Source organism: Glycine max, chromosome 6 (assembly GCF_000004515.6).
Source record: "Glycine max cultivar Williams 82 chromosome 6, Glycine_max_v4.0, whole genome shotgun sequence".
NCBI classification, from domain to species: Eukaryota; Viridiplantae; Streptophyta; class Magnoliopsida; order Fabales; family Fabaceae; genus Glycine; species Glycine max.
The window spans coordinates 432,289-502,745 of NC_038242.2; the positions used below are offsets into that span (position 1 = coordinate 432,289).

Genomic DNA, 70,457 nt, shown 5'->3' on the forward strand with positions numbered 1-70,457 from the left:
TTTTTTCCTTTTAATAAAAAATTGTTAAAAAATCTTACATTTTCTGCCCGTTTGCCATCATCATGTAGGAAGAAATACATTCATAATCAGAAAGCACCTTTAAATCCAATTGATATTCATAGAGGAGCATAATCTAATCACCTACATATATACAATAATCACAAGGCTTGCATCAAAGTCACTATGTCATTTCTCTATAAATAAGTAATAAACACAAACAAAGCCCGTAAAAATAAAAACAAAAAACTATAGAGACACTAAACAGAACGCGAAATCAAATCAAACAAACCATGCATCAAGAAAAGTGGACTGAAAATGAAGAAGCACGAGAACAAGCAGCAACACCCCGAGGGGAGCTACCCTCTGATGGGAAGTGGTGAGTTCTCCTACGCCTCTCCAATGGCAAGGAGTTAAAGAAGAACCATTCTGAAGTATACACTGACGATAACCAACGAACTACGAGTATAAGCACCACTGGTGTGGCTAACAGCATCCACCCCGAAATGCCGAGGAATAACAGGATCAGTGATAAGATTAGCATAACCGGGTATGGCACGGGGTTTAGAGTGAAACCGTCCAAAACAGAGGATGCTCTGCTTCTACCATAGCCCATTTTCATCTCAGATGAGTTTGTTTGTTTCCTGTGTGAGTGTAACCCATTTAAAATGATAGTCAAAAATACGATATCCTAAACAAGGGTAATGTGTAGGACATCACATAACACAAAACAAAGTGTTTTTCTAATTAATTGTTTTATGAACGGGTAGGTTTGCATTGTCAATAACTGAATACATATTTACGAGGGATGCCCCACCATTCAAATGAAGACACGTTGTAGTTATTCTGTGCCAAAGTAATGTTACCTGTTAAAATGAGGAAAAAGACTAACGTACAACTAATAAATTATGTATTCCTCACCATAAAAAAATCTGGTTAATTTTTTTTATCATAAAAAACTAGTTAATTATAATGATAGAAAGTTAATAATATTTCATAAATAATTAAAAGTAAATGAACATGATCGAATACAAATGTGTAACTAATCTTTGCCAATAAAAAAAACAGTTAATAATGTCATAAGATTATTGAAATATTTAAGATTTAATTATTTTTGGATTTTTGAACTTTTACCAAATTTTAAATTACGTCCCTATTTTTTTTTTCTAATTGGGTCCTTGCAGTTTTTAAAACGATGGAGGCATAACTCACAAGCGCATAATTTTTTAATAAGAAAATGATATAATTTTAGATTTTTAATTAACTTGGGATAGCAATATAATTATCTATAATGATATGTTAAACTTTAATCTGTTTATTTTTTTTATTTCTCTTAAATGTTTCTTGAATTCATGACTGAATATAAGTGTTATCGGTTTATTAGTTTTTTTAGGAAAGTTGATTAGATATTTACTTTGGTTTACTTTAAAAAATTTGAAGAAAAGTAATTTTTAAAATAGTCAATGAATTCACTGTATTTGATTTGGTAGGTTTGCATAGTGAATGCCAATCCGGATGCTGCTCAATAGTCAATGTGAGGGTTGCCCCACAAGTAAAGCGTAGCCACGTCTTAGTTGTTTCGTGCAGGAGTTTTATTTATTTTTAATTAATTGAGCTAAATCCTTTTAAATTTATCTTTCTAGTTGTATATGATAAATTTTTTACCTAAATATATTTTTATTAGTGTAATTTAATTTTTTATTTTATCTTTATTTTAGTCTTCGTAAAATATGTTTATTTTATTTTTTATTTTAAAGTATTTTGTAAAATGTCTTTGTAATGAAAAAAATATATAATAAATGACATTTTAATTATAAGTAAAGTGAATGTTATATATAATAAGAAAAAGCTTGTTAATTGCAAATGCATCCCCACTAGTTCTTGCATATAACTTATGCTAATCCCTGTGTGGTGGTTGCACAGAGATGCGTAATCCCCTTAAAAGTGCTTTAGACCGAGTCAGGACGATACAAAAGAAAATAGTTGAGCTGCTGTGGGGACAAACTTAGGTAATAGGTCACGGTTGAGCCATTTCAATTTTCAAGTCATGAAATGAAACCATGTTTTTTCTTCTTCTTCTTCCATGTTTAAACAATTGGAATAATCTCCACAAATTATAATCAAACTTCTAACATTGCAAGACCCTATTTTCCGTCACACGGTTTGCCCATTCCTAAAGCCACAATTTAATGTTCATACCAAAAGAAATCATATTCTCCCCGAGAATTAATTTCAACTATAACTTACGCATTTAAAATAGAAGCGTCACAATTTACACAAATCCGTCTTCATTAACTGTTTAGAATTGGCTCTTCCAAGCAATAAAGCAAGCACGAAAGTTCAATGTACTATATTATTTTTAAATTATAACGCAATGATTCAACCCAGAACAATCAATAAGAAAAGGTTACTGTTCTCATCTGGATTATATATAAATTAGCTAGTAACACGACCCTGACCCTCCCTTTCTAATTTTTGTAACAAGAATGAAATAGGCACATAATTTACATGATCATAATATTCCAAATACAATATTTTACAAGGTGGCCAAAGATATGGGATATATATAATTAGAGCTGTGAATACAATACCAATCATGGATCCAACAAGTGTTGGACTGACACTAGCAGTAACAGTAGCAGACATGCTTACACCGATAGCACATTGGCTTTGCATAGACCCTCCTTGGAGTTCCAATAAGCGACAGCAAAAGCAGGATGAGTAGTACTAGTATTGGTGTGATCAAAGCTGACCAATTCGTCTTCTTTTCTTCAACTACTACCACTTGTTCACGCGTAAAGAGCCAAGGTATGCCAAGAAGCATCAAGGCCACCGCCAACATCACAATAACATCTGATGTATGAGTACTATAAGCCTTGCGTTTATAGCAATAGTAACCCATCCTCAAAAATCTGGAAAGGATTAATTATAGAGAGATTCTTACACTGATTAAGTGGATCAAAGCATATAATAGCAAGGAAAAGCCTTTGCTTCTATGGAACTTTATAGAACAAACCACTCATCACATCAAATATTAATATCCACCTCACAACATTAGATAGTTGCATAGTTGTTCTCTCAACTTTTTCTAGTAAGCCATCACATTCAGCAATAATGGTTATAACAGGCCCCATGACGTGGTGTCAACTTGATGGCCTATGTGGCACGTGCTTAAGATGGTGATATGAAGTACCCTTTTGGAAATCGGACTTGTTATAGGGACAAATCACTTCATTATGAAAAGGAATTCGATTTCTATTTGGCTTTATAGCGCACTATAAACTATTTTTGTTTCACATCACTTTAATGTGATCCTTATCATCCTCTTTATCTTGTAGGTACTGTAGTCTGCAATATATAGTTTTACCTATAAAACCAAATCCTTTTCTAACTGTAGTTCTAATATGGTAGCATTTAAAAACTTATTTGGTGTGTGTTTGGGTAGAAGGTTGCAAACGTGCATTTGAGGCAAACTTACGTTTGCAGAAGCATCATCACTCTTATTTTTACTTTCAATTTACTTTTATTCGTTGAATTTATATAGAATCACGTGTATTGCATTTCCAACTTAAATCCAAACACACACTTGATCATCCACAATCAAACAGAAACAAGGAAGTCCTGTTCATTTTTTACAACCACCAAAAGGTTTTAGTCTCTAATCCATTTTCCTACATCTCTATTACCTTTTGACTAGTAGAATTTGCTTTCTGTTAAGTGTGCAAAAGTCTAATATCACAACCACACATTATATTGGCAAATTAAGCAAGAAAAAAATATCTGTAACCACCGGGTTCATATTACCCCACAGTGAAAAAATGTTAGGGTGCAGGTTGGTAAGATTGGAGTTAAAAGTAAATATGGATAGGTACTCTGACTTTTTGAGATGGAGAAAAAGAAAAGGGACAATCTGTTGTGTGATTGGAAAGTATAACATTGCGACTTCTGATGCCACTTCTTTTGGGATCCATATCCTGAATAAACCCATATCATATATAAACAGAGAAATTAAACTGCGCAGTAATCTTTTGCTGTTTTATGAATCTGCAGTATGATTATCAAAAACAACTGGATAAAAAGAAGGAAAATAAAAAGGATGTCATACAAGCGAAATACTGTTAAATTAAGGCCAAAATCATCTTATTGTGGAGTCAAATTGCTTTTATTATTATTATTATTATTAGGTATGCACATCAGTTTCAAAAAAGTTTCAATATATATACTTGTTCAATTTTAGCACCGCAAATAAACAGTCCATTCCTATGTTTGCCACAAAAGGCAATATCATGGCCCTATCAGTCAGATTTATAGGATCAAATGTCTTGAAATAGGCAGAGGTATCAGGAAAGTGTGTTGAAGTATATAAAAGATTACACGACTAAAATGGTTTGAAGTTTGATCCTCTTGAATCTTGTTACCACAAATTGTAAAAACCCATGTACGTTAGCAGAACTAGGAGATACTGGTTGATGGTTAAAAAAAAAAAAAGAAGAAGAAAATGTCACAGGTTTGTTTCTTCTAGTAATAAAAATTAACAAACTTATTACCCAACTTAACTTAGTATAGTTTAGCTAATTAGAGTTACTAAACTCGGGTTAGTTAGCTATACCAAGTTAGTTAGAGTTAGTTATGTTTGTTGTGAGTTAGTTGATTAGTTGAGCTATAGTATATAAACTCTTGTATCAACTTCTCTCACAATTAATCAATAATAGCAAGTTGATTCAGGTAACTCATCTTCTTTCTGCTTCCTTACACTGCAAGCTACTGCAGTTTTTCTCCTCCATGTTCATGGTGATATTTGTGAAAACTAACAATTAACATTCGTGTAGGAAAAAAAACGTTAATAGAAACGATGTTCGAAAAGTGGCTTAAAGAGTACAAGGTGTACAAATATTTTCAACAAGAATGGCCATAAAACCTTAAACTAATACACTCCTTTGTGTAATTACAAAATTATTCCGTTGTAATCGATACTCACAACAGTATCCGATAAGTCAATCTTAAAGCAATATCTGTGAAGGTATCTTTTTTTTTTTTTTTTCCTTGAGAATGTGAAGACATCTTGATCAAAGTCAAAAAGTTACTCTTTAAAAAAATAAAATTAACGGTGGGTCTGGTGTGAACATATTATGCAGCAATGTACAGTACACTCCCTCACAGCCCAGGTACACATTTCCTTTTTCTTGTGTGAACCGCAATTGTAAGTAATCAAACTTTAAAATTTACATGTTAAGCAATTTTGTTTAGAGTGCGTTTGGATAAAGAATTTTATCAGAGGAAAGTAATTTATCAGAGAATTTGAATTGATGTAATTTAGAATTTATTGTTTGGATGTTTTTTTATGAAGAATTTAAAATTTTGAAATCTTAAAACAGAATTTTAAACAACTAAAAATCTGAAATTTCAATTTTTTTCTAAAAGGTGAAAAATTGAAATTCTCTTCTTATAGTCTTCTTTAAGAAACACCGTCTGACACTCCTAAAATATCGATCGGGTGTGAGCATAGAGGAACAAACACGTAACACACCAACAATATCTTCTCTTTTTTTCATTCATTTTTTTCATCCTCATAATTTTAATTTTTTTTATCCAAACACAAAATTTTGAAAATAAAAGAATTTCAATAGTATTTAAAATTCTTAGAATTTAAAATTTATCAGAATTTTTAATTTCTCCATCGAAACACACTCTTAAAGTATTTCCATACCGTGACTAATCGAGGTCTCTCTTGTCCTCTTCCTCTTTTGTTTGATAACCAAAAATAATACTAATGTATTTAACTTGCGAATATGTTGCTATTCTACTAGGATTTTGCTGGAAATGAACAGAGAACAAAATGACATTTTCCACGAAGTTATGCAACAGTGTTCCACGATGATTTTTACTTCCTTATTCGTATGGACCCGTTTAGTATAAGTGGACTGGGCCACACACAGCAGGGCAACAAAGGACATGTATCTTATAGAAGATGGAATACATTGGGCAGGTCAATTTCTACACGGGAATTGCCGTTATATCATCTTTCTTTGTTACACCACTCTTGAATTTTTTTTATCTTATATTCTAAAAATATAATGTATGATAAAACTTTTAAATATCTAAAAGTATTTTTTTTTAACAAATTTTGAAATTAAAATTAACAAAACATTTCAAAATTAAATTTCCAGTTCACATTCAAAATATTCTTCTAAAAATTTAATTCTTGTTCTGATTTAGTCCAAGAGTAATTTTTTTTAACTCAGCAAACAAATTATTATTGATGAAAAAGGCACTAGAGGTGCCAACATAACAGAAAGGGAAGGCATCGAATGAAAAAAAAAAACGAGGATCCGTGAGGTTAAACCATAAGGGAGATACAAATATTAATTAACCACACCAATCATAGCCCAGCACTATTAAAATAACATCAGAATCCATATCTACCATCCATCATATATATTACGTATAGCATGTAGCAGCGTCGATTCAAGCCAGCCCTCGTCGAGAAAGTTAAGGAGTAATGATACCCTCAAAGCTTTGTTGATGTCCAATAATCCTCCGTTCGAGTTAGAGAGCATGTTTCTCTAATTATGAGCCTTCAAGTTGGAAGCATAAGGGAAGGAACAACCATGGTCAAGAATTCCGAAACTCAAGTCACTCAGAGACGAGTTAAAGTATCCAAGATTAGAGAAATTGCATACCTTGTACGGGTAACTATAAGGTAATAAAGTATACATATTAAATTATGTTAAGATTTTATCTAAAAATCTAATAAATACGTCATAAGAGTTAAAGTATCCAAGATTAGAGAAATTAATTTTTGACACTGTCAATATACAGATTTTTACATAGTTAATTACCTAATTAGAAATTGCTACAAATAATTCACCCAAAAAAAGAAATTACTACAAATATAATTTTTAAAATAATTATTATAAAAGTAAATAACTTAATGCATTCTAATAAAATAAAAGTAAATATATTAAATTTTATATCAGTTATTCAAGAAATGTTATGATTATCTTAAAATAAATCATCACGTATGTATACAATAATTTAATAAAATTCAGAAAGTATTGTTAAAAGTTTAGAAAAACAAACATATTCAATGAAAAAAATATTAATATTTTTACGTGAATATTTATTTCAATTCAAGACAAACATCTTATTAAACTATTAGCTTGTCCTTCTAATCATTCAAATATAAATATATACTATTGTTATACAAATAAACAATCAAATATTGATAACTATATTCATATTTGAACAAATGTAACCTGTAGAATTATGTAACTTTATATAAACTTTAATTACAATAGGAAAATATTTTAAAACATTGTGTATTTATTGAATGAAATTCTATATATATATATATATATATCGAAGCAGTGTGAGAATAAAAATGAAAAATTAAAGACAATGTGAATTTTGAAATTGTAACTTTGTGGCTGAGTGAGGGTCATGATGATGGTAGAGTGAATGAGCAATATTAAGATCACACGTAGCATCACAATATCAGCGCGCCTCCGTGTATCATGCATCATAGTCATACAAACAAACCCATTCTTTCGTTGTTTCCTTCACAGATCACAGATCACAATCACAACACACAGTGAAAGGAAGAAGGACCTTTTTGTTTCACGTGCTTTAACTTCTTCTCTTCTTTCTCTACAACTTTACTTTATAGTACTGTAAACCAACCCACACAAAACAAAAAATATCTCCCAACTTCTGGGGGTTAGTTTTTCTCATCTTCTTTATTTCTATGCAATTTAAAATGATTATCTCATTTGACCCATTGAGCCCTCTTTGCCATGCATCATGTTTAATTTCGAGTTTGTGTTCCTACACTAAACATTTTGGAGCTTGCATCATGCCTAAGTGTAAATCCTGAAACTTTTCTGATCCTTAATTAATTTGATGGCAACGTGCAAGTGGTTTTCTGATCACGTTGTACAACCACGGAGATTTTAATTACAATGTTGTTTCTTCTCCAGTTACCTCCTTTTTTTAAAATAATTTTTCTTTTTCTTTTTTGTGGTTGTCTTGTCTGGTTAATTTGCTCAATGCTTATTGAGGTTCTCTTTTTTACATTGTCAAAATCTTATATATATGAGACTTTCACTTTAGGATTTGGGAGAATTTTGGCCAGCTAGGTAATTAAGAAGTAAAGCTTTTTTAGAATTAATCGAAAAACAACGTTGTGCTTGTGCCTTTTAGGGATCTGGAATTGGAAAGTTGGAACTACATAGTTAAAACTTAAAACCACTGCAATACTTGTATACTTCTATTTCCCAATTAATCTGATAATTAAAAGTTAAAACCACTTGATTTTTTTTCTTCTGTTGAGTAACGACAAACCACTTGAATTGAACAGTGTGATGTTATTTTCAAAATTAATCTCTTGGTTGGTGTTTATAATCTTCATGTAGTATCATTTTGGGGAACCTGTATGTCTGAACTCAATCGTTTCGGATTAAAAGAATGATGCATGAGTTTGGAAATATATGTTTTTGGGCTCATGAAGTGTTAGAAAACGAGGAATTTAGGAGTTTGTGAGTGTGGTTTATATTTATGTTAATTTTATGTCAATAAACTTAACTGTGCAGGATTTTGAGCAAGACAATTGGAAGTGCTAATATTTTGGAAGATGTCTTTGTTTCCGACCGATAGGTCTCACAATGGGAGTTTTAAGAGCCCAGAAGCACTAGTTAGTGTGTCAGAAACGGAGGAATTTGATTTCTCAAAAGCATTAGATAGGCCAAGGGCTTTGAATATAGAGAGACAAAGATCATGTGATGAAAGATCAATGAGTGAACTATCCATAGGCTTTTCTCCACGTCAATTGGCCACAAAAGTTGATAGTTCATCTCGCCTGGGAGACCTTCTTGATCATCTACATTCTCCTCTGCCAAAGTCAGGTATTAATACTCCAAGATCAGTGACATTGGATCCACAAATTCCACCTCCATTAACATTAGAAGCTTGGGAAGAGCTGAGACGTTCCTTGGTATATTTTCGTGGTCAGCCAGTTGGTACAATTGCTGCTTTGGATAATTCTGATGAGAAACTTAATTATGATCAGGTAGCATGACCTTTGATATATCTGTTTCTCCTATGGTATCTTTTTTTTTGTGTGTGTGGGGGGGGTGGGGGGAGGAATTGGCACAATTCCATCACAATACTTGAATTTTGGTTAGACTTCTAGACCATGTTATCTTTTATGGATCTACTACACTCATGGTTTCAAGTGATATAAAATCCACTAACCGGATACACATGCTATATTACAGCTTAATCTTTTAGTTTTTACTTCCTTGTCATGTTAGATCAGTGGTTTTGATCATTATATACTTCTCTTTCCTTGCCTCCATATTTTTGATTTTGCTATGAGGTCTAATCTAAGGTATATTTGCATTTGTGCATAGGTATTTATAAGAGACTTTGTCCCAAGTGCTTTGGCTTTTCTGATGCATGGGGAAACAGACATTGTTAAAAATTTTCTTTTAAAGACCCTTCGCCTTCAATCATGGGAGAAAAAGATTGACAGATTCCAGCTAGCAGAAGGGGTGATGCCTGCTAGTTTTAAAGTATTCCATGATCCAGTTAGAAATCATGAGACCCTGATAGCAGATTTTGGTGAAAGTGCAATAGGCAGGGTTGCTCCAGTTGATTCTGGATTTTGGTGGATTATATTGCTTCGCGCATACACAAAGGCTACAGGAGACCCTTCTTTGGCTGAACGGCCTGAATGTCAAAAGGGTATGCGCTTGATCCTGAGTTTATGCCTGTCAGAGGGGTTTGACACGTTTCCAACTTTACTATGTGCTGATGGATGCTGCATGATTGATCGAAGAATGGTGAGTTTTCTGAAATTTTGATTGTCTAGTGTCTTGAAACTAGGCATTGATTAGGCCAAAATGATTCATGATCATCTGTTAGGGGATTTACACTGACTTTTATAGCTATGGTTAATTTATCCATTTCTTTCTTTCAACTTTGTATTATGATATTTCAGGGTGTTTATGGGTATCCAATTGAAATTCAAGCATTGTTCTTCATGGCTTTAAGATGTGCCTTGCAATTGCTTAAGCAAGACATGGAAGGGAAAGAGTTCGTGGAGCGAATTGTGAAACGGTTGCATGCCTTAAGCTATCATATGAGGAGCTACTTTTGGTTGGATTTGAAGCAACTTAATGATGTATACCGCTTCAAAACAGAAGAGTACTCGCATACTGCAGTGAACAAGTTCAATGTGATTCCTGATTCATTACCAGATTGGATATTTGATTTCATGCCTCATCATGGTGGATACTTTGTTGGGAATGTGAGCCCGGCTAGGATGGATTTCCGGTGGTTTTGCCTGGGCAATTGCATTGCAATCTTGTCGTGCATGGCAACTCCTGAGCAGTCAATTGCAATCATGGATCTAATTGAATCACGATGGGACGAATTAATTGGGGAGATGCCTGTCAAAGTTTGTTATCCAGCAATTGAAAGCCATGAATGGAGGCTAGTAACAGGATGTGACCCTAAAAATACTAGATGGAGTTACCACAACGGGGGATCCTGGCCTGGTAATTCTATTCTAAATCCTCATGCTACCATTATGGATTTCAAATTAATTAATTTCTCTGTGACATGTAATTGAGTTTTTCAATTCATGAGAAAAAGCTAATAAGCCTCGTTAAAGTGTTATGTAGAAATTAATTAGAATCACTTACTAGGACCATAAACATGTGGTGGTGCTAAATCGTGTAACAGTTTTTCTCTTATTGGGATATGATCATAGAGCTAGACACAAGATAATGATCATTAATTATATTTTCCTTCTCTAGTATGTATCCTAGACTCCTACCTTAAATATTAAAGGAACTGTCTAAGATTTTTGTTAAGTGAACTCTAATTTTTTATCATTGTGAAATTTGACTAGCTCTGTGCTCATTTAGTAGGAGCTGACAACACACTTTGAATTGAGATGATGGCATGATGCTAGTAATTACATAATTTAGATACATTGATTTGTGGTGGTTACAGTTCTATTATGGCTTCTGGCTGCGGCATCGATCAAGACTGGGAGGCCCCAAATTGCAAGACGTGCCCTTAACATTGCAGAGAGCAAATTGCTGAAGGACAACTGGCCCGAATACTATGATGGAACGACGGGCCGATATGTTGGAAAGCAGGCCCGTAAGTTCCAGACCTGGTCCATTGCTGGTTACTTGTCTGCTAGGATGATGCTCGATGATCCATCCCATTTAGGTCTTGTTGCTCTCGAAGAAGACAAACACCTCCAGCCTTTGCTCAAGAGATCAACTTCCTCCACTTTCTGACTCACTTTTTTTTCTTCAATGGCAATGATAAAAAGATAAAAATGTCACGGAAATCAAGCTTTCTAGTTTCTATTTTACATTTATTGTGTTTACGTGTTCCGTATGTGGAAAGCTTAACGTCAAGAAAAATGCTACATGCAAAGCTTACAATTATATTATAGGTCCAAAATTCTGGATCGAAAAAGTTACAATTATACATAGGTTAAAAAATTAGATGCTCTTAGCAAGTTAAAAATAACAAGTACAGAAGAAAATCTAATCATGGTCTAGAAAAAAAAAAGAAGCAATCTAATCACTACAAAGAATATAAAGAAACCTAATAAAAAAATACACAATCAAAGCCTCCTAACCACAAAAAAATAAAAAATAAAAACTACAACAATTAGGATAACTCACTAATTACAAAGAATAAATTACAACAATATAAAGATGACCTTGTTAATATCTTCTTAGTTTCTCTCTTGCAAAGGGTCCCTGATAAAAAAGAATATACTCTCCTGGTGAAGATGAGATCCTTAATTAACTCGTAACAATAATTCAACTTTTCAGTTTTTACCTATTATATGTAATCACCAAAAAAATAACATCAACAGATAAACGAGTTATGGGAATTCCAATTGGTAAAAGCATTTCTTATCCATCTTCGTTGCAGAAAAAAAAAAATCTTCGTTAACTAATCATATCAAAAGACATAAACCAACAAAATTTGAACAAATTATCAAGTAACAATATACAGTAAACGAGTTAACTTCACTGTAAATAACAGCAGCATTAACAGCATAATTTATTTATTACAATTTTTTATACTAATACTCATGAACATCAATTAATTGTCAAAACAGGTAATAAAAAACGAGATCAATAACAAATATACAAGGGTGTTTGTTAAGTTATCCAATTTCATTCAACATTTCTGAGTATTTTAAAGACTCAAAATTAAGTGTAAATGAAAAACTCAAAATAAATTACCTGAAATTTTGAATTTTTATTTGTAAATCTAATGAGAGTTTGAGATAGATTTCAAGGATTTATGATTTTGTTAGGATTTGTTTTAATTTGATTTTGGATCTACTTCCTCTATTAGAATGTGGATCTTATCATTTACTAAGAATTGCTATTATTTCTACCATGTTTTTCTCTAAATAGGAAACTTGATGATTTAAAAAATCAAATTGAATTTGAATGAAATATAAATTTTATATAAAATAATTATATTATTATTATTATTTTTAGTACATATTAAACACTAGATACTATAAAAATTTATCATGTTTTTTATTTTATGATACTCTTATCTAACTTTATGTCTTACTATTTATTTTATCCACATATTAGTATTTTTTTGAAACGTACTAAAAAGATCGAATGCAAGAAATCTAATAGTATCAAGATAACATAAATAATAATAATAATATATTTGATATTGTGAAAAGTGTGGGCTTTTTCACTGAATGGGCGATTTTTTTTTTTTTACTTTTTTCATTTAAGAATCGATTTTAAATTAAATTATTATTGAAAATGAAATAAGTAATAAATAGATTTTAAAGTTTTTTTAAAAGATTTTTTATTTAGTTGTTTTAGGTATTTATTATTAATAATATTTAATAATTTAATAATAAAAATAATTGTTAAATTAAACTTACGACTTTAAGTCTTACGATTTTAAAGTCATAAATTAAAATAAAAAATTAAACGTAAAATTTTTAACATTTCAGTTGAAAAAAGTAAAAAATAAAATAAAATAGATGGTAACAAATATTAGGATCTTTACCTCAGAAGTATTAACAGGTGTCTGTGGTGATCATAGATTATAAATAGAATCGATCCCAAGTAAAAAACAGTCGTAAAAAAGCCGAAAAGTGCGTAAATATTTAACGACACTGGCTGGGGTGGGGAATTGAAGCGAGTCAGCGACTAAGTTGACGTTGACTTGACGTTGACGTTTGAGCCAGTCGAGTTGTGCCCTAATTCAGAAAGAATTGAATTCCGGGAAGGAAGTTCTGAATTTCTCATTGAAGGAACGCAAAATCATAAAATCAAATACAGTACCAAAAAAGAATAAATTTTTGGTTTGGTGGAAAGAGAAAGAAAAGAAGGGATCATCATGAGGAGTGGGAGAAAGTCGATCCACGCAATCACGACATGGGTGCGGCGGCAACCCCCAAAGGTCAAGGCTTTTCTCGCCGTCGTTTCCGGCATGGCGGCTCTCGTCCTTCTCCGCTTCATCGTTCACGATCACGACAACCTTTTCGTCACCGCCGAGGCTGTTCACTCTCTTGGAATTTCTGTTCTCATCTACAAACTCATCAAAGAAAAAACTTGTGCCGGTCCGCTCTTCTTTATTTCTTATCATGTCTGCAATTTCCTTATAATTTTTTTTGTCTTGTGATGAGGATGGTACCGTATTTGACGCCTTTTCTCACTACTATTTGTGATGTACAGGATTATCACTCAAATCCCAGGAATTGACAGCTATATTTTTATCTGTTAGGTTGTACTGCAGTTTTGTCATGGAATATGATATACACACCCTGCTTGATTTGGCTACTTTGGTAACCACACTGTGGGTTATATACATGATTCGTTTTAAATTGAAGTCTAGTTACATGGAAGACAAAGACAATTTTGCTATATACTATGTGGTAAGCTCCTTCTCTAATTCTTTTCATTTTACTCAAGTCAAAGGTTATATATACTTGTGCATTTATCTGCTCCTTTTTTTTAAAAAAAAATATATTGACTGCAGATGATACCCTGTGCTGTGTTAGCCTTGTTTATTCATCCATCAACTTCACATCATTTATTGAACAGGATTGCCTGGGCATTCTGTGTATATCTCGAAGCTGTGTCAGTACTGCCCCAACTCCGAGTCATGCAGAACACCAAAGTATATAAGAATATCCATCATACATGTTGTTTATGCTATCCAATTCTACTCTCTTCCTTCTTAATTTCATTTTATTTTATGCTTTCAGATTGTTGAGCCATTCACAGCACATTATGTATTTGCCCTGGGTGTCGCAAGATTCTTGAGCTGTGCTCATTGGGTTCTTCAGGTATGATATGTTCTTCCAAACTTGTGATTGCATTAATCAGCTCTATGAACCATTTTCAAATTCAGCTGTCACTTCATTTCTGGCTTGTGTGATCAGCTATCTGGTCGATCAAGGAGTGAAATGTGAATATAATTATAATTTGTAATTTCAAGTTTGGCTTTCATTTCCAATGGCACAATAATCAGCTTTCTTCTGTAAGTATTACAGTGTCATGTGTTTGGCCTGTAACTGATATCTTTTAATTGTTTGTATGTTCTATCTTTTGAAATTAAGTTAAATCCAATTTCTTAGCCAGTGGGTTACAAGTTTGCCGTTCTTAGCACATTTTTTTTAGTAGTGTAACTTATTGGATTTACTAATTGCGAGTCTCCTACAGTCCTACTAACTTACCATTTCTTGTAACAGGTGTTAGATAGTCGTGGACATTTGTTGGTTGCCTTGGGGTATGGATTATGGCCGTCAATGGTGCTTATTTCAGAAATTGTCCAGACTTTTATCTTAGCAGATTTCTGCTACTATTATGTCAAAAGGTTAGTTGAGTGCATTACATAGGGATCTTTCCTATTTTGAACCTTCTTTCACGGTATTGCTGATAATGTCTCAAGAACTTTTCAGCATGATTCTCTTCCTTATGATATTTATTTTATTGCAGTGTTTTCGGGGGACAGTTTGTTCTCCGCCTACCTTCTGGAGTGGTGTGATAGAAGATTCACATCACTGCATACTTGTGTTTAAATTAACTTAATCAAGCAATATGGTCGGTTGTCATTGTCGGGGTCCATATTGCGTTGAAAATGTTTGGCTCCTTGGAAGAATCTGGTTCTTTGTAAAGTTAGAGATGAAGGGAAAGCTAGAAATTTATGTTGAAGGTACAGTATTTGTAGCTGGAAATGCTTTACATATAACATGTCTATTTGCTTAGGCTCTTCAAATTCAGTTCTTGACAGAACTTTTCCACGTTATCGTATTTTAACTGCTTGACTTGAGCCAATGAGGGAGTCGTCATAAAGTTGCTTTGAAGGGATTATATTTTCCGTCACATTTAGATTAAAGTATTTGTTGAAGGTTTTCTTTTTCCGTATCCAAAATTAGCTTGAGAGTTTAATGCCTCGTATAAACACGGTCCATGCTAATGATGGATTTGAGGATAGTAGTGACGAACAATAAGATCAATTAGGTCCCTGCTACGAATATCTTCAAAAACAATCGTAACTCCAAAACCCAGTAAGTATCAAGTTCATTGCAACGGTTAAAGCTGTCATCGTTTGGTGTGTTTGGTTTTACATTTCGGATGTAAGGATTTTAAATTTTGAATGTGATTTTCAGAAACTAATAATTATTGTTTTCTCGTTCTAAATGTGATTCCTTCTATGCGATTCATTATTGAAGAGCTGCCCAAAACCTTCCATGTCCTGGAACACATCACCGGGCTTATTAACATCTAGCTAGTTGCTATCCCGTAATTTTGATACAAGTTTGGTAACGCTTAACATTAGAGAAATAAACACAACTTTTCCAAGAAAATTTCAAAAATTAATAAAAACGAGTGATTATTAAATAAAGTTAAATTAAACATGTAAGTAAGCGATATTGATTTTTACAACAGGGAGGTAGGTTGTATGGGTATAGGTAAGCATTTACAAAATTTATTTTTAATGATATTGATTTTGGTTAAAATAATATGTTAGAGCAGAGTGATTGATGTTTGAATGTTTTTTATTTTAAAAGCAAAGTTAGTAGTAAGACTATTTTTTTTTTAACCTTAAAGCTAATAAAAATTATTGCATCTCAGAATCAATTTTAAACTTATAATCAATTTCTCAATATGAAACCAAACATTCAAATATTTTATTTAAAATTACATCAGCTGATATTTCAACATTTTAAGTGATCTAATGTGCATCTGAAGAACACTTAACGAGGGTCTTTTGTGGCCCTTGTTTTAACCAGCCATTAAGTCCTGCAAGAACAAGGGCAGGCATTAAATAACGACAATTATCACTGCATTTCTTGGGCAACTAAGTACGAAAATCACGTTTTCGTTGTGTGTGCATGGGTATTTTAAGCCATTTGGAACCCCTTCAAACCCCCTGTAGCTTACAAAGTCTAGCAGGTTTGTGCTTGAGCTCAGTACTAGCACATTGTCCTTGATTAATGTCTGAATTTCAAACAAATAACAGAACCCATGAAGTAGGGCCTTCCATTATTAAAATCAAGTTACTCAATCATTCCATCATCATGGGAAATTTCAGAGACAAACAATCAAAACCATATTGCTTTATGTGATTCACTAAAGTATGTCAGCATACATGTTTACAATGATTGCACAATCTGTCAGATAACTTATACAGCCTGCAAGGCCAGAACAGTACAAAAGGGAGATGGGAGATGGGGCTGCAATATCTTCAGTTTATAAGTTTGTATTTTTGCTTAAATCTCACAAATTCCCAACCAATAATGGTAGTAGTGTACAATGGAACCCCATCGTGTAACATTGCATACAGAAAAAACTCGTAAGGTGAAATTGAGTTGTCAAAGTTCAGATACACACTTTCCATTAATAAAATTAATAACTTGTTCAACTGCCAGATCAAGTGCAGCAGTTACAGCTGCCAGATTTTGCAGGAATTCTTCTGCAGTTGGTTTGTCACCATCAATGATATCAGTAACAGCTTTTACAAACATTGCAGGAACTTTCAAAAGGTCAGAAACATAAGCAATAGCTGCTCCCTGGAGAAAAAGTTGAAACGGTGAGTTAAGCCTATATTTAACAAATGAAGGATGAGAACTACTACTGGTTATTCAGTACTGTGCAATTTAAGTAGGCATTTATTTGATGAAACAAGGTGTTATTAGTGAATGTGTGGATTCATGCCATTCCCCATAGATTAGCTGAAACTAATAAGTTCTAGAAATTAACCCAAATAATCAGGTTACCTCCATATCTTTAACTGTGGCATCGTTTGCAATGATTGACGATTCATCCTGCTGTGTCATATCTAAAGAGTCACCAGTAGACAATTTACCCACCTGAAATATGGACAAATATTGATTGATGTTCAAGTTTTGAACAATTCATCTAAACAAAAGAACTGCACACAATAACATAATGAAGCAAATCAAAGTATTTTTTCATGTGTTCAAACTATAAATGGAACATCAACTTGTTTGAGTAGGATCTTTATCTTGTGTGAAAGTGAGTTACTATTATTATTATTATTATTATCTAATTTAAAGCTGGTTATTCACTTGCAAAGTTATCAATGCCAAGCCAGCAATACATTTGTAACCTCCTCATACACCAATATATAAGAAAAAAACTATTCCATTCAGTTCACTTAATAGGGTATGAGTCCAAACTCAAAACTATGCCAAGATTGTATTGCCTGGCCTCAAAAGAACAAACATAAAGGTAATAAGTAATAACAGCAGGAGATAAATATATTAATGACCTGACAAAAGTAAAGGCCAACAACCTGAAAGCTTAACAATTTTTCTTACATTGTCATAAAATGTTTTCTCCATTCATCTATGATTTATTGTTGATAGTGTATTAGTGTGTGAGGCTGACTGATAGCAAAAGTAAATTAAACATGTAAAGCTAAAGGGAACAAACTTCACGAAATGCATGGGCAGTTCTTGAAACCAGGTAATCTGGTTAACAAAGGGCACCTAATTCTGAATTTCCAATGGCAAAACATTGTGATATTGAGGTATTTGGGTTGGCAATGTGAATTTTGAATAACTGTAATGAAGTGTTTTGTTTTCAGTAGGAGCATATACATTTTAGCAAATAGCACTCACCTTTAGATTAAGCTCCTTTACAAGGTTGGGTGCTTCAAAGGTTTTACGTACACCAACTCCATACAAATCAAAAACCTGCAAAAGACATTACACATGTATATTGATGTTGGTGGCAAAACTTCTACCTCACCATATGCAAGCATGAAGGCTTATTAAAAAGTTCAGTAGATTCTTAACTGGGCCAATTGAAAAATTTAAAAGAAAGCCAACATTAATGATATTGACAGGTCAACCACCTTACTCTTTCTGTCATTTTTCTTTGATGGTTAAATGAGAAACTAGAGCAATATGAGGTATCAGGTACGTCATGATGAAATTGTCATAATTCTTTTTCTTAGATAAAATAAATTATAGAAAGAAAAGAAGAGACACATGTAAAAAGAACAAAGTATCCTACATAGATAGAACAACCCCAAACTAGAGAAATAACACCACACTTACAGGTATGGGTATTCTTCTGTCATGAAAAGCACAATCTGATACAATGAAAACATCACCAATACTAGCTCCTTTGGCCTGAAAGCATCCAGTAATGAACACTAATTAGACAAATATGTTCGTGCACATACAAATCCATTTATCTGTGACTGCACCATAATATTTTTAGCTACATACATAATCATTGTGAGATTCAATTCACTATAAAGAGTTACTATTTATTGCATGTACACCAAGGGTGGAAAGTAGAACAACTGCACAGGCAGGTAAAACATAATTTTGTCATCAACAGATCAGATCACAATCATATAGTCAGTCAATCCACTTAAAGTAGTCATACATTTTAGTTCAATCCATTTCTTGATTACAAAACAATTTGTATATAAAATTATAAGACATAAAATCAATGGTCATTATTGATTACAAATAATGCTTTAGTTTAATTGGTTTTGATCACTTTCGTTTTAAGTTAATTACAAACATTTTTAGAAGAATATAAAAAGCACTATTTAACATGGATTACAGGGTCAATATTTTTTTCTTTGAAATGCTTATTCAAAAGAGTTATATCAACTCCAACACCAGTGATAAAAAAGGGAAACATTGTATCAGATCATTACAATTCAATTATTGCAAAAGGAATGGGATTACAATTTCACAGGAAGGAGGACCAACGCTAGCTAAACTAGGAAGAGATCAACAAATAACACAACATACAGACATTTTGGAGTAGAAAACTAGAAAACCAGCAACTCTAACTATACGGCTTGGGGGAAGACAGTGCCTACCTTGAAGCCACCAGCAGTGCCTGCATTGATGATCAAGTCTGGTTGTAATGCTTGAATAGCAGCATACGTTACAAGAGCAGATGATATCGTGCCTACACTATCAACCCCTGAAAGAAATGGATCAGGAATCGGCAAATGAAAAATAGAAGTGAAAACAAAACATGCCACTTTATTTCGTTATGTTCCTTGAAGATGTGTAGTGGGGGCATGTTATTATAGTTATGCTAACAGACATCCGAACTACTGCCCATGTAACACAATCAGGAAACAAAGTCCAGGCTTGACAAAAATCGGCAGAAATCCTGTTTTTATGTTTGTTCCTAAATGTTTGGATTGGGATAGCATCACAGCAACATTCATTATTCCCTTCTCTTCCAAACAATCAATACATCAAAAACCTAATTAAGAAGTGAAATATAAGAACCAAATTGAAAGGACAAACATGCTTACCCAAAGTTGGATCTTTTCCAGGCCAAATCAAGCTTATATTAAGATCTTTGTATGTCCCCTGATAACGAACCCAAGGAACCCCTCGCGGAAACCTGTACCATTGTGCATAGACACCTTAATAAAAGTAAATATGTGAAAAGTAAAGGTCCACTTTAACTTAAACTCCCTCCAAAAAAATTCTAAGATTCTGCGCAAGACTAAAAATTAATTTGTAAGCAGCATGGCATATCATGCATACAGTATTTCATTTCCAGTGAGGTTAGCCGGAAAAAAAAAGTGTGTGTATGATGAACTAATTAGTGTAAGTGATCTTAAAACCTATTAAAACAAAAACAGAGAGAGAGAGAGAGAGAGAGAGAGAGAGAGAGAGGGAGAGGGAGAGTGACGAACGGAGAGTGAGGGTCCTCGGTGAGCTGAAATCTGTTGACAATGGGAAGTGCCTCCGTCTGCATAGCTGTCATTCATTCCATACTAACATTAACATTAACACAATCAAATAAAAAAAGACAACATAAGAATCCTAAGGTACCAACGACGATGACGATGTTAGAAATGGGTCGTCGGTTCTGAGGTTTAGGTTGGGCAGCCATGGCTTGTTCTTCTGATTGTTCCCCAAGCGCAGCCATGACTATTTGTTGCAGATTCTTATGCTTTTTATGACTTTTCCTCTTCTATCTTTATTTATATAAAATAAGGACTAAATAACTATTTTGTCCCTTAAAGTTAAAGTTTGTAGCGCTAACAAATGAAAGATAAAAAAAGGTGAGACAAATGTGTTATTGGTACAATAATATAATCAGAAATTTCTATATGTCTTATAAGTTGTTGGTATATGTATGTTGTTATTGACGTGAACTAATTAGATTTTATATTTTATAGATATATTTGTTAGTAAATTTAAATATATCAACTTATTTGTAAATTTCTAAGTCTTATAAATTGTTGGTATATGTATGTTGTTATTGACGTGAATTAATTAGATTTTATATTTTATAAATATATTTGTTAGTAAATTTAAATATATCAACTTATTTGTTAATAACTTTAAAGTTAAATTATTTATTTGGCCTATAGTGTTTTATGATTGATATTTTTAATTTTTATAATTTAAAAGTGATATTTTTAGTCTTTATTATTTATATTGTAATTTTTTTTTAGTTTATATAATTTAAAAATAATTTTTTAATTCTTATAATTTTTAATTCTATTTTAGTTCATATAATTTAAAAGTGATTTTTTTTAGTTCTCATAATATGTATTTTAATTATTTTTTAATTTTTATTAAAAAGTATAAAAATAATTAATTATAAATTATTAATTATTTTTTATTATAAATTATCTTGTGATAAATTAATTAAAAATTATTTATTAATATTTTATATTTAATTATAATGGATAATATTATAAATTATCTTGAATTAAAATATAAAAATAATATATTTAAATTATAAAAATTAAAAGAAAATTAAAATATAAATTAAAAGAGTAAAAAAAACCAAACTTTAATTCATATGTGCAGGCATGAGTATGAATCTCATAACTTAAACTAAAAAATGGTCAATTAAATAGCTGACTGACAAGATTGTGGATGGACTAATTTTCCTATTCCCTAGTAGATTGTGAGAAAATATTGCACAAGCAGCTACCAGTCACGCGCAAAGAAACAAAAGTAGATAAGTCTACTTGTGCTGGGTTTTATGGTGAAAAGGATTATTACTGCTTATAGCGGTTGTACGCTCTCAGTTCTCAAATCAGACCGCAACTGCACAGTCTTTTCATGCTCTCATGTTCAATTATTTCTGCACCCTTCCCCACATGCTCATACAATTCTAAACTCTTAGTAGCTTCCTACTAAGATGTATAATTGTTGGATGATTTTTTTATTGCCCCCCTCTCATCCCAATCTGAATCTGTCCATGGATACTGGTGAAACCAACAGACAGACCAAGATTTATCCCATAATAGATGGCCTGTAATTCTGCATTCAAAATAATATTAACACCACAATACCCTGGAAATCCTGTGCACCAGTCACCAATGGAGTTTCTGATGATGCCTCCAACTCCTGATCGACCAGGATTACCAAGAGAGATGATGTAATTTTTTTTGTCTTAATTTTCTAATTCATACAGAAAAAAATAAAAAATTTTGACTATCGAATTCTCAACCGAGTGATAAGTAAATCCTAATGGTTCAAAGCTTGCCTCTAATTGACTCTTGTGTATGATATAAATCATTTTCAATGAAAACTTTTTATAGTAATACCATGATTAAAAAAAAAAGACACTTGTTTTTAAGCGGAATAAACACGTGGTTCTACATTTTGGATAAATATAAACACATTAAGCAATTTGAAAGTATTTAATAAATACATTTGAATTTTGACAAAATTTCGATTGAATTTACTTTTCTGACTACGTGAACTTATTATTTATCCTTAATTTTTAACAAAATGTATTTATCAATAAATTTGACAAAATCTATAAATAAAACCAATGATTGGAAATATATTTTTTTGGGGAGGGTAAGATTAAAGATCCATAAAGTATGTCGTGAAACAAAAATTCTGTATATACTGTAACCACAATAAGTGGATCTTAAACTAGAGCTACCATCTGGTAACATAGGAAACTTGTCAGGTTAAGGCATTTCGCAGCTCTCCCCGTTGAAATATATTCTTCTAGGATAAGGTGAAATTGGGTTGTCAAAGTTCAGATATGCACTTTCCATTAATAAAATTAATAACTTGTTCGACCGCCAGACCAAGTTCAACAGTTAGAGCTGCCAAATTCTGCAGGAATTCTTCTACAATTGCTTTGTCATCATCAACGTTATTAGTCACGGCTTTTATAAAAATTGCAGGAACTTTCAGTAGGTCGGCAACATAAGCAATAGCAGCTCCCTGGAGAAAAAGTTGAAACGGGGGAGTTAAGTTCCACAAAGGAAACATGAGAACAACTACTAGTTATTCAGTCCTCTGCAATTTAAATGGGGATTTTGTTTCATGATACAAGATGTTACTTGTGAATATGTGGATTCATTCCATTCCCAATAGATGAGCGGAATGTCCCAAGGTATAACACAAATAATCAGGTTACCTCCATATCTATAACTGTGGCATCATTTGCAATTATTAATGATCCATCCTGCTGTGTCATGTCTAAAGAGTCACCAGTAGACAATTTAGCCACCTGAAATATGCATACTTGACTTTGAAATGTAAAATGGATTATGGAACATAACCTCGTTTCAGAGTAGAATCTTTATGTTGTGAGAATGTGAGCTACTACTACTACTATCATTATTATCGAGGTTAAAGCTATCTATTTACTAGCTAGATTATCAATGCCAAGGCAGCAATACATTGGCAACCTCCTCATACACCAACGCTAATGTAAGAAAAACCAGTTCCATTCAATTCCCTCTAAATTGGGTATAAGTCCAAACTCAAGCTATACCAAGATCTGCCTCAAAATAACACACGTAAGTAAAGGTATTAATGACCTGAACAAAGTAAAAAGCCAACAACTTGGCGGAAGCTTAACAATTTTTCTTACATTGGCATAAAATGGTTTGTTTTCTTCATTCATTTATGATTTACTATTGATAGCATATGAGACTGACAAGTGAAAATGACTTGAACTTATAACTCTCCATTGTATAAGCAGAAATGTTTATCCGTTAAGGCATATCAATTCATAAACTAGTCTACAAATACAATATGCACATTATTATATGTTGGCTTCAAATTTAATCCTTGAAGTCACCATATATGCATATGATGTCAGTATGAAAAACTAATCCGAAATGAACTCCTAGTCAAAATCAATGTCAAACCAAGAGAATCATAGAAACAGGAAAGATAATTTTTGTGCTCAAAGGCACAAACTTCACAAACATGGGCAATTCTTCAATCCAGGTAATCTGGTTACCAAATGGCACATAATTCAGATGGCAAAATATATTGTAATATCAAGGGAATTGGGTTGGCAATATGAATTTTGAACAAGACTAACTGTTATGAAGAGTTTTGTTTTCTGCAGAAGCATATACATTTTATCAAATAGTACTCACCTTTAGATTAAGCTCCTTTACAAGTTTGGGTGTTTCAAAGGCTTTACGAAGACCCACTCCATACAGATCAAAAATCTGCAAGACATCACATATTGATGTTGACGGCAAAACTTCTACCTTAGTACATAGCAAGCATGAAAAAAAAAGGTTAAAAAAATAAATGTGAAGGTTTATTAAAAAATTAATTTGAAAATGAAAGCAAGTATCTATTTAGCATTCATCTCACAAACGAAATATCTCAACAGAAGTTTTGAAATTTATAATCCACAAGTATGGACCAAAAAATATTGAAATATATTACTGCAAGTCCCTATGCAAGTAGTTTCTTAATAAGATTCTAAACTGGGCTAATAGCAAAATTTAAAAGAAAAATACTATTTAATCCGCTTGATTAATTAGCCAACACATTAGAAGTCTTCAAAACCCAACTTGACATACTTATAGAATACAGGTCAACCACCTTACTCTTACTCTTGTTTTTCTTGATTGTCGAAAGAGACAATAACGCATGATGAGGTATATGATGCTGAAATCATTATAATTCTTTTCCTAGGTAAAATTATATTACTGGAAGGAAAAAAAAGATGCATGTCAAAAAGAAGGACAAAGTATCCCACATAAGATAGAACAAAAGCCAAAACTAGAGAAAGGATATATTTTCTTACCCTCTTTCCCACTTCTCCCCTATCACATACATAATAAGAGAACACCACCACTACCAAAAGATTATTCCATTCATTGCAGTCTTAAATATAAACTTGCCATAGTCAACTACACTTTAAGTCAAGTAGAGAAGAGTGCAAAAGACAAAACAATCAAGAACTACCAAGAGGAATAACACTTACAGGTATAGGTATTCTTCTGTCATGAAAAGCACATTCCGATACAACAAAAATATCACCAATACTAGCTCCTTTGGCCTGAAAGCATTCAACAATGAACACTACTTAGAAAAAAATGTTCATGAATATGCGAAAGCATATAGCTGCATCATAATATTTTTTGCTACATACATAATCATCATAAGATTTTAATTTACTTTAAAGAGTTACTATTTGATACATGTTAACCAATGGTGGAAAGTAGAACAACTTTAGATGCTGGTAAAACTTAAGCTTGTCATCAACAGACCAAAGTCAAGTTGTCAATCCACTTAAAATAGTCATACATTTTAGTTCAATCCATTTCTTGATTACAAAAATATATAAAAATATAAGACATAAAATCAATGACCATTAATTATTGATTACAAATAATGCTTTAGATTAATTGGTTTTGATCACTTTTGTTGGAAGTTCATTTATTATAGATTTTTTATAGAAGAATATAAGGAACATTATTTAACATAGATTGCGGTGTCAAGATTTTATTTTCTTTGAAATGTTTATTTAAAACGCATAGGACAATAGTTACACATGAAAGGGGATCAAAACTAGCTAAACTAGGAAAAGATCTAAAAAAGGCAACATATAGGCATTTTGGAACAAAAAACTAGAATTGCTTGGGACAAGACAGTGCCCACCTTGAAGCCACCAGCGGTGCCTGCATTGATGATCAAGTCTGGTTGTAATGCTAGAATAGCAGCATATGTTGCAAGAGCAGATGGTATCGTGCCTATACTATCAACCCCTGAAAGAAATCGACCAGGACTAATCAAATGAAAACTAACAACACTTTCCTTCATGTTCCTTGAAGACGTGTAGTAGGGGCATGATATAGTTATTCTAACACATATTCGAACTAACACACATATACAACAAAACAAAGAAAGTCTAAGCTTGATAAAGCTCAGCAAAAACCCTGTTTTTTTATATTTGGCCGTAACAATTTTGATTGAGATAGCAATATTCATTTTCCCCCGCTCATCTAATTTCTTCCAAACAATCAATACATCATAAATATAATTAAGAACGCAATCCATTGCAATTTTGCCATACGCTTGTGAAGAATAAAAAACGAATTTAACAAGTGATAGTAGCTTTAAAAGCTACCTATAACTTTTTGAGTAGTTAGAATTAGAAGTGGTGAAGTAAGCATCAAAATGAAAAGAACAAATATACATCTTACCCAAAGTTGGATCATTCCCAGTCCAAATCAAGTTTATATTGAGATCTTTGAATGTCCCATGATAATGGACCCAAGGAGCCCCTTGCGGAAATCTACACCATTGTGCATAGATAGACACTTCAATCAATGTAAATACATGAAAAGCAAAGGTCCATTTTCCTTCAACACCTCCATAAAATAAATAAATAGATAATTAATTAAAACAGGTTAATTATGTTTTATCAACCCTTTAAATTTTGAATCACTTATTTTAATCGTTGCTACTAAAAGATGAAAATAAAAATTTCAAAAACATAAGAAAAATAAAAATGAAATTTTTAAAATTTAATGTAATAAAATATATTTAACCAAATAAAAATAAAAAGAAAGGAAAAAGTGTGTGATTAACTAATTAGAGTAAGTGATCTTAAACCCAAAGAAAAGAGAGTGAGTGAGACCGACGGGGAGTGAGGGTCCTCAGTGAGCTGGAATCTGTTGACGATGGGAAGTGCCTCCGTCTGCATAGCTGTTATTCATTCCATACTAATATTAACATTGAGTTAAGACGATCACATAAAAAAGTCAACATGATAACATATATAGCATCGTAATTAAGGTACCAACGACGAAGACGATATTAGAAATGGGTCGGTTCTGAGGTTTGGGTTGGGCAGCCATGGTTTCTTCCACTGATTGGTCCTCAAGCGCAGACGATACAATATATTAGCAGAAATTAAGAACAAGTAACTTAATTTACGGATCACACAAAATGATTCTATGATAAAGACCGTAAATAAAACAAAATAAAACCTTTTTTTTTTTCGAGAAATGAACACGTTATTACTGGCTTTTGGATGAAAGCTAAATTACACGTTATTTTCGGTAAGACCAAAGGGACATAAAAATATAATTTTAAGTTTGTGGTGAAGCAATAACTATTCTCAATGTTATCTTAAAAAGGATAAATTATTTTCAACGTTAATGGATTAAGATTAAGGTTGAATTCTTCACTATAGTTTAATTTTTAATAAAATTTTACTTAATTCTCGATTAAACTTTAAATTAATCAAGATCTCTTAATTTTTTGATAAATCAAAAAATTGAGAAAAAAAAACTTCTTAATATATAATTTTAAAAATGATTAAATGAATTTCTTATTTTTAAAATAAGTTTTAATTTATATATATAATTTGGTAATGTGCATTTATTAGTTTTAGTTAGAATACATATAATTAGACTTTAATCTAAAAATATGCCTATATTTATTTTGTTAACTTTACTCTTACTAAGAAAATATGTTAACAAATGCTTTTGGACGCTTATTTTTTTTAGTTCAATTTGATTAATAAGTTATAATTAAAAATTATCTTTTATATATATATATATATATATATATTTTGATGTGTGAAGTAATAATTATTTTTGATATAAAATTTTATAAATTATTAATTTTTTATTTAAAAAAATACAACTTCTTTTTGTATTTTTAGAGTAAAAAATTAACATTGTTAATAAATAAAAAATTATTAATATAACTTTTAAAGAAATAGTTATTATAAAAATCGTGCTAGTGTCTTAATAATATTGATTGATGAAATTGTAATTTATTCTTTTGTTTTTGGATGACTCATGATGGATTGAGAGGTCCCTACTCTCATTTTTTTATGATTAAAAAAACTAATTTCTATCAAACAATTTTATAAACTTTGTGAAATCCCTAATAACGGTTAAAACGAATATTCATTCTCTCATCATTTATTGCTCCTTTATTTATTAAGGAGTATTGAACAAATATTGGTCCTTCTCCATTTCCTACTGTATAATTTTAGTTTAAATTTTTTCTTTAATTTATGATACAACATATCATTACACTACTTTTTTTTCCATCTATTATTTTTTAATAGATATAAATTTTTTTGTTATTACTTTACAATAATTATTGTTTATTGACTAAAAATGTAAAACAATTAATGATATATATTTTGGTAAAAAAATAATATAAGAGGCAATTTGGAAGAGATTTTACGAAATGGATAAATAAATTTCTGAAAAAGATACTATATTTTTAAGGACTAAGGTAGCAAAATATGTTTGACTTACGTTCTTATGAACAAAAGTTAAAAAAAATAGCATTGGCAACATATTTTTTAATGCATCTCTTTTAGCATATTTTTCTATTATTAATTTTTTTTTAAATATATTGATTAAAAATTATTTAAACTGTGAAATTATGACTTCCCAAATGAACCTCGTTAAATAAGCATCACATACTCAAAATTTTATGACTTTGAGTAATTAAATTTTATGACTTTAAATGAATTTTAACCAATAATTGTAAAAAATACATTAGAAAGTTTATTACCAACATATCTCAGGAATGAGTAATAAATTAACACATAGTTGACAATGAATTTGCATGTGTTGTACAAACAAGATACAACTACAATTTTCAATCGACATAAATGTATTACAAGAAAACACACAGGATTCTTCAAAAATGAGGTATATATGTTCAAAACCAAATTAAAGGAGTAGTAGGGCAAGAAACAAGAGGATAAATAAAAGACTGAAACCACAGTAAGTAGCTCTTAAACTGGAGCTACCATTGGGTAACATTGGAAACGTGTCAGGTAAAGGCATTTCGCAGTTCTCCCCATTGAAATATATTCTTCTCGGAAATGCCCATCCATTACTTACTGTGAAAGAATTTGGATCTTTATCCAATAGTATTTCTGTTGTCACAAGACCCACAACACCCTTATCAGAATGCACTAGCTCATTGTTGTAATAGTCTATCCCCCAAAAAAGGGAAACTCCATCTGCCAGAAATTTATTTCTTAATTAATTTGTGTATCAATGTAAGGAATATAGTCTATACATTGTCATGAATATTGGGCTATGTACTTCTGTTATATTCTAAACTAAACAGATACTTATGATGATGGTGACAACAAATCTAATGGTTCAAGTTGTGTAAAAACTTAAATACTTCTTTTGATTAAATATTATTGTTAATTAATGCAGTGTATCATCAATGATAGGAAGTGGTCTACAATAAGAAAGTACCTTGGAGCCCAAGGGTAGGAAGTCTAGTGCTGTTGAAGCTGTAAGTTCTTGCTTTTTGGGTGAAACCAGGATGTTGAACCAGCACGTTCCAGTTTGAGTAGTTTCTGTTGTAATTGTAGTTAGAAACTGTAAGCTTCACCCTCCATTGGTTCATATAGTTGTTCTTGAAATGCCAATGGACTCGAACTGGGCACATGTGGTCGGTGCATTCTATTATTTCATCAATTGTGTTGTCTCCATTAGACCGTGGCAAGGAACTAGGCCTGGTTAGATAAGCACACAAATGAATAAGGTGAGAGAATTATAGTAACGGCGAGCTCACAAATGCAAGCAATTGAAATTGAAATACACCTTATGCAAGATGCTGTACTTTTATCTGCTTCTCTGCATCCACAACTGCAATTACGGCAAGATGTGATGGCAGGGTTGTAAAATGATGAGAGGGAAACACAGCATACCGGTATTGTGTTTGCTATGAAACTGGAGTATGCACATGTTGACTTCCAAGTTCCTGAAATGCAAAATGTTAAACGTGTGCTAAGAACACTAATCATATACTGTCATTTAAATTAAAATCATAGATTCTCATGCTAAGATTGTTTAGTTTTGTAATAATTACTTTCAATTGATTCACAGTGAAAAATCTTTTACATTTATTGTGCATGACTACATGGAAATAAAATCCTTTCTTAATTATTCTATTTGAGGGAAATTGGATTGAGTTTACATGACATAAAAAGTGTAACTTACTGAGAACAGGAACTTGTCTTAGTCCCCCAAAATCTGAGGAGACAGAGAGATCAGTGTCAAGAAGGGGGCTACAAGTGTAACCAGGACCTGGGGCCATCAATGTAAGATTATTAGGAGCTTGTCCAAGTGGGTTGTTATCTCCCACGTTGCGAACTTCAAGTTCAAATGAAGAGAAGGCATTGAAAGGATCAATAGACCAGGCAGAGAGGAGACCACCACGGCAACAATGCTCTGACCTGTTTTGCGAGACATCTAGAGAGAGATCAACTATGGTGGGATCTTTCTTGCATGAATGTGGCATCTGAGAACCACTGTAAGATGAACAATTCCCTCTATCAGTTGCTATGGCACCACTCATTGACCATATCACTTCATTGTTAGCCCACGTCCATCCTAGTTTCCACCCGGGTTTCTCTACATGCCGATATTGATAGTAGTTTTCAAGGGTCACCCTTGCCTGCACAAAACATTCAATCTAGATTATTCTTAATATATATTTTTGTCCTTTCAGTGTATAATTTCTCAAGCTCCCGGGGAACTTTCATAAATAACTCTCAAGCTACTAAATATGTGATTCAAAAATCAAAATGAGGTTTCAGAGTGTGATTCTACTTACCAGATATCCATTATCTGTAGTACGTTCGAGGATGTCAAAAGTTACGGAAATGTTTCCATTAGGATCCAACGGGTCATAGCAATCTGCAAAGAAGGTTGAGAACGAAAAAAATGAGCAAAGGAGAAAAGATGGAAGAAGAAAAAAAAAAGCAGCAGATAAAGGAGAAGTGCATTCATTGCCTGATAAAGTGCAGAGAGCAAGTAAGAGTATTATCGAATTCAGCGTAGGAGAATATACGCGATGAACATTCAGAACCATTTTTTCCGTTGACAATGGGTAGGTTTGGGTGCCTTTTTATTTAATTAGTTGTGTATCAATCTAGAGAAACCCGTAATCTGTTGCTTCTTATTATAGTACTCGGATCAAACAAGGGGTCATTGGAAATATCAGCTACCTATTATGACTAGACAAATCCTGAATTTGGCCAGTATTATAGGAACCCTTCAAAGATTCCACTCTAATGCTTGCCGAGTTACAAATTACAAATAAATCCTCTTGACCAAAACTTGCTAATGCACCAGACTTGGTGAAATGTTTTTCTTGACCTGTCATTACTTATTGAGACAGCTTTATGCATTGTTGTTCCTACCTCTAGTTACCACTGAAACCATGCACAAGGTCGCCAAAAGTAATCTTAACATGGTTGGAATTAAGCCTAACACTTTTCATTTCAAAATGAACTTTTGAAGATCTCACATTAATTAATCAGTAATATGATCAAATTAGATTATGTAAGTAAAGGATAACTTTCTAATTTTATAAGATTAAATTAGATCTTAAATTACGTTTTAAGATGAACTTTTTATTAACAGAGAAAAAATTAGTCTTATTATTCAATGCCTATTATTCGGCTGAATTGCTTTCAAAAAAAAAAAAAAATCCCCCGAACCCCTCCCCCATCCCCCCATCCAAAGCAAATGAAAAAAATATTTCTCTAACTTCTATTAAGTTACAAAATTCATTTTAAAAATATAAGTAAAAGATATAAATTAATTATAAAATATTATTTAAGAAATTATTATAATCTGAACCTAACATAAAAAAATCTTGTGTGGACGTAGTGCCATGCAAATTATGATCTCTTCGATTTTTTCATTAATTATTTTCTAAAATTAAATTAAATTTCAATTTTGAATTTATCTAAAAATTAATTTTTTGTGCGACCGTTATTTTACTAAGTCTTCCTTATCAGAAAGTGATCGGGTTTGAATGCGGGGTTAGAGGACTTTGTATAATGTTAAAAAGTTATTTGAAAAACTCTTCAACATGGATTAAAAGAAGTCTTGCATGTGCAAGACAGGTCTAAAAGTTTTTTTAAACCATTGGATATATTATTTTTTTATTAAAGATTAAGATTTTTTTCATTTTTCTCCTTTTATCATTTTGTCCCTCTCTCCCCATCTCTCACTCTCTCCCACCCGTTGCGATTCCGATCACCTTCGCCATTGTATCTCCGACGAGATTTTTCACTCCACTCTCTTTCTCTGTCACAATGCAAAACTCACCCACCGTTATCGCTGCTCCGCCACCGCTCCCCCTCCCCCTCCCTCCGCCGCCAGGTAGTGGTGGGACACTTCCGACGCGACGGAGGGCTCGCCGGAGGAGGGTTCCCGGTGGCGATGAAGGTATAGATTAGTGCCAGGATGGTGACGACGGCGAGGAGTGCGAGCAGGAATTCGGGCGGGGAGAGATCTACGGTGCTTGGAGGTCCAGCGAACGGTGGCGGCGACGGGAAGGGGAGGACAGTGATTTGGAAGATGGAGTTGGGAGCTCTGACGAAGGGTGGCAGCAGTGGGAAGGGGATGACGTTTATTTGGCCGGCAGGGCTCCACGGCGGAGGGAAGGGGAGCGGTGGCGGAGCAACGAAGACGTTGGGTGAGTTTTGCATTGTGACAGACAAAGAGAATGGAGGGATGGTGGGGTCGACGGTCGGAAATCTAGTCGAAGATACGACAAAGGAGATCAGAATCAAATGGGTGGGAGGGAGGGAGGGAGGGAGGGAGAGATGGGGACAAAGGGATAAAATGGTAAAAGGACAGAAACAAGAAAAAGAAAAATAGAAAAAAGATGAAAAAAATCTTAGCCTTTTGATTAAAAAAAATATCAAATGAGTAAAAAATTTTTTTGACATGTCTTACACATTGGCCTTGCATACTAGAATCCGCCCTATATGACCCTTAATTGGATTTATCATCATTAAATCTTGTCAATTTTGTTACCCTAATTAATATTGGGAAGAATCTATTAAATTATGGAAACTTGTGCGCATCACACACAAATAAATCCTTAACAATAGTTTGAGTTTCATATGTCTCAAGTTTAGTTCATGATTTCAAAGATCAAATTGTAGTTTTTGTGTAAGGCAACAACAATTTCAAGAACTTAATAGCTAACAGACATCACATTGAAGTGATTGAACCCTATGTTCCATAATTGATTGTTCTTACTTTTGTTGGTCACATATGACAAATCGTTTTCAGACGTGTCGGCCAAAACTTTTGTAGGAGGCAGAAATGCATCTTTTACGAACCCAATGCCTAACTCCGTTGCTAATTGCAAACAAATTGAGCAGTGAACCTATGCGAATAAGGTATGTGAACTCTAAACTCTTAGATCCTATTGTTTCTACAACAAAGAAAAGGAGATTTGGGACTCCATGACCCTAAGTACACAATCAAAGATGTTGGAAGGCAAAGGTTCATTATAAAAAAAAATTACTGTTAGGAGATGATATAGAAGAAGGACATTATGGTCCAAATCAATGAATATCACAAGCAATTAGAGGATCTTAAGCTAGAAAATATTTTCCTCTCGAACAAGTTCATGTATGAGTTGTGATCAGGACTCTATGCAATGTGAATATAAATCCCTTAGTTTAATTCATACTAACCTAGGAGATTTAAAACAAACTATGACAAAAGAAGGAGATTTTTTTTCATAACCTTATAATGATTTTTCTATTTTTAAATACAAAGGTTTATTTAATTAGACATAAGAATGAAGTCATTGATCGATATGTTACTTTCATATAATGATGAAAAGTGGAAAATCGATTGAATAACAAGATTAAAAAGATTAGATCAGTAGGGATGATGAGTACATTCTATTTAATTTCACCATAAATAGCAAAATTCCTCTCTTCAAACCCTAAGTTTACTAGGAAATTAATGGTTGAGCTTGATATTTTAATTTCCCCTGTTCTGAGGCACGGCTTCTTGCCTTTGTCCACTAGCTGCCGAACCTTCAAAAGACATTAAATATCTAAATGGATTGAGATTGGTCTATTTATCTTTGGATAACTAGATGCGTTTAAATAGAGTAAATGAAGTCTCCAAATCATATCAATTCATCATGAAAACATAAATTATGAGCATACATATTTAATTCTTGCAACGAATTTTATCTTTCTTTTTTATTTCTTATTTCTTATGTTTTGCAAAACATGTTATGACCTCTATAAAAAAAATGACCAAAATCAACTAACAAGGAAAATATATCTGCTACTTTTTGGCAAGCATTTTCATTTTTCAAAACAGAGAAGATGAAGATAAAAACTACCTAGTTCTTTCTGTTGAAAACATATTGTATGATAATGGTATGAACAGGTCCTCATTGAGGACGGCGGCTGCTTCTGTCAAGTCCTTTCTGTTTAGCATATACCCAAAATGAGGTACAAATGTACACTCACTCAGAAACTACTGGATTCCAAAAGATAAAAACATAACTTACAAATTACAATAAAACGCAAAACAATTGTCTTCGGTATAAAAATAATGAGTTTTATGATTAGAAAAAATTATTGTTTGTATGATTTTTAAAATAGTTATAGTTAATAATTTTATCATATATAATAATTTATGATTGGATGATAATCTAAAACTGTTTTATTTTTTTAAGATATAGAACATTTTTTTAACAAGAAATATTTTTTGATTGGACTATAATGAGCCTTTTTCAAAATGAATTGTGATTGTCTAGTGGTCTAGTTATCATCTACACGTACATATTATGTTTCATAAAAGCATATATACCTGGAAATGTTCACCATGCATATAGCTGCAATTTATGATGAGCCAGCGGTACCCAAGTACAACACTACAGAGAAAGCATTGGATTCCAAAAGGATAAGGAAATGTAATTCATATTAAAAACTAAAAGTATATAAAAGAATTCCAAAATTATAAATATGATAGTGAAATTTTGATTGGACGATGATATACTTTTAAAGCAAAGTGTCTAGTGGTCTTGTTAATTAGGATTCAAGTGTGATATTATGTTTCATCGAGGAGATCACGTGTTGGTGACAGTGTCAATTGTGGAGAACAAGAAGGGACATATTTCCTAGGTTGTGTCCAAAACTTATCCATGACCTAGATTTATACGCAGCTACACACACACTATCCAATCGCTCCCATGTCCCAACAACTATGTGATGCTACATCACTACCCAACCAGTATAGTAGCCGATTTTCTTTAGGGAGGGACAACTGGGCTTCAATTATTTGATAATTAATTTCAATAACTAAGTTTTATGAGAGAGCGAGTTGCTTTCATCAATTGCATATTTGAGCCATCTAATTTGCATCTTGCTGGGAATAATAATAAAAACTGTCATAGTAGTCCATAAGTCTGCAGGTTTTGCACTAGTCCATATAGTACGAATGGGTATTGCATGAATGCTGAGCTGGTTTTTTTACCATACGCGAGATAAATAAAAAAATTGTTATCCAATTGGAAAAAAAATGAAAGAAGAAAATAGAATAATTTAAAATATTGTTTGACATGTTTTAAAATTCATGTAAAAGATGCAACACTATGCCTAGTTAAGTAGTTATGCCTTTACACAAGTCAAATAATAATTTATGAAACAAGCTGTTTGATGGACAATAACTCTTAACGAAAACTCCTTGCTTCCATTGTTGCCCATGATCAGTTGTTCATAAAAGAAGTATTAAATACATGTTTCGTCATTGCATATTCTTTTAAAAAAAATATTTTAGGTACTTAAGGTATCCTCTAGCCGGCATAGTCCTACATCCCAAATTTCTACAACTTTTTTGCCTCTGCCTGTTGATCCCTGTAATTGTATGCAAAAACAAAGGTAAAACAAACGGTGTGTGCGTAACAAAATCCATATTAATTTATATTTACAACTTTTTCTTTGCTCCTTAGTCCTTATTGCTGGTATATTGTATTTTCAAAGAGAGTGATTCGAAAAATGTATGCCATATTATTATATTCTCTTTTTTTATGTTGCCACCAACTGCCTACAGCACATCTATCTAAATTACAACTGAGGTGATAAACAAGCCCGGCAAGGGATAATTAACAATTTTTTTTTCTTTCCATGGCATTCTATAATTTTCAGATTCATAAATAATCCACATCATACAAAGTGAATTCTTTAAAGACAAACTATTTCCGTAACAATTTCCATGAATAAAAATTCTTATTGTACTTGGTTTTTGATCCGTCACAAACTTGAGACAGTTATGCTGTTTCACTAGAAGATGGCTGCAAGAGTGTAGAAGATGAGCCTAAAGGCTCATGCACAACTGAATTTGAAGAAACAGATATGGGATTGCCTTCTAACTGCAACATGATACTACCCAGTATTTCAGTTAAAATTTTCTTAAATTCGTCTTCTTTAACTGTCTTGGTGTCCTCTGCATTCACCATCTTAAAGGCTTCAACAATGACCTTATCAATCTGTAAAATCAAACACACGGGTTTTCAATCTCTGGCTCAGGAAGATGCAATGAACATAAACTGTAAGACATCATTGTATCTCATGCTATGCTGGCATGACCTAAAGAACATAAACACTAGTAGTAGCACTGATTCATGCCGACTAAGATTTTAGAGCTTTTATTGAGTATCATAAAATAAATTGCACCAGCCTCAATTTATAAACAATAGTTTTAATTAAGAACATTTCAATAGAATATGTGACAATCTCTACTATAAGCGCTAGAGCAGTAGCACTGATTCATGCCAACAGTGATTTTTGAGCTTTAAGTGAGTATCATAAAACAAATTGCTCCAGAATCACTTATAAATGAAGGTACTAAGTAAGAACACTTCAACAGAACATGTGACAAATCTCCTATATTTTCAGCCTAGTTTAGTTCTTTATCCAGCAGCATACAAAATTCAATAGAGTGAAAGCAATTGACAAATAGATGATGAATCTGAACTAAGTTGGAATGTGGATGGTTGGCTTTGTCTGCATGGATTGGCAACATACCTCTTCAATTGCACCAACTGGAGGTAAACCAGCAGATGGAGACACCAGATCTAGTGCCACCCGCAGATAGTCCTTTGATATTTTTCCATTGCGATCTTTTGGCAGATTCTCTAAAGCTAAGTTCAACGTCTGCATCACGCAATAGATTGGTAAGTTTCATGTATGGATGTTTAAACAAAGTAAATTCAAAACGAGAAAGATATTGCAATGAGTCACAAATAAAAATAAACCCTGTCTAATTCAAACTTGTTGGATAAAAGTCTCTTGACACCGCGTCCATCAAATGTGTTTTCACTGTGGGCAACAATGACAGGTTTCTCTTTAAGAAAATCAACCACGCTCAATGCGACTTTCTTAAATTCTTCCAAAAATGTCTCTTGAGAAGCAGGCTTGTCCAAAGCAGGGCCACCTTGAGATAGTGCTGGATCCACAATGTTGTTGAAAACCTTGATGAAAAAAAAAAAAGATAGGTCAGGAGGGTAAGGAAATGAAACAAGATTGAAACATATTTCTAAATGAAATCTATTTTAACCATGTTTCGATCACACAAATTCTAGTTTCAAAAACACCTTTGATGTACAAAAACATCTTTCAAGCACACAATAGTTGCATTTACCCAAGAATCTGATGTTGGAGGAATTCCTTGATCAACAGTGAGTCTCCCAAAAGCTTCAATTACATGTTCACGAAAGGATCCACTAGGGGACTCAATCTGAGAGAAAATGGATGCCATTTCTGCTTCATAACTTGGACCATTAACAAACTCAAGGAGATCTTCCCCATCCATGCGGAGTATAACAATAGGGTCTCGCTTTAGTCCAGCAGCCATGCCCAACAGAATGTCTGAGAGAACCTCTTTAAACTCAGTCTTGCTCACTTTTTCTTGCTTGCCATGGGTGAACTCATTCAAGACCTATTAGGACAAGTCAACAAAATTTTCTACTCTTTTAGTCTTGTTCAATTAGTAGTGCAAATTAATGCATGGAAATTTGGGTAGTACATGTAGAAATCATCAAAGGAACTTGAGGACTTATATTGAAAATATAATGACAAATCAAACTCTTATTCTAAAAAATATAAGGAATGCAGATTCATCTTGGTTTACCCAATAATACCTATATACCCCACAAACACATATTGATCCTATTTAAAATCAATTTCTAGCTAAAATTACACCCCACCAGGTAGTTTTTGTTGGTCCAATATATAGTTCTAGCATAATAGTACTTCATACTTCATAACAAACAGAATAAAAGGAAAATAACCAAAGGAAAAAGCCCTCCGGTAAAACCACATAGTATGCTAAGATGTCTTGTACTCTAATTTTTTAAGTATTTATTGTTTGTCCATATTTAGCATATAATTAGGTAAGGGATTTGCTTTTTGCCAAAGTATGCCATTATAGGAACACCTTTACTTGTCCACAGATGGAGTGGAGCACTAGCAGTTTGGGTCCCAGGAATTCATCATTAACGATAATAACAAATTAACTTTTTGCTACTCTAAAGTCTAGTATAAACTACAAAGTTTCCAGTTCTTCAGCAGTAGGGTCTAGGATCAAGTATGGTTTAACATATAATCTATTAATTTAACATATATTAGCAGTTATAATTGCTAGCTTAACATTGTTTCTTCCACTAGATACATCACCAGATTCTCTCTCCAGGGAGATAATAAAAAGCAAAATAGAGCAGGGCAAGCAATTGCAACAGAAAAAGAAGATTTCCACTGGACCGACCAAGGTAACATGGTTCATGGATTATGATACTCTGGGGCCAGCTACAAGTCAAAATTTAGAGAACTTGTTCTAGAAAGCAAGCATCACACAAACAATAATTTTAAAAAGCATATTGTCATTTAAGATTTTTTTTATCCCAAGTTCAGACAGACTGCTTCTTCATCTACATCTGAAGCATTAAAAAGTTATAGAGTCTGCAAATAGGCCACATATACAGAAAGAAAATTTTAACAAATGGAAACCAAAAGACATGGAAAACGAAACAAATCAGAGGACGGTAGTGAGTATTATATTGATGATAAGTTAACAATTTTTTCTTAGTCATCATGATAGAATTGTCATGGACAGAATTAAAATAACAAGCATTCGGAATACTGCCAAAGCTTAAGCCAACACAAATGTCAAATAAAGCTAAGTAGCCCCTTACAACATCAATCTTGGTAGCAAGTCGGTTTGACACTATGTAGCAACCTATTTGAGTCTTATGACTTGTTTTCTAAGTGGGAATTATAAACAATTGAAAAAGACTTGTTAGTCATTGGTAATTTCCTTTCAAATAAAGCCATGCATATCTTCTTTCATGTTTAACCCCCCCACCCAACACACAACATTGCTAAGATTCCAATCCAAGATATTTACAAAAACAAGACAAAATCCCAAAAAAGGAAAAAAGTAGAGATTATTGGGCAAGAAAAAGAAAGAAAAGAAAACCTCAAAATAAATGTGATCTGAATCAGGACTAGTGCCTTGAGCAGGCAAACCAAGACCAGCACCAATGTCAGCAACAGCAGGTTCAAGCTCCTTCATGGAGAGTTTCCCATCTCTGTCTTTATCCAATTCATCAAACTTATGGTCCACAAAGTTGCTGAAAACTTTCTCGTTTCCAACTAACTCCATAATCTTGGAACCATCCACAATCTCTCCCTTTCCACCATTTTTTTTCTTACTCCCCATTATTTTGCCTGAGTGGTAAGGTAACACTAACACAGTAATACCAGTCTTTTGCCTGTGTTTGGTTTATTAACGAGTTTAAGAACAGTGGAGGAAGGAAAGGAGGAAGGTCATTATTATTGTATCAGTCAGCGATAGTGTGAACTGTGAACCCCACAAGTGGCTCCTCAAACAAAGTATATACATGTAAGTTTTAATCATATAAATGTAAGAGAAAAAGGGTAAACACAACATGTGCTCAAAATACGTTGGTCGTTGGTCCTGTTTGTTTAGGTCATGGAAAGGAAAGTTACTTCATCCACCACCAAGCAGACCTGCTTTGTCCTTTTTCCACCTCTCTCCTTGTGAAATTCATTGTACTTTTAGTAGTTATTTGATTTGATGTGATTTTATATATTCTTTCTCTCTTTTCTGTGTGTTTGTGTACGTAACTTAATTTATTTAATAAATTTATTATGCAAATATTTATATATTGAATCCAATCATAAAAAAAATAAAATTTATTAAAATAAGTTATAATAAAATGATACAAATTCACAAGTCACTTTTGAACTTTCCCTATCACGTAATGTAAGAAACCTCAAAGTAAACCATCAATCAATCCGTCATAGACTAAAAATATCTAAGATGGACTCGTATTTTTAGGTATGAAATAAAATGCGGGACAAAGTACAAAGATGTTGTAGGCCAATAAACCCATTTGTAGATCGTGACTTAGGCCATTTTTTTTACTCTTGTATTGGACTGGACCGTGTCTCATCCGTTTATAATACGTGTCGGGTAATTTTTTCTGCATTCTCGGAACTGCTTCCTGGACTTCCCATATTTCTAATTCTGGAAACAATTCCGAAAGTAATATAGGAAGTGCAGGAAGCAATTTCCTACTGTTGGTGTTACACTACATCTCATTTACGAATTGTGGGCCTCACTCACGAAGGTTTCCCTGTAATTATGATGTTCATCTTCTGCATTCCACGCGAACCACGCCCAATGGCGTTCACTTCCTAGTATCTACCTGCTAATCAAGGCAACCAATATCTACCTACTAAAAATATTTCTTATAAATATAGAAAAATAACATCTATCCTACACACTGCACAAATTAAAATATTAATTTATTTTAGGAAGTTTCAAATACTCTCGTTAATTATAATATACTGTAGTTTCAAATATTTCTTTTATTTTTTTCTCCCTGGGTGTTGGATAACATATTGAATGTCCATCAAACAATTGATGATGTATCATGTCAAATCCCAATTAAACTTGGATAAAGATATATGAACACCTAAGGTGACAAATAGTTATTTTGTGATATATGGATATGTGTGTGTGTGTGTGTGTGTGTGTGTGTGTGTGTGTGTGTGTGTGTGTGTGTGTGTGTGTGTGTGTGTGCAATAATCCAATTGAGGTGGACGATTGAAAAACATAATGATTTACTGGACAGAAAACTTGCAGCAATAATAAAAATGAAGAATAAAAAATGAAAACCTTTTCTACCTGAAAACTTAATAAATATATACAGTTATAAAAACTTAATAAATATATACAGTTATACACTAAAGGTGCACGTGTCCTAAAAGTATACATTGCACAATCTGCTTCATTAGTGTAACTTCTCGGCAACTGCCTTGTTTGTCCATGTGCACCTGATCAGTAGGAGGCTGCAGTGTTGCCTGAGAAGTAACACGGTTTAGAATTCCACCGAGTCCTTTTTGGCCGCAAATCAAAGCCCCGTGCCAAGTAAATCCTACAAAATCTATAGCCTTAACTTTGAGCTCTAGACAGTTATCGTCGATTTTCTTCTAATGTTTCACCATATAAAGTCTGATGAAGGAATTCTAAAGATGAACACTACCTTGAGGCCATTATCACCAACATGAAATACTTGTACACAAAACCCAAAATGAAAATAACAGTCATCTATGTTTGGATGAGAATGAAAATAATTTTGCTAATTTTAATGCACAATTTGGAATTTCATTACACAAAATGAAGAATCAAAATTTTGTTACTTTGAAAATTAATTAAAATATTTTTGAATTCTTCAAACTAAAATTTAAACATGCACTTACACAAGTAATTTATCTATGATGATTATGAAGGTGTTAAATACTTACTTCTGTTTTAGGATACCAGAGATACACAAAGAACGCCAATTTTGCTTCGCTGTACAATGGTAACCTTTACAAAGAAAGAGAACATATACAGCCAGACAGAACAATAAATAGGAATTAGTCCGAAGAGAAAGAGGGAAAAAAATAGATGTAAAAAAACTTAGTCAATAGAGTAATAATATCAAGAAATACAAGTAACCCCCAATCCTTCAACAAACATAATGAAAGCAACTACAATCCTACAAGAATTAGATGAGCCAACATTAAAACAATGAAAAATATTAGTATCAATACTGACACTAAAATATGAGTCTTTTTATGTCTGGTTTACTATTGGCCACACTACTCCACAGTTTCGAAGCATTCATAAGCGGGGCTATTAGAAATGAAAGAAATGGAAGATAGATGAAAAGTAATTTTAGGATTTATTCAATTCATTCCTTCATTAAAGTATTATAAAGTTGATGTATTTATATAAAGATAGAAAATAACTAACTTGAGTAACCAACAGTAACTTACTCAAATAACTTATAATAACTATAACTTGAGTAACCAACTAACTTACTCAAATAACTTCTAGTAACTAACTAAATTAATTTTATCTCTAATACCCCGCAAGTTGGAATGTGTTGAAAACATTAAAGAAGAAAGAGAAAAGAAAAAAAATTTGAAAACATGAAATATAGCGAAACATGTTGAAAATATTTCGGTCAAAACAAAAATTTCGAGAAATCTTCGACCAACTTCGATTGCTTCCAAGAGTCCAAAGCAAGCATCAAAACTTGTTGGCAAAAACTTTGATGACGAAGGACAAGAAATTGTAACCGACAGGCTCGAAGAGGTACCACAATACGGTGGCATAAACGAGCACCGCAACCGCTCCACGCCAATTCATCCACAACACCACATCAGCAACTAAGCCTTTGTCAAGAACACGATGAAAGGATGAGAAACTAAGGCAATGTCAAGATTGTCAGAAGAATGAAGGGGTTAGAATCATCAATGGCAACCATGGCCATGAGAGAAAAAAAAGAACCAATCAGACATCCGAAAGATCCCCTTAAAAAACCATTCATAAGGAGGTGATCTGCCAAATTATATAAGAACTTAATCATCAAAGGCATCCATGACCATGAGAGAAAAAAAGAATCAACCAAGCATCCAAAAGGTCCCCTTAAAAAATGATTCATAAGGGGGTGGCCTACCTAGTTATATAAGAACTTAATCATCAATGGCATCTATGGTCATGAGAGAAAAAAAAGAACCAACCAGGTATCCGAAAGGTCCCCTTAAAAAATGATTCATAAGGGGGTGACCTACCCAGTTATATAAGAACTGAATTATCCTCATGAACCATCCAATGTGGGACTAGCAACATGCCTCCTCGAGTCAAGGCTCGGCGCCACAAAGCAAGGACTAACAACACTATCCACACCACCGGACAGAATCATAAATAGCTTCAATAGGAAACAAGAGACACGGAAACAAAAATTTCTGATACCATATTAGGAATGAAAGAAATGGAAGATAGATGAAAAGTAATTTTAGGATTCATTCATACATTAAAGTATTACAAATTTTAGGATTCATTCATACATTAAAGTATTACAAAGTTGATGTATTTATACAAAGATAGAAATAACTAACTTGGGTAACTAACAGTAAATTACTCAAATAACTTCTAATAACTATAACTTAAATAACCAATTAATTTACTCAAATAACTTTTAGTAACTAACTAAATTAATTTTATACCAAATACCAACCTACAAATAAAATTATGGATTTAGTTACGATAACAAATATCAAGTGAGGATTATAATTTTATATATATATATAAAAGACTCCCCTCTTATATACTTACGAGAGGACTTTGAAACGAAGGGCCGCATTGTTTGTAAAGAAAGAGAAATGAACAATAAATTAAATGAGATGGAATCTATATTTTTACATTTTATTTTAATTTTTTTTTATTTCTTTTCAATCTAGAGGACACTCAACTCTTACAAAAACCCTGACAAGTGTGGGTCTTGTACAGAGGTTTCCCTAGAAACCAAACCCTGAAACCACGGGGGAATCCATAATTAGAGCAAAGAAATCAGAAACATAATTGGTAGATTCTCAGGTGTGAGACTCATTGTCCTTTGCGTCATAATAAAAGTTACCAACGGGGATACACATGCAGTCTTGAAAGGTGACTTGCGACATTTTAATTGTTTCTAGTGAAAATTACAATGCCTTGAATGTTATTTGGAACTTAAAACGAAAAGATATAGTAGTACGTAACTCCAAGTTCCCTCTCAAAAAAAAAAAAAAAGAAAACTCCAAGTTCAATTCAATAATAAAAACCAATTAAAATGAAGAGTGGTACAAGGTAAAAGACGAACCCTCAAATGCCAATGGCTTCCTTGTAAAGTCGTACGTAACGAAGGGAAGGGTATCCGATATATGATGTGGGTATCGGGCGCTGAATCGCTGATATATGTAGGCTTCTCTCCTCCACCAAACGGTCTGAAAACGGAAAGCCCAAATTTCAATATAGTAGCTCTCAGCATTTGAATGTTTAAAAAGCTAGCAAATTTCCCTACGAATAATTTTAAAGTTAACAAAACCAGTTTAACAGATATATTTTCAGGGAACAAATCAGAATTTTTTTATGACTTTAAGTGATTATTATAAAAATTTAAAAATTTATCATATATAACCATTTTTAATTAAATGATGCATGCATTATATATTTTAAGTAAAATTGAAAAAATAATTCATGTCTTGTCTTCGAATAAGATAATTTTGTTTACTTTTAAGTTTTTTAAGTATTTAGTATTGTATATTTATAAATTAAATTGGAGATCATTGATTAAGTGACAATAATCTGTCAATTGATCTACACTATTAATAGTTATTAAATTCAATTTATAAATATAAATAATAAAAAGATATAGGTATAATTGTATTTTTGGTCCTCAATTTTGTCTCCAATTTTGGATTTTGTCCCCCGATAAAATTATTTACGAATTTTATCCCCGTATTTAATCAAATCGCACAATGTTGATCCTCTAGTCCATAATTGGACGTTAACGGTTAACGGTCACATGTCACGTTCTTATTGGATGATGACTGTCACGTGTCATGTTTTGATAGGATGTCAATTCCATGCAAGATGAAATGCATTGTTGTTTTCATTGATCAATCAGAACATGACGTGACAGTCATCATCCAATAAAAACGTGACACGTGACAGTCAACATTACTTTGTAACAGTCAACGTCCAATTATGGACTGGAGGACCAACACTGCGTGATTTGATTAGATACGAGGACAAAATTCGTGAAGAATTTTACCAGAAGACAAAATCTGAAATTAAAGATAAAATAAGGGATCAAATTTACAATTTTACCAAATATATATAAAGTATTGTTATAATTGTTAAAGTATAATGAAATTATGTGTTTGGTAAAAAAAAAAGTAATGATTTTTTTTTCCTACAAATCATTCTCTTATTTTATAAAATAATACTAAATAGTTGTTTTTGTTGAATTTTGGTTTAGTCCCCAGCTTATTCCCTCATTTTCTTTTAAATGAAATCAGAAGGGTTCTCATTGGGGGACTAGTTTGGGTGTCAACATAATTCAAATGTTTTTTCCCATACCGACCTATGTTCTCTTTAAAAAATATATATATAGGATATGTTTGGGTACCAACTTATTTTTTACTTAAAAGTTTAAGCTAAAATGTTAGAGCTTAAAAAAATTAAGAGTTCATTTGTTTAAGTTTTTTTTTTCTTTTTTTTAATAAAATGAGCTTTTTCTATTTTTTAAACTGTTTTTTCTTAATATATATATTTTAAATAAACAAATTCTATCTATTTTTAAGAACCAAATCATATATGTTTGAAGTAAGTATCAAGTAAAATAATAAAGTAATAAAATGGAAGATTCAACGTACAACAAGAAGTAAGTATCAAGTAAAATTAAAATAGCAGGATATGGCCGGGATTTGAAGTAAATAGTATGGCTAAAAATCTCATTGTAATTAAAAGCTTTTTTTTAAAAAAAGATTTCTTCTTCCAAAATAAGCTCCTTATAAATTTAAGAACTTTTGTATCATTAATTAGTGTTTGGCCTGATTTTTATTTATATGGAAACAAAAGTCAGAAAAAAACTAGACCACAAAAATGCAAAAGTTGACTAAATATTAATTAAACTCATAATGAATGACGCAAACATTTTTCTCGGGAAATTGCATATGAGAAACTATAAGAAAAGGCCAAAATTATTTATACAAGTTCTTATTTTTCCCACTAAGATGTCATTGTTTTAAATTTATACTGAACTTTGATAAAATATCAAATAGGGTTCCTTTTACAATTTATTTATCTAAATGAGTATGTTTTAAAATTATTTACTCTGTGAATACGTTCTTATACTACAATGCGCCTTCTTGAGGGGCGCGTTTTCCATATAGGTGACACGTGGCATGACTTAGGACGTGTCCTATGTACAGGCGCGATTGATAACGCTGCCGCAACAGGCGTGTTGGGTCGCGCTGGGGACCCAAGTGCGTCCAACTGGCCCGTGGTCCCCCCAAGTCACTCCTTCCCCGAAAAAAACAATACAAAGTATGTCATTATTCATTTTTTTTATTAATTTTTTGATATGCCATATTAAAACCCCCGTATAGAAACAAAAAAAAAATTAATAATGACACATCTAAATAATAAATAAAAAATATTGAATGTTTTTTTTTGTTTTAACATTGTCATGTACTTTGTATGATTTTTTTCCATGTTAATTTTATATTATTGTCACTTTAACGTTTTAATCTTATTATGCAATGCTTTTAAAATAAATAAAAATAAATAACGATAATGTGAATGACACATAATTATAACCAAATATTAAATTATTAAGTTGCAAAAAATTACTATTTTTCACACAAAAATATAAATAAAATTATTATTTCATTTGATCGTCCGTGTAATTTGCATATATAATACAATTTTACATTTTTAATTAAGTAAAGTTTAGTATTGATCATCAACAAATTGTTACATATATAATATAATTTTCTTATTAATTTAAATTAAACGTGTTAATTACATATATAATACAATTTTCATATAGAAAGAAAAAAAATTAATAATGACATACTTTGTATTGTTTTTTTTTCAGGGAAGGAGTGATTTGAAGTGGCTTGGGGGATCACGGGCTAGCTGGACGTGTCTGGGTCATGTCTGGATCCCCAACGTGACCCAACGCGCTTGCTGTAGCAGTGTTACTAATCACGTCTCTATAAGGCGCGTCCTAAGTCATGTCACGTGTCATCTTTATAGGAAACGTATTTCTCAGAGAGGTGCATTGTAGTAAAAAAAACAGATCCACAGACTAAATAATTTTAAAATAAATCTATTTAAATATATAATTTATAAAAGAAACCGCATTTAATATTTTTGTCTTTGATGAAGCTTGTGGGCAAAATTAATCACGCCAAAGGAATGAATATACATATTTAAATATTGCTGATTGACGAATTCTCAGTCTCATGATATTGCTGAACATTCATCCAGCGTGTCACGTCAAAGATTAATTGAACGTTCATGGCGTTCTCTATGAAAACGGTGGGCAAGGAACTAAGCAGAGTGCCAAATTGGACCTGTAATTGCTGTCAGTATTATTCTATGATTTATAGTGCAAGTACAGAGAGGTAGATAGTTAAATTTTTATGCAAAAAAATATTGTTGTATTGTAAGCATCAATTAAAAAACATCTAGCAAGTGCTAATAGTGCAGAGAAAAATGTTTGGAATTTTTATTGCTGAAAAATTGCATATATTTACGACCTATTAATTTAAAATTTTAAATAATAATACAATTTTAAAAAATAAAACTAGAATGACTCTACTTTTGGTGATTATATATATATATATATATATATATATATTATGTAAGAACATCAAAATAATTAATAACAATTATTAGATTATGATTAAAAATAATATAAACAGTTGATATTAAAATACTTAAAAATTTAAATTAACATCTAATATAACTCTTAAATTTTTAAAAGATTCATTAAATAAATTAGGTCATAAATATAACTTAATTTTATTTTACTCATTATCATTATTATTACTATTATCATCAGTTATTCGAATAACTATTATCATTATTATTGTTGTTATCACCACTACCATTACCATCGTCATATCAAAAAAGATAATAAATTTTATTTTAATAAATCTTTTAAAAATTTAATAATTATATTAAATTTTAATTTTAATTTCAACTTTTATTATTTTTAATTATAATTTAATGGTTATTATTAATTATTCTCATATAAAAAAATATTATCATAGCAATTATATATATATATATAAGATTTGTTTTAAGAATGTCTAGTGAGAATACTGTTATTTCTTTTCTATAAGCTTATTATTTATATTCTGTTTCAAAACCAACACACGCAACGAATCTAATCGAACCTACTTCTAGCATTGACATAATGATTAAACTCCAGCACTGGTTAGTAACTCTTTGCAGTCAGTCACATTATAATGATCCACTACCGCCATGATTGAGAGACCCACGCCTTTGTTCTGACAATATGCATGCATTTTGCACTGTGCAGATATATGTTGTGCTTTTCGATGTTGATTCTCTTATCATCTTAAATAAAGTAGGACAATTTTAAATAGTATTTTTCACTCCTTAATGATTGGAAGATTAAGCCTTTGCAAGTTTGTTAAAAAACCTTTTGTTTTTGTTTTAAAATTAAATTTAAATATATTTTTAATTCCTTAAATATAAAGTTTATTTTTTTCGAGTCCTTAAGTTATAAAGGCGTTAATGGGATGAAAGATGTGATATACCTTTTGCAATTTATGGCAATTTTAGTTCGTACCTAAATCGTCGAAAATTTTAAAACTTCACAATTAAAATATCCGCAAGATTTCTTTATCTTAGTCTCCCTACTCAAAACGATCCCCTTTCTATCAAAAATAATAGATAAAAAACAATTTTAAAATTCATTTATTCTAGTAACTTTTAATAATCAACGGCAACAACAGCTTAATCGTGATATTTTTCAAGTTGGCGAATAGATGTTAATTATTCTCAACTTGACAATGAAGTCATCAAAAACTGGGTCTGAGTGTTTATGTAAAAACATCTGTAATTTGGTGTTGATATTTAGCTTCAGTGGATAATTTTGAAATAGTGAGTTGTTTCTTAAAACGCCAAGAAAGAAGGTTATTTTTCAGAAAGACACAAAAGCCATAAGTGGATCTTCTGGAAGCATGTTAGCCATGGTCATGAGAGAAAAAAAAGAATCAATCAAGCATCCGAAAGGTTCCCTTAAAAATCAATTCATAAGGGGTGACATACTCAACTATACAAGAACTTTTCATACTTGTTAACCATCCGATGTGAGACTTACAACACGTCCCCTCGAGACAGGGCTCGTCACCGCAAAACAAGGGCTAATGACATTATAGATCCACACCACTGGGCAGAATCAGAAATAACTTCAATAAGAAACAAGAGACACAAAAGCAAAAACTGACTCCGATATCATATCAGAAATGAAAGATAGATGAAAAACAATTTTAAGATTTATTCATAAAAATATTAAAAAGTTGATTTATTTATACAAAGACAAGAAATAACCAACTTGAGTAATCAAATACTAACTTATTCAAATAACTTCTAATAACTAACTAATTAACAGTGATACTTCCCCTCCGAACTGCAAAGGCTCGAGCCGTCAGCTTCTTAATCACTCACACAACCCTTTCTTCTTCCCAGCGTCAACAATGTAACCAGATTTCATTCGCTCAAGCCTTCTTGTGCAGCGCATTCGTCGCTTGTTTCACCAAGGTAGCGTACATTCTCTTCCTGTTTCATTACATTTTGTTTCGATTTTGATTCAATATTCGGAATAAAGCTTTTGGCTTATTCGATTGTTTATAAACCACTCGCATTTAGAATCGTGTAATACTGAATCACTAGCATGATGGATTAGTAGTGACTACTTGTGCTCCTTCAACGATACTGAATCAAAGAGGGGAAAGGATTATAGAAGACAAAAAGAAAGAGGCACATCGGTTAGATCTCGTACATAATGCCAAACACAGTGGTAAACTGGCAATTCACTATTAATATTGTTGGGAAGTACAAAAGGCAAACAAAAATGGCCTATGGCTACTAACGGTAAAGGACGTGTATATGGGATTAAACTATAGTGATTTCAAGGCGTGTATACTGATTCTGATATTGCAAAAGTCTGTGATTGTTCATATTGATTGTTATGTTAAAAAACGTGCCAATCTGTTTAGGGAATTGATTTGTTCCAGATTCATTTTGATTGTGTGAATTTCAATGTTTGACGATTTTAAACTATTAGAAATTATATTTTTAATTTAATTTTTCAAAATCAAAATTGTGCCATCAAAGACAGTCACAAATTGCCACATTATTTTTTATTAAAGGACTATATAAAAAGAATTACTTAATTTTGAGGAATTGAAAAAAATGACTTTTAATTTGAGGAACTAAAACAAACATATCATCATATTTAAATGATTAAAAACATATTTAAACCTTAAAATTATAAAGTGTGATTGAATTAATTAAGGCTAGTTAAATTTATCATAATTTTTTAGTACAACTTAATTTAAGTGAAATTGAATTTGATTTCTTTAAATAATATTTTGAATTTAATTTTATGAATAAAAAAATATAATTAATTTTTTATTAATTTTTTTTATAGATGTAATCAAAAGAAAGCTGATGAAAAACTTTGCACTTGTAACCCTATAAGAAAAATAATAATGAACACCATCTGTTTTGTTTTTTGGTAAATTCAAATGTACACCACTGGTTCATAGGTTTGCCGTAGTGGTGGTTCCCCGAGGATTCTGATCATTTATGCAAAATCTACAGTGATCAATTTTTTTTTTCCTCAGAAAAACATATATTCATTATAAAAGGGTACAAATGATACACATAGCTCTAATATAACATAACCAAGCATAACAACCTCATCCTTCATTATACCTCAAAAAATTACCCAGGCCCACTACCCACATATTTCCAGTACTTTATAAAGAAAGTATTAAATTAAAAAATATTTAAATTGATGTCTTAAAAACATAAAAATATTTTCAATATTTATCATACAAAATAAATATAGGTAGGAATGAATTATTGAGTATGTAAATCAATTAATGCATATAATTGTTTTATATCTCGAGTTCAAATTATGAGTATAAAATCACGTTAAATATTTAAAATTTTTTTTTTTAATAATTTTATCTATCTCGAATAAGATTGTGGGAAAAAAATACTTATAGTTGATTAAATAAAAAAGGAAAAATAGGAATGTTAGTAGTAGGATATAAAATTAATGACTTTGAAATAACTGCGGATGCATGCATTAAGAAAAAGTAGGTAATAGTCTGTATAATAGATTGCTAGCTGTACCACGTTGATTATCATCTAAGCCAAATATAAGTCAGGCTTTTGGCTATGAGTTCCAAAGTCACACATGGCTAAATGCTAATGCCACTGTTAGGATATTCTTTTTTTTGTAGTTGTAGCTCTGAAGAAAATATAGTAAATACTCCTACTATATAATAAACAGTCACAGACACAGCTATGATAGAGGCAGTAAGAGGTGCAGGACATATAGTACGGATGTGTGATTAATATAAATTGCATTGACGTTCCTAAGTTTTTGAGGCCCTCACGAATCGGGTCTTGTGCTAAGCCATCACATGTGAAGTGAAGGGTGTGATGATGTGGCTCTTTTCGTTTTCAGTGTACGGCACGCTGTTTTCATAGAGTGAGTGATTGAAGATTGAATTGGTGGAATTGAGTTTGAGTAAGCTAAATGAGTTCTGCCATGTGAGCGTTTTGTGACTTTCATGAAGTGGGCCCTGGCTTTTGTGGCACCATACCCCAACTAGGACTTGGAGTTATCTGTTCGATGATGATCCTTTCTGGAAATGTATGGCTTCCCACTCTGAGATACTAACACTTTCTAACATCACTATAAATACAACGCCAACCCCTTTTCACTCACAAATTAAGTCAATCATTACATGATCTTCAAGTGCACGCTCCAACAATTAATATCCACTTCAGTCTTCAACACCTTGCACAATTCCTATAATCAGATCAGATCAAAATCACATTATACATATATGGGTATTCGTCTGCCAATATTCATGGCTCTTCATGCTAACAAGATATTCAAGTGGCAGCAGCATCTCCATAGTAGAAACCACTCGAATGTTCCAAAGGGTCACATAGTAGTGTATGTTGGAGAGGCTCAAAAGAAGAGGTTTGTGGTTCCAATATCTTACTTGAACCATCCTTCGTTTGTTGACTTGCTAAACCGAGTCGTGGAAGAATTTGGCTACAATCATCCAATGGGCGGTCTCACTATCCCTTGCAAAGAAGAGGCATTCATCACTCTCACCTCTCAACTACGTGCCTCCTGAACCTGAAGGATCTATCTATATATCTGTCTTCATTTTTCAGCCTGCTGTATTCAACATTTGAGTGTTTTTCCTACTGACTCCACTCTTGATAAATAGATATGTATTCCACTGTATAAAGTTTAACTATATATTCACTGTATGTGAGAAGCAAAATAGCCACTACCGAATTTAACTAATACGTACAGTTTTTGTAATTTAGACTCTAAAATTCATTTCCTGTCATTTAAAGCTTGCAAATTAGAGTTATGCTGGTCGTTCAATGCTTTTTCTAGTTACCATATTCTTTTATTAATTTGAGGCTACTGGTTCATTATTGTAGATGATGATTAAATTAAACATAATTTGTTGTAAAATCTTATATTCCTTCCGTTCATAAAGAATGTCATTCTAATTAAGTAATATTATACAAATAAAAATAATTTTATATTATCATTAATTTATTTCTAAATTTTATAGTTGATATATAAGTAAAAAAATAGTTATTATATTAAAATTTAAAATAATAATTATTTTGGAATATTTTTTTACACAACAATTATAATGAGACAAAAAGAGTAATTACTGATAACAATAATAAAATTTTAACAAGTAAATTAAATCAATATCCTCTTAAAATTAAATTGACTAGTTTTTTTTTTGGTAATGATTGCTTTTTTTATTGGTAATGAACTAGTTATTTATTTATGTGATAATTGAATTCAATTATAGTTTTCTATTCAATTTGCGTAGTGTTATACGTATATTGTTAGATAAACAAATATTAAAATCTTATTTGCATCAGGACATGTTTGCCGTCTTTTGCTATCTTAATCCCCGAGTAATAATGCGAAGTTTGTCCAAAGTCTATATAAAATTTGTGAATATAGCCGTCTCAACATATTAATTAGAGTCTTTTAATTAGGATAGTTAAATATTTTAGTGTATTTTCTCCTAAAATCTTATGATCTACATATGTATTAATGTTAATTAAAAACAAGGATTAAGCAATATTTAAAATATTTGTTTCATGTTTATTTTTAAAATTGATCATCACGTTATAAGATGACAAAAGTTTAAATCTTTATTTAACAAACCAAAACATAATTCAAGTTAGACTATATTCAGAAAAAACTAATTGAAAAAATTAACTAGAAAATATAAAATAACAGAAAAATAATAATATTATAATTTATTTAAAAAAAGATAACAAAAAAAATGAATAAATATATTAAGAATAAAAATAAATAAAAAAATCTATAAAAATTTAGAAGTTAAAAATTAACGTTTTAAAAAATATTATTTTAAAAACATTAGAAGCTATTTATAAAAAATAACTTCTCAAACAAACTTTTTAGTAAAAAGAATAAAAAATTAACTAAAATATTTTGTCGAATATGATCTAATTTAAAAATATATTTTAATTTAGTTAGACCACATTAATTTCAATTTTTATAAGTGGGTTTGAAACTTAAATTTGTAAGTTTATATAAAAAACCTTAATTTCAATTTTAATATTGAGCACAAATTAAATTTTGGGTCATTTTAGACTAACCCAATCCTAGCACAATTGAACTTAACTAAAAAAAAAACACCTTTTATCGTCAAGCTTTCATCAACTTTATTAGGTCTTATTTTAGAAGTCCAAATTGTCCAAGTTGAATTTGGACTTCTTAACCTAACTTATTATAATTTGTGATCGAGCTTGTGAGTTGTGATTAACATAAACTGAATCATTTCAATAAAATGTAAAACTTGGACTCAAATTTTGAGCAAAAATTAAATCTGAAATTTTTAGCTTGATTTGATTATTGTTCGATCTAAATTTAGCCCGCAAAATCTCAGATTTTTTTTTGGCTCATATTTGAGATCTCACATCATAATATCTTTTTAAGATCCTCACATCTTTTTAGCGAACTTTTTAAAGGAAAATTATGAGATAGACAACAAATTATTTAAATTAAAAAAAAAAACTGAAACTACAAACTAAAAACCAATCTTAATTTTAAAAACTTTAAATTAAAAATATCCTAAACAATAAAAGAATATTTTATACCGACACTCTTGATCCCTATGGTACTTGTCTTATGACAATGACAATGGATTGGATTCAAGTCCGGTAGATAAATATAGCAAAAAATAGTTATTTTTTTTAAGTACCGCATTAAGACAATATTAACATTGAATAATGAGATAAGGTTGCCTTTTATATTTTGGTGTCAATTTTTTGAGTTTTTTAATTGTTAAAATATAGAGATTAATATTATAATTATAATTTATAGTTTGGGCTATCTGGGTCAAGTCTAATTAATTATGTCTTATGTGGGTTGATATTTGTTTGATTGGGCTCAAAACAGGCGCTCTGCATCGGTTAAGCTCACCTTCTAAAATATTAATGTAATTAAACGATTTTTTTTTGTAAATTATTGGCTATTTTGAAGAATTATTAACTGATTTGATTTAAAATATAATTAAATTATGAAAAACATTCAAATATTGAAAAATATTTAGAATATTAATAAATCAATAAACTGATCCATCCCATGATATATAACGAGTGAAAATGGATTAGGGGTGAGTACTTGTTGGAGGACACGCATATCATATAGGTGTGAAAATTGGTTAGGACCCTCGTGGAAACCTACCTAGTTTGTGTGAGGCATATGTCAGTCCAAGTAGATTTTATTATTATTATTATTATTATTATTATTATTATTATTATTATTATTATTATTATTATTACTTGAATTTAATTTTCATACAATATCAATGTATTTTAATTAAATTCTTATATTTGACTATTTGTAAGTTTATTTAAAGGTTGAAGTCTTCTCTAACTTACATATAAAGTTAATCTCATTAGCTTATTGTTAACAGATTGACAAGTGCACTAATTTTCAAAGATTAAAATGGAAGTAAAAATGTCAAATCTAGAGGGACTTTGGTTACATGCAATCCCAATTATTAAGCAATGATGAGGAAGAGAAAAAGACACATACAAAGAATTATAAATGTGAAATTTGAAGTAAGACAAAGAAAAAGAAAAAAGATAACAGGAAAAATAAAGAATAATTTAAATGCAAAAAAAAAGATGAAATAATAAACAAGAAGAAAATAAAGATAATTAAAAGATGATATCATAATGCAATTATGTTGGGGCCTAACATGTCTTATTTGTCTATTATTTTAGATTTTTCTCTATCAATTTGGTGAATTTCTCCTATCCACATCTATTAATATGCTTAACCCGGATCTCCCACATCTCTTTGCAAAGATGGAATCATAAACAACATTATGTATGCAGAGACACAACAAAGTCACTTTATCCCTAGCAATACAATGTTGAGATGTCATTTCTCAGTTCTTTAGACATTACCATTTCCCAATAAATAACCCTTAAAACTAATGCATGTAAGATCTTCCTTGTATTTCTATTAAGGATTATCGTCTCCCGAGCGACTAACCCTTAAAGATGATGCAAGAATGAATGATAAATGAAATTAAAATAAGAAAGGATAGTAGAAAAAAAACACCTGGTTGCGTTGATAGATATGAAACATTACAATATATTTGTTGGCTTTTTAGGCCTGTCAAACCCTAACTAAGGGAGGATTTAGCCTCTCATTGTCATGAGAGATTTTTTACACTTTAGGGGGTTGATGTAGATGGAAGAAGGTGAAAAGGTAGAATGACTAAAGAGAGACGATTTCCCCTAAGGGATAGACCCAGTGTGTGAGTTCTGTCTTTTTCTTTTGTTTCCCCCTCCTTAAATAGGCATCAGATAGCTTACTTTTCACGTTGACTTCGTGCTTAGCGCGAAAGCCCGCGCTAAGCACGACTTTGGGCTTCTTCGTGGATCTTTTTCGCGCTAAGCGTGTGTTGCGCGCTGAGCGAGAGTGCGCGTTGGGCCGGTCTTGCACGCTAGCCGAGCTTTCCAATTCTTCCAATTTTTTCTACAAGGCTTTTTCTTCCAGTTTTTGCATCAATTTTTCCTCTAAAGCACTTGAAATCTTCTTCTTTTGCATTTTGCTAATCAAAAATAAAAAAGATGTTAATTTCTTCATTATTTCATTAAAAAAATAATAAAGTAAAGAAATTACACCCACTTATTTGTTTAAATTGACTATCAAATTAACTTATATTTCACAGTTATCACCTATTTAAAGGTATTTTTTGACTTATAATATATGCATTTGTAACTTCTTTAGTGAACCATGACTTGTACAATCATATTTAGCAAATGCATGAATTGGTTAAAAGACCACTGCTAGAGCTCTACATGGGATACCACTATACTAGCCTAATGCTACTCTTCTTCATATTGCTTTTATACAAAGTACAAACTAGATCAGGATGGTATGCTTTAATCGAACATATAGTGGTGTTTTGCATTTACAAAACGCATATTTTTAGGTAATGATCTAAAAAATAAACTATTGCTTTACACTCTCCTTTTGGCTTTTGCACATAGAACAGATAAGCAATTCACCCCAAATATCATTGTCTCGATAGTTTATGAGATTTAATATTTGGAGAAAGGCTTGTAATTTTAATCAAATCACCAAATTCTTTTCCACCAACTTTAATTACCATTATATTTAATAGAAATGCCTGTAGAATTTAATAGTGTAATGCTATGAGTCCAATGGGGATTAGGCATGACAATTTTCTCCACAACTCAAGGATCCCCGCAGGGACTGCCCCATTTAGGGCCCTGCGGTCGGGAAAAAGTTTCCCGCGGGGACGGGGATGGGGATGCAAAACCCCCTGCAGCTAATTTGGGAACGGGGATGGGGACTATGCTCCCCGCCCCGCATGGTTTCCGTATCCCCGCATATATAGAATTTTACTTATATATCCTCATAAGTTATAATATGTATAACATAAATATAAGTATTAATATAATATTTTACTAGTAAAAAAAATACAAAATAAAATTATCATATATATAAGTAATATCTCACAAGTCACAAAGACACAAACATTACTCAAACCCTAAAACGCCGCATCAAACATCCACACTTTGTTCCTTGACTTCCTTCTTCACCTTTGTTCCGACTTCCTTCTTCACCTTTGTTCCTTTTTCACTACTTCACCTTCGCTCCTTCTTCACCGTTCGTTTCACCATTTCACACTGTCTTCACCCTCTTCGCTTCTTCATCGTTCCTTCTTCACTTTTCGTTTCATTGTGTCATTAGGTTCCTTAAAATCAAAGATGAAATTTTGTTCAATAGTCAATAGTTGACGATGCAGACACAACAACGCCAAGAGTATGAAAATTTTATTATATTAATTCATGACTTTTTTATATTTTCTAAACCCATATTTACATGTTTCATTGTGTAGATTTGATGTTGAAGATGTTTCATTGCACTTGGATGGAAGTATGAAGACTGGATTCGGTATTATGATATTAATTTATTGTATGAAGACTTGTAATGCTATGCTAGTTTTATTGTTTTTATTGTGTAATACTGTAATATTAATGTGTACTTGAATATTTTTTGGATGCTTTTATGTTTGTGTGATTTTATTATTATTATTATTAATTTATTTTGGTATTTTTAGTCATGTTTTAAACTTAGAATTAAACCTTAAATTTATTATTATTGAAAAATTAAGATAAAACAAAAAAATTATATTTTTTTAATAATTTTTGACATTTTTTAATGTAAAACGGAGTCTTCGCAGGAAGTCAGAACGGGGACGGGGCAACAAATACCCCATCACAGGGAGCGGGGACGGGGAGCGGGGAGTACCCGCCCCCGCCCCGCGCGGGTGCCATGCCTAGTGGGGATCTAATGGAGACCACTGTAGTTCCAGCCTCCAGGCTACAATTACAGGGTAGTATTCAAGTACAGTTCAAGTATTTTCTGTTCACTTTGTTTTGGAGGTCTAATTGGTCTTCAAGAGCATATAAATAGAATCCATAACTCCATCTCTGTTGTACCTTCAAAACAATTAACCCGACCGTAGGAAGCATGCTAGTTGATCACTTCATGACATTCATTTCTAAGCCATGTCTAAATGATTCTGATACATTGTGTGCTTCCCGATAGATATGATGAAGGGAACATCTGATATGTCTTAGACATGTATGGAGGAAATAAAATATGTCAGATTTTAAAACATATTAGAGTGGCATAAGGTTTTAAATGGGAACAGTACTACGTCTTGGCTTTTTCTTGATCTTTGATAAAGACATTTAAGAAAGGCATCATGTGATCCTTCGTGCCAATGTCTCTACCTAGACCCCATTTGGACCTTGCCCCTTCATGAATATATGAGGCTATATATCCTTCTGAGGTCTTCTGAGGTGTTTATTGATATTTGATAAAGATGTTTAAGACAGCATCATGTGATCCTTTATGCCTATGTGTCCCACTTGACCCCATTTGCATATCCCTCCATGAATCATTTCATTACCATACTCCTCTCTTAATCTATATATATAGAGAGAATCATGGTTACAGTCCCAAGCAATTCAAGTCCAAGAATTCTCTAAGAATCAAATACTTTCTATTCAATTTCTTTGAAATTCACACCAAAATAGAATTAATTAAGCGTAATGGGTTTCAGTTTGCGTGGTGTTCAAAGACGTGTGGATGTCCCAAAGGGCTGTGTAGCAGTGTATGTGGGAGAAAATCAAAAGAAGCGCTTTGTGATTCCCATATCATACTTGAACCAACCTTCATTTATTGAGTTGTTGAATCAAAGCAAGAATTTGGATTTGATCATCCAATGGGTGGCCTCACGATTCCTTGCAGAGAAGATGTGTTCCTAGGTGTCACTTCTCGCTTGCATAGGCGATAAATTAAGGAACTCAACACAGATATCATATGCAAGTGTCAATATTGATCGACCAATTAGTTTTGTAGAAATGACAAAGTCTAACCGTGTATACTCACTCTTTCTTCTTTCCATTTTGTTCCTCCCAGGAAACGGAAAGATGTACTCTAACATAGAATAGAATTATAGGAATACAAAGAAAGATTATTAATTTTTCTTCTATGAAGAGTTTGGTTTCTTTTTGTTTTAACTTTTATTTTGGTAATAGTATTTTTATTTTACCGTTAGTTTAACAAGTTGTTATTCATCTTTGTTCGACAAAAAAACAATGGTTAACTCATGAGTAACTACATATTCAATGGAAGAAATAGCAATTTTCTGTTCTTTGATAATGTTTAATTTATGATGTACATGATTTTAATTGTTTGATGAAATGGTATTTAAGTGAGCTTAGACAAAACTTAAAATTGTTATATAATATTTAATTTTATTTTTTTAATTTCTGAAAAGTTAATATAATTTTAATTATTTTAATTAAAAAAACACATATAAACCGCCTTGGTTGTGTGCGACAATTATTTTTGGAGACTAATCCAATTTGGTGCATTGTGGCCACTAGAATAAGGCCCATGTGAACATTACGGCAGAGGCCAGATTGTCTTTCATCGCACCAGTCTCCATAGTCCATACAACCAATAACATTCTAGCAAATGCATGAAACTGGTTAATGATCACTTCCTGAGCTCTACATGGGATATCACTGTAGTAGTTTCTTCTTCCTATTGCTTTTATAAAAAGTAGAAAATAAACCTTGTCCTTTTAATTCTAAATTGGAAAAAATTCCCAATTTGTTGATTGGATAAAAAGTTATGTTTATAACACATGATTAAATCACACTTTGTTATTTCACTCGCAATGTTTATTTGTCATCTGCTTCTACTGCCCAACAATCCATGTGGTAGTAATCACCACCATATTTGGGTATATAGACCTGAAGAGGATACTATGCTTCAATTGAATTTTGAATATATATCCGAGTTTTACATTTACAAAAGGCATATGTTTATGTAATGATCTCACTCAAAGATAAACAACGACTCTCCTTTTTGGCTTATGCACACGAAACAGAAACGAAACACGCCCGTTATCATTGTCTCTGATAGATTATGAGACTTTTCCATCAACTTTCAATACGATTATATGTTATAATTAATAAAAATGCCTATAGGATTTAATAACGTAAAGTTGTGAGAGTCTCTAGTTGAGAATTAATTGAATAGAGGGTTGTTCGGGACTACAGTTTCAGAGTAGTATTCAAGTACATCTTAAGTATTTTTTTGTTTCACTTTGCTCAGTAGGTCTAAAAGGTCTCCATGACTACATAAACAACATCCATTACATCACAATATTTGTTTCTATATAGACAACTGAAAAAGACTATTTTCAGAATATTAAAACCCGTACAATTTCAGATCAATCCTTATCTAGGTGATCCTGGTATATGTTTATTAAATGGTTCCTAATCAACTTGATGAAAAATTGAGATGTCCTAGACATGTCTAGAAGAAAATAAGCTAGACTTAGACAGGCATTAGGTTTCAAATGGAAATGGCATTAGTTGTCCCAAGATCTTTTTGATAAAGACGTTTTAGAAAGCAGCATGTAATTCTTCATGCCAATGCCTCTTTCTCTCACTAGATCCCATTCGGCCATTGACCCTTCATGAATTTCTTGAGGCTATCATTCTGAGGTGTTTATTGATAGTTGATAAAGATGTTTAAGACATAATCATGTGATCCTTTATGCCAATGTCTCCCACTATACCCTATTTGGACAGCCCCTTCAAGAATCATTTCTGTACCAAACTCCTCTCTTTAGCTATATTATATATATTGATTCATGGTTGCAGTTCCAAGCATTCTCTAAGCATCAAATACTTTCTATTCAGACGTTCCTTTTAAAATTCACACCAAAAAAGAATTAAGCATAGTGGGTTTCAGTTTGCGTGGTGTTCAAAGGCGTGTGGATGTCCCAAAGGGCAGTGTAGCAGCAGTGTTCGTAGGAGAAAGCCAAAAGAAGCGCTTTGTGGTTCCCATATCATACTTGAACCAACCTTCACTTCTTGAATTGCTGAGTCAAGCTGAACAAGAATTTGGATTTGATCATCCAATGGGTGACCTCACACTTCCTTGCACAACAGAGGTCTTCCTAGATGTCACTTCTCGCTTGCACAGGCGATAAGAAGCACAAGACATATGCAAGTGTCAATATTTATCAACTAATTAATTGTGCAGATCTACTCTAACATGTATACTTTCTAGAAATGACAAAATATAACCATGTATACTTTTCTTGTTCCGGAAAGATGTACTCTAACATACAATTCTATGAATACAAAATTATCATACAGCCTTTTTTATTTAATATATCACGAGTTTGATCTCTCTGTTTAACCTTTATTTGGTAATAATATTTTTATTGTATTTTTAGAAACAAACAAATTTTAGCTATATCAGTTAAGTCTCTACCCATCATCATCTTCATCCTCTCGTAAACTAGACATAATTTACTGTTGCTCCAAATATGAAAAGCGAGTACTTTGTCTTGAATAGCTTTAACCACTTGCTTCCAGAAAAAAAAAAAAAAACAATTTTACTGGTAAAAAATGAAAGACTTTATTGAAATTTTTAATAAGGAACTAATTAAATATTTTAAAACATTAAAGGAAGTAAATTAGTGATTTTTTTTAAAAATAATTTTCTAAGTGTTTCAATGATTTTTTATTTTTTAATTTTTTTAGAATATTTTGATTTTTTTTATTCATTTCAGCCTAAGGACCAGTCCATTGGCCCGTAGTTTAAGTGGGCAAGACACAAACTGGACAAAAGAGAGTTTCTATTCTCACCCCATTTTATTATTCACAACCCATACATTTTAAATTATACAGAAAGGACAAGAATAACCCCTGGACAGTAACCTACACCTCCCTTCACTGCCTCTCTTTTCAACATCGCTGTAGGTATATTTTTGGCGTTAGTGTGGTCAATGAAAATGTGATTATGTTGTGTATCCATGTCCCATAGAATCACATTTTTATTGTACAATTTTTATTTTTGAAGATATTAATATTTTTTATTTAAAGGTATTTTAATTGATGATTTTGTTATTTTATTTTATGATGCTAGATTTTATTTATTTTGGTTAATGTTTTCAAAATTAGTATCTGTTCTTAATTTATTAATTAAAATTACAAATTAAATTGTTAGGTTTTATTGATTATTTTCTTTTATATTGATTTGGGAATTTAACTAGTATTGTTTTTATTTATTTTTTAGATTTCTCATGAGTCACACGAAGGACTATCATATGTTGCTTAACAAGACCCCTAATGGAGGAAGGGGTGATGTTGATGAGCCTGGTCAGCCATCTAGATCGACATGGAGTGACGGCTTCAGCACTTTGTGCGATAGATAATTACAATATAAAACTTAGATATTAATTTTTTTCATCAAATAATTTTAATAAAAATAAACAAAGAAATTATGATTCTATTTTGGATAATAAAATAAAATCATGATGATTTGGTTGTGCATTTTGAGGTGAAAAAAATAAAACAGCAAAATCATGATTTTATTTTATATATATATATTTATAGTGAAATTATGATCTCGTGGAAATGACATTGAGGGAATAATACAAAAATAACCGACGTTGGTGATGAGAATAGAAAAAGTAGGGATGAGAAAAAATGAATCTACTTATTTAGCAGGCTAGTTGGATGAAAACGGATAACTTTGGCCTGGTTTGTATGCCCTAGCGTGCAAACCCTAGGCAAGCAAATCCTTCAAATACTCACTCTATTTTGAGAATCTTGGGGTCGAAACCATGGAGTTGGAAGGAAATAGAATAGGTAGAGCTTTAACTCCCGAAAACCATGAAAGAAACGTTGATACCTAACGAGAAATGATTGCAGCATTGAAGCAGTTTGACAGCTACGAAGCAGAGCTACTGATACTGACGAAGGAAGGCGTCCCTGGGATTTTCATCCCTTTTCAGTTGACATTATGAGGGTCGATCATATGGTTCCCGTTCATTTTCAGGAGCCCATAGTGGAACCTTACGATGGCACAAAAGACATACATTACCATCTAAAAGCTTTTCGGATCCAAATGCTCATCAGTGGGGGAAGTGACGCCATCAAATGTAAATATTTCGTGGGGACATTGAGGGATACTGCCCCAATGCCGCTTAGATCCATCAACATTTTTGATGATTTTTCTGGAAAGTTCCTATCTCAGTTTGCTTACTAACAATTCTTCACCACTAAGTGCAGGAAGAACAGATTAGAATAGTTCAACTAGTAGAAACAATAGTTAGAATAATATATAATGTCTTGTTGGGAGTGTTGGGAACTTGCTTTAGCATTAGTTTCTGATTAAGGCTGTTTTAATTTTAGTTTTGAATAAGTCAATTGATACAAATATTTTATTCTGGTGCTGTTAGTGGATTAGTTAGTTTCAGAATTCATTTGTTTAAGTGTTTTTAAATATAAGTCAGACCCAATAAAATTTAGTATGTTGTATGTAACAAAAAACCAAGGATTAGTTAGTTTCAGATTTTACATTTGATTCATATTGCTTCCTTTTTCTATCCTTAAAACAAAAAACCAAGGAAGCAGTATGAATCGGTTGTAAGCCCTTCCAAGTAGATTTCATGCTTTATATTATAGGTTCAATTTCAAGTAATTCTTGATTTATTTTTAGCTTAATTACTTACCAAACCAATTGATGTCTTCAAAAGTTGCCATTGGCTAGTTGTCTAAACTCCGAGACCGCTAGTTGTCTAAAGACAAGTTCACAAAATTTTGTTGTTTATAGAATCCTCCCCCAGGCAGAGCAGGGGTTGAGCTTATAATCAAAGTTTCAAAAGTTCTACATCTCTTCCAGGGACTCGCTTCATAGCAAGCATTACACAAACCAGCCTACATTAGTAGTTTAACTAATAACTGTTTGAAAGAAAGGGTTGTGCTCACTTGTGGAGCCATAAATCAGGTAATCTATGTACTAGATTAGAATTATGGCATTTAAAGAGGTTGCCTCCAAACAATATGACGTTTAGTACTACCAGGCAGAAGATATAAGTTACTTTACAAAAGTTTGATCAAAATATTTGATATGTTTGAAACATATGAAGCGCGCATTACAGGTCTCTTTCATAGCCATACATTTCAAAAGGTGGGCCATCTATTCTCAATCTCATGCCATATATCCTTGACAAAACCTTTAAGACAATACCATGTGGCCTTTATTGAACGTTGTCTCTCACTAAACACAGTTGAATATCCCATTCACCATCCAATTTGATAGGTTTCCACCATCTATATGTATCCGTCGTTGGGTGTACAAGGAAACACATATCATTCTTGTACTGAAGCATGCTTCTTCTTCTATTACTTCTTTCAGCTCATTCTGTGGTGTATTGTGTGAAAAAACATAAAGGCAATGGCTTTTCGCTTACCTGGTTTTAGACGTTCATCATTCAGTGCAAGCCAAGCATCTTCTTTCAAGGATGAGGAAGTCCCAAAAGGGTATCTTGCCGTGTATGTTGGAGAAAAAATGAAGAGGTTCTTGATTCCAGTATCATTTTTGAACGAGCTTTTATTTCAAGAATTGCTAAGAAAGGCTGAAGAAGAATTTGGTTACTATCATCCTATGGGTGGTCTCACGATTCCCTTCATGGAGGATGTGTTCTTAGATACAGCTTCTCACTTGAAACGATTATAATTCTTACCGCAAAACATCCCGACATAGACTAGTTAACTGAGAATTTTGTATAGCAGGCTTTTCTTTTCTTTTCTTTTTCGTTTTCATTTTGTTGTTTCCTCTCAAGTGGACAAATGTAATCTGAATGCGAACCTTATGAAATTATGTTGTTCACAGTTATCTGTTCATTTGGTTTATTTAAATGAACACAAATACATACACAAGCACAAACCCCTTCTAATTTTGGAGATACTTTCTATCACATAATTATTCATGTGAAGGCATAATAATCATTTCCAATATCTTCTGAGACCACCCAAAGACAGAATTTACTACGTCCTGCAACTTACAGAAAGTTGATGACCATGATGAATGCTCTTCCTTTTTAGGCATAGGTATAAAATACCCAAATTTTCAGAAACTCAGACCATAATGATCGTTCAACTATCAATATGAAAATTTCAGTGTGTGACAATGTTTGTTATCGGGGGCTAAAACTTGCATAAAAAATCATTGCCCGTCTTTACCTGAGCAAATTGAAGAAATGGATATAGTAATAATTGATCCAAGCTTAGAATGATGTCTTAGTCAACAATTAATTTTACTTTGAAAAAATATATAGTTGCGATGAAGAAAATCACAGGGGCTCCCTGTGCACTTCACATGGATTTGTCGTTAAGATATATAGTTGTGAGAAAGCACAACTGCACAAGTTATTAATTTTGAATAGAGTCATCTTAGTATATGAAAATAATAGCAACCCTAGATTTAAGGTTCCTATCAGCCAACTAGCGTTCCCTGAATCATCATAATCTCCTTTTATTTAAATGACAGAAAACATTTACATGTAGCGAAGAGGGTAACTAGACAATAGGAATTGCACTTCAGATTATGTATACTAATATTTCTAGACAAACAGCCTTTCACTAGCTAGAGTCATATATAATATGGGTATTGAATTAACTACTCCAAATAGATGGTAAATCCATCAACTAATACAGTCAAGCTTAGCAATGTCATGGCCTTACAATTCCCTGCGGAGAAGGCATTTTCATTAATCTCACCTCTGGCTCACATCACATGCTGCATAAGGGTATTTTCTTGTGTTTTCAGTAGGATGAATAAAATAAAAGCCAATATTTCTCTTGTGAAAATAGTGTTCCAATCAACAATTTGTAGTAATAATGGTATTTTTTAAATACCCTTTCAAAGGATTATAGAAGCTAAAAATTTCAGGTTAGAATTAATCTCTCTTTGGGGAAAACGGTCACACTGCAAACAACAAACAGATAGCCACTAAAGTTAAGTGCCAAGATTGACAGCAGTTGGAAGTTGGAACATGTCAAGGATATGAATAAATCTGTGTTATGCAAGTTTCTCAAAAGTGTAATGCTCAATTCTTTAGGCTAAAATCACAAGGACTCCCAATGCACTTCACATGGACTTGTCGTCAAAGTAGTTGTTTGTTTGTTTGTTTGTGAGAAAGCACAAGCTACTAATTTAATTTAAATGGAGCCATCATACAATATTTAAGCAACAGCAGCCTTTTATTTCAATTAGCTCCTAGCAGCCAGCCAATATTCAAACATTTACTACTAGCGATTAGCGAAGAGTGTGACTCGATCGACAAGAGGAATGACACACTCCACGTTATGTATAGACATGTTTCCTGAATTATATCCTTTCAATAGAACTATAGAATATGAACACGGAATTAAGTTCTCAGTACAGAGATCAAAGTTTACTATAATACTTATCCAATTATGAGAAGTCTTTCATTTCTTATTTTTAAGTCCAACCGGCAACAAAATAATAGCAATAAAAACGTGTGTTTCAAATTACTATTTTTTGGTAAAATGAAAAGGACAATTTCATTTTTAAAACCAATCCACATTGCACAAATGTAAAATAAAATATTTATATAAAAGCCACATCATTATAAATATTTAAGGACTGTAAGCGATTAAATCAATATATCACTGTCTGAACTATAATTTGTTATTTTTTAATATTTGCATTTAAGGAATAAAATAAAATAAATTATGAAATTGTCTGTTGAAGAATGAGCTTGCTGTTTCGTTGCTTCTATTTGAGTAGGACAGATCATATAAAAGCCAATTGAAACACGCGTCAAGGATATGTATGAATGAATTTGTGTTATGCAAGTTTCCCGAAAGTCTATCGTTCAAATTCATTTTGATTTTCAATTGTCGAATTATGTCATTCCCTTGTTCCCTGCAATACAGTTTGTTAGCAACTAAGCCAAATGACGAAATACATTTTGGAAACCCCTGTTTAATTTTAAATAAAACACAGCATTAAAAAAAAAAAGTAGACGTCTAGCATTTTCCCACCAGAGTTTAATTGACTAACTTCACCATTTCTTCTCATATCTTTTAATGGATATTACAATTAACAACAATGACTATTTCGAAAGCTTAGTTGGTCCCCCCTTCCCCTAATTTCGTATATCTAGTGGTTCTTCTTCTTAATAATCCTTTCTTAAAATAGCTAGATGAATGAATACTAAGACCTGGATAGTAGGTTCCTTCACTCTTCTGTCAAAACATTCAGGCTCCCTAAAAGAAGCTCATAATCCCAAGTAGACTTCATAGTTTATAGGTTTAATTAATATATTCTAGAGCATGTGAAGCACGCCATTACACACATGTCTCTTTCGTTGCCCTACTTTCTAAAAGGTAGGACATATATTCTCATATCTCATGTCATCCTTCAAGAAAACTTTCAACATAATACCATGTGATCTTTAATGAACACCTGTCTCTCACTAAACCCCCATTGAATAATTCCGCAAAGAATGGTTAATTTTCTCCATCTATATATATCCGTCATTGAAATCACAAGCAACACAGTTCATATTGCAATACTAGTTAACTGCTTTCCTTCTACTACTTTGAAATCATTCTGCTTCTTCTGATCAGTGTGTGAAGAAATAGAAAACAATGGGTTTTCGCTTACCTAGTATTAGACGTTCATCATTCAGTGCAAGCCAAGCATCCTCTTGCAAGGTTGCAGAAGTCCCAAAAGGGTATCTTGCAGTGTATGTTGGAGAGAAAATGAAGAGGTTCTTGATTCCAGTATCATTCTTGAACGAGCCTTTATTTCAAGAATTGCTTAGCCAAGCTGAAGAGGAGTTTGGTTACTGCCATCCCATGGGTGGTCTCACAATTCCCTGCAAGGAGGATGTGTTCTTAAATATAGCTTCTCGCTTGAACCGGCTATAATAATCATAAAACAAAAGATCTATCCTAATCCCTAAATAAACTAGTTGACACAACTTTCTTTGTTCAGAAGGCTTTTCTTTTTTCAATATTGTTGTTTCCCCTTTAGTGGAAAAATGTCATCTGAATGAAAACCTTATGAAACTATGTTGCTGTGAATTATATATATATATATATATATATATATCCGTTGTCTTTTGTCTATATATAAATCAAGTATGAAGGCACAAGCAAAAAAACTGTGCTAATTACATAGTTATGAGGATGTACATCAGTAATCTATTGGATATATATATTGAGACCACCCACAAGACAAAACTAAAACTTAACTGTACGTACTGCTACTTATAAATGTTTTTTTTCTTTTCAGTTGATGACCATGAAACATGTTTTTTTTTCTTTCTGGCACAGGTATCCTGATTTTTTCATCTATGGAGAAAGGAAGTCAAACTCAGGCCATGATGAATATTCAACTATCAAAATGAAGATATCTATTCATATTTATAATATATTTATTTGTTTAATGGATATATCAATGATATGAAATTCTCTCTAATAATCACGTCATACTATGAAGATTTTTTTTTTTGTACATATGCTATGATGATTAATTTGTTAGCTTCTTTTTTATTTACTTATTTTTCTGGATTTAACTTCTCTAAACACAAGTTACACTTCCTTTCAATTATCTTAATAATTTTTTTGCTATGTGTCACAGACAACTGAATCCATGCTAATATCTTAATAATTTGAGTTGTTATTCGAATTGTTTATCTTAATTATTCGAGTTACTATATTTACATTGTAGTTTCACATTTCAACCCAACCTTTGATAGCTAAAACATTAGTACAAATATCAAAAAGAAAAGACAAAAATATTTTCTACTTTGGTATTTATCCATCATCACCACTTTTGCAAGTCTTAACAACTTTTTGCTTGGTTAAAAAAACATCTTTTTGCTCATTATTGATTAGAATTAATTTTCAATATAATTTAAAGGTTCAACAATTACAGATATAAGAAATAATCACGTACTTTATTGTAAAGATTTTACTGAATCATTTACATTTACGTGTGATCTACACATAATTATTTTATCAAAATATCATACACGAAATTAATCATTTTAAAATATATAAAAAGTTACCTTTTATTTCAATAAAATTTAAAATAACGTAATTAACTTTTCTACCCGCATAACATAATACATATCAATGTCTAGTTAGGGTTTATTTAATTTGGATAAACTTTTTTTTATAAATACTTATAAGAGAAAAAAAATAAGTAAAATAAAATGAACCACTTTTTAAAGTTTAAATCAACTTATATATTCAATTTTTATGAAAAATTTTCTCATTTAACTTATCAATTAAAAATTGAGATGTCTAAATTGATTTTAATTTATATATATATATATATATATATATATATATATATATATATATATATATATATATATATATATATACAACTTATTTTACAATATTCTTATTTTCTCTTTCATAAGTGCTTGCAAAATAGTTTATCTTTGTAGAGCCTTAATATTAAAATACAGTGGGCGACGATTAAATTTAATTGGAAGAGTTTGGGTCGTGATGAAGACTTTTAGACTAAAATCACAAGGACTCCCCATGCACTTCACATGGACTTGTCGTCAAAGTATAGTTGTGAGAAAGCGCAGGCTACTGATTTCGAATATCATCATGGAATATTCAAACAACGGCACTTAGCAGCCAGCTAATATTCAAACAATAACTACTGCATGCGAAGAGTGTGACTAGACTATAGGAATGGCACTTCACACATTATATGTATTATGTATAGTCTCTTTTTTTTTTTTCACACCAAAACAAATGTATAGTCATTTTTCCAGAAATATAGCCTTTCAATAGACCAACATACATAATTGTCAAAAACAGATGTGTAAAGCCATCAAATAATAAATCAAATTTGCCGATAGAAGTCTTCCATTTTTAATTTTTCAAGTCCACTACAAAATAATGCAATAAATTATCAATAAAATGTGTATTTCAAATTACTATTTTTTTTAACTCAGCAAAAAAGATATATAAAAGATGGTACAACGGGTACCATGACACATACAAAAGAAGAAGAAAAAAACTTAACAGGTTAGAGTCCATTTATATCAATGCAAAAAATAAATAAGAACTAACCCAAAAATCACTATTGAAATGGAAATCTTGTGCACACTATTTGTCATTAATTGTGGAGAGAGATCATCGGTAGGCTACACGGTAGAGCCATATGGAACTTTCCTGTACTCTTATTTGAATGACCTGTTCAAATCTTACTGGCTTAAAGTTTATTAAAAATAGCATACCTACATGGTAACTCATGAATCTGATCCTTTGCCCAAGTTTCTGAAATCGACCACAGGCTGCCCCAATTACATCTAATAATTCTCTTATGAGGCATTTCCATATGTCACTCCTTCATCTCATAATAAATTAAGACGTTTTAGTTTTTTTATACAAACAAATAATAATAATAAATAAATGAAAAAAATAGAAATTTACTAAATTAATCTTATTATTATTTCCTTTTTTAATTTTTACAAAATCATTTTGTTAACTCTTTAGCAAGTACACCAAATTGTTTCAAGTAGTAAAGTAATCGGAAGTCTGAATGTCGAATCCACAAGGATTTTATTTGTATTTAGATTGATGCAAATCCAATTTATAAGATATAAGAAATTTAAATGTAAAATTTAAAGAAAGTA

At 31.9% G+C, this 70,457-nt stretch overlaps 11 protein-coding genes and 1 pseudogene across 25 annotated transcripts; 7 read left to right on the forward strand and 5 right to left on the reverse strand.

The window, feature by feature from the left end:
- Positions 1-295: 295 nt before the first annotated feature.
- On the reverse strand, positions 296-613 carry LOC100816143 (uncharacterized). The gene has a single exon (XM_026128709.1). The coding sequence runs from the start codon at positions 611-613 to the stop codon at positions 296-298; it is 318 nt and encodes a 105-aa protein (XP_025984494.1).
- Positions 614-7,582: 6,969 nt separating this feature from the next.
- Positions 7,583-11,907, forward strand: LOC100808650 (probable alkaline/neutral invertase F). Of its 2 annotated transcripts, none has more exons than XM_006581041.3 (5): positions 7,583-7,713; positions 8,586-9,061; positions 9,405-9,836; positions 9,995-10,553; positions 11,014-11,907. In XM_006581041.3, exons 2-5 carry the CDS (start codon positions 8,627-8,629, stop codon positions 11,307-11,309), a joined length of 1,722 nt encoding a protein of 573 aa, XP_006581104.1. In that variant the 5' UTR covers positions 7,583-7,713; positions 8,586-8,626; the 3' UTR covers positions 11,310-11,907. The 2 variants fall into 2 exon arrangements, with proteins under 2 accessions (XP_006581104.1, XP_006581105.1); XM_006581042.3 differs by lacking the exon at positions 7,583-7,713 and adding an exon at positions 7,733-7,859.
- Positions 11,908-13,160: 1,253 nt separating this feature from the next.
- LOC100777294 (ER lumen protein-retaining receptor erd-2.2) lies at positions 13,161-15,297 on the forward strand. 2 transcript variants are annotated; one of them, XM_003526999.5, is made up of 6 exons: positions 13,161-13,636; positions 13,752-13,951; positions 14,056-14,196; positions 14,285-14,365; positions 14,771-14,895; positions 15,018-15,297. In XM_003526999.5, exons 1-6 carry the CDS (start codon positions 13,414-13,416, stop codon positions 15,064-15,066), a joined length of 819 nt encoding a protein of 272 aa, XP_003527047.1. In that variant the 5' UTR covers positions 13,161-13,413; the 3' UTR covers positions 15,067-15,297. The 2 variants fall into 2 exon arrangements, with proteins under 2 accessions (XP_003527047.1, XP_040872141.1); XM_041016207.1 differs by having other exon boundaries at positions 13,164-13,636; positions 13,801-13,951.
- Positions 15,298-16,684: 1,387 nt separating this feature from the next.
- On the reverse strand, positions 16,685-20,514 carry LOC100779419 (5'-methylthioadenosine/S-adenosylhomocysteine nucleosidase 1-like). Its single transcript, NM_001255578.2, is given in 8 exon segments — positions 16,685-17,095; positions 17,303-17,395; positions 18,170-18,244; positions 18,611-18,685; positions 19,396-19,502; positions 19,846-19,937; positions 20,236-20,299; positions 20,375-20,514. Coding segments are annotated over 8 exon segments (801 nt in total). The 5' UTR covers positions 20,472-20,514; the 3' UTR covers positions 16,685-16,897.
- Positions 20,515-22,344: 1,830 nt separating this feature from the next.
- On the reverse strand, positions 22,345-26,770 carry LOC100809191 (5'-methylthioadenosine nucleosidase). 13 transcript variants are annotated; one of them, XM_014777177.3, is made up of 8 exons: positions 26,586-26,749; positions 26,375-26,491; positions 25,987-26,154; positions 25,442-25,548; positions 24,765-24,839; positions 23,920-24,036; positions 22,944-23,036; positions 22,345-22,747 (listed from the first exon to the last, which is right to left on the reverse strand). In XM_014777177.3, exons 1-8 carry the CDS (start codon positions 26,641-26,643, stop codon positions 22,550-22,552), a joined length of 933 nt encoding a protein of 310 aa, XP_014632663.1. In that variant the 5' UTR covers positions 26,644-26,749; the 3' UTR covers positions 22,345-22,549. The 13 variants fall into 13 exon arrangements, with proteins under 13 accessions (XP_014632663.1, XP_014632666.1, XP_014632664.1 ...); XM_014777180.2 differs by having other exon boundaries at positions 25,987-26,078; positions 26,428-26,491; positions 26,586-26,746; XM_014777178.3 differs by having other exon boundaries at positions 23,920-23,994; positions 26,586-26,746.
- Positions 26,771-28,447: 1,677 nt separating this feature from the next.
- LOC100809729 (COBRA-like protein 2) lies at positions 28,448-30,477 on the reverse strand. The gene is made up of 5 exons (XM_014777112.3): positions 30,398-30,477; positions 29,782-30,238; positions 29,383-29,542; positions 29,032-29,294; positions 28,448-28,784 (listed from the first exon to the last, which is right to left on the reverse strand). Exons 2-5 carry the CDS (start codon positions 30,137-30,139, stop codon positions 28,489-28,491), a joined length of 1,077 nt encoding a protein of 358 aa, XP_014632598.2. The 5' UTR covers positions 30,140-30,238; positions 30,398-30,477; the 3' UTR covers positions 28,448-28,488.
- A 5,338-nt stretch (positions 30,478-35,815) lies between these two features.
- On the reverse strand, positions 35,816-39,537 carry LOC100787083 (uncharacterized). Its single transcript, XM_003527017.5, has 5 exons — positions 39,094-39,537; positions 37,261-37,557; positions 36,875-37,090; positions 36,645-36,773; positions 35,816-36,106 (listed from the first exon to the last, which is right to left on the reverse strand). Exons 1-5 carry the CDS (start codon positions 39,334-39,336, stop codon positions 35,888-35,890), a joined length of 1,104 nt encoding a protein of 367 aa, XP_003527065.1. The 5' UTR covers positions 39,337-39,537; the 3' UTR covers positions 35,816-35,887.
- Positions 39,538-51,647: 12,110 nt separating this feature from the next.
- On the forward strand, positions 51,648-51,947 carry LOC102662892 (auxin-responsive protein SAUR21). The gene has a single exon (XM_006582394.1). The coding sequence runs from the start codon at positions 51,648-51,650 to the stop codon at positions 51,945-51,947; it is 300 nt and encodes a 99-aa protein (XP_006582457.1).
- Positions 51,948-58,359: 6,412 nt separating this feature from the next.
- On the forward strand, positions 58,360-59,005 carry LOC113001931 (auxin-responsive protein SAUR23-like; annotated as a pseudogene).
- A 1,515-nt stretch (positions 59,006-60,520) lies between these two features.
- Positions 60,521-61,090, forward strand: LOC113001848 (auxin-responsive protein SAUR23). Its single transcript, XM_026128710.2, has 2 exons — positions 60,521-60,569; positions 60,640-61,090. The coding sequence occupies exons 1-2, from the start codon at positions 60,521-60,523 to the stop codon at positions 60,951-60,953; spliced, it is 363 nt and encodes a 120-aa protein (XP_025984495.1). The 3' UTR covers positions 60,954-61,090.
- Positions 61,091-62,492: 1,402 nt separating this feature from the next.
- LOC113001932 (auxin-induced protein X10A-like) lies at positions 62,493-64,648 on the forward strand. The gene has a single exon (XM_026128798.2). It carries the CDS (start codon positions 64,214-64,216, stop codon positions 64,493-64,495), a length of 282 nt encoding a protein of 93 aa, XP_025984583.1. The 5' UTR covers positions 62,493-64,213; the 3' UTR covers positions 64,496-64,648.
- Positions 64,649-67,343: 2,695 nt separating this feature from the next.
- On the forward strand, positions 67,344-67,903 carry LOC100500615 (auxin-responsive family protein). The gene has a single exon (NM_001249915.3). It carries the CDS (start codon positions 67,438-67,440, stop codon positions 67,717-67,719), a length of 282 nt encoding a protein of 93 aa, NP_001236844.2. The 5' UTR covers positions 67,344-67,437; the 3' UTR covers positions 67,720-67,903.
- Positions 67,904-70,457: the final 2,554 nt, after the last annotated feature.

Coding starts and splice junctions, on each gene's coding strand:
- LOC100816143 (XM_026128709.1), bottom strand. CDS start 613: ATGGGCTATGGTAGAAGCAGAGCATCCTCTGTTTTGGACGGTTTCACT.
- LOC100808650 (XM_006581041.3), top strand. CDS start 8,627: ATGTCTTTGTTTCCGACCGATAGGTCTCACAATGGGAGTTTTAAGAGC. Junction 9,062..9,404: donor AGAAACTTAATTATGATCAG/GTAGCATGACCT, acceptor ATTTGTGCATAG/GTATTTATAAGAGACTTTGT. Junction 10,554..11,013: donor CAACGGGGGATCCTGGCCTG/GTAATTCTATTC, acceptor TGGTGGTTACAG/TTCTATTATGGCTTCTGGCT.
- LOC100777294 (XM_003526999.5), top strand. CDS start 13,414: ATGAGGAGTGGGAGAAAGTCGATCCACGCAATCACGACATGGGTGCGG. Junction 13,637..13,751: donor CAAAGAAAAAACTTGTGCCG/GTCCGCTCTTCT, acceptor TGTGATGTACAG/GATTATCACTCAAATCCCAG. Junction 13,952..14,055: donor ATTTTGCTATATACTATGTG/GTAAGCTCCTTC, acceptor TATTGACTGCAG/ATGATACCCTGTGCTGTGTT.
- LOC100809191 (XM_014777177.3), bottom strand. CDS start 26,643: ATGGCTGCCCAACCCAAACCTCAGAACCGACCCATTTCTAATATCGTC. Junction 23,037..23,919: donor TAAAGGAGCTTAATCTAAAG/GTGAGTACTATT, acceptor TGCATATTTCAG/GTGGCTAAATTGTCTACTGG. Junction 22,748..22,943: donor CCACAGTTATAGATATGGAG/GTAACCTGATTA, acceptor CTTTTTCTCCAG/GGAGCTGCTATTGCTTATGT.
- LOC100809729 (XM_014777112.3), bottom strand. CDS start 30,139: ATGAGTGGTGCCATAGCAACTGATAGAGGGAATTGTTCATCTTACAGT. Junction 29,295..29,382: donor AGTACAGCATCTTGCATAAG/GTGTATTTCAAT, acceptor TTATCTAACCAG/GCCTAGTTCCTTGCCACGGT. Junction 28,785..29,031: donor TCCTACCCTTGGGCTCCAAG/GTACTTTCTTAT, acceptor AATTTCTGGCAG/ATGGAGTTTCCCTTTTTTGG.
- LOC100787083 (XM_003527017.5), bottom strand. CDS start 39,336: ATGGGGAGTAAGAAAAAAAATGGTGGAAAGGGAGAGATTGTGGATGGT. Junction 37,558..39,093: donor CAGATCACATTTATTTTGAG/GTTTTCTTTTCT, acceptor TTGTCCTAATAG/GTCTTGAATGAGTTCACCCA. Junction 37,091..37,260: donor CTCCAACATCAGATTCTTGG/GTAAATGCAACT, acceptor TTTTTCATCAAG/GTTTTCAACAACATTGTGGA.
- LOC102662892 (XM_006582394.1), top strand. CDS start 51,648: ATGGGTATTCGTCTGCCAATATTCATGGCTCTTCATGCTAACAAGATA.
- LOC113001848 (XM_026128710.2), top strand. CDS start 60,521: ATGTCTCCCACTATACCCTATTTGGACAGCCCCTTCAAGAATCATTTC. Junction 60,570..60,639: donor CCCCTTCAAGAATCATTTCT/GTACCAAACTCC, acceptor GCATTCTCTAAG/CATCAAATACTTTCTATTCA.
- LOC113001932 (XM_026128798.2), top strand. CDS start 64,214: ATGGCTTTTCGCTTACCTGGTTTTAGACGTTCATCATTCAGTGCAAGC.
- LOC100500615 (NM_001249915.3), top strand. CDS start 67,438: ATGGGTTTTCGCTTACCTAGTATTAGACGTTCATCATTCAGTGCAAGC.